Below are 72,089 nucleotides of genomic sequence, written 5' to 3'. Positions count from 1 at the left end.
ATGATAGAAAGCCCTCACATTGATCAATCAATCTATGACAACGGAGGCAAAAATATACAATGGAGAAAAGACAGTCTCTTCAATGAATTGTGCTAGGAAAACTGGACAGCAGCATATACAAGAATGAAATTAGAACATTCTATAACACCATACACAAAAATAAACTCAAAATGGATTAAAGACCTAAATGTGAGACCAGCTACCATAAAACTCTTAGAAGAAAACATAGGCAGAACAATTTTTGACATAAATCACAGCAGTATCTTTTTGGATCTTCCTCCTAGAGTAATAAAAGTAAAAACAAAAGTAAACAAATGGGACTCAATTAAACTTAAAGGTTTTGGCACAGCAAAGGCAACCATAAACAAAGCCAAAAGTCAACCCAGAGAATGGGAGAAAATATTTGCAAATGAAGAGAGAAACAAGGGATTAATCTCCAAAATATAAAAACAGCTCATGTGGCTCAATATCGAAAAACAAACAATCCAATCAAGAAATGGGCAGAAGATGTAAACAGACATTTTCCCAAAGAAGACATATAGAATATAGTGTGGGGGAGTGGGAAGTAAAAATTAATGAGTATAAGATAGGTTACAAGGGTGTATTCTACAATACAGGAAATACAGCCAATATAGTACGATAAATAAATGGAGTGTAATCTTTCAGTTCAGTTCAGTCGCTCAGTCGTGTCCAACTCTTTGCAACCCCATGAATTGCAGCAGGCCAGGCCTCCCTGTCCATCACCAACTCCCGGAGTTCACTCAGACTCACGTCCATCGAGTCAGTGATGCCATCCAGCCATCTCATCCTCTGTCGTCCCCTCCTCCTCCTGCCCCCAATCCCTCCCAGCATCAGAGTCTTTTCCAATGAGTCAACTCTTCACATGAGGTGGCCAAAGTACTGGAGCTTCAGCTTTAGCATCATTCCTTCCAAAGAACACCCAGGGCTGATCTCCTTTAGAAAGGACTGGTTGGATCTCCTTGCAGTCCAAGGGACTCTCAAGAGTCTTCTCCAACAGCACAGTTCAAAAGCATCAATTCTTTGGCGCTTAGCTTTCTTCACCGTCCAACTCTCACATCCATACATGACCACTGGAAAAACCATAACCTTGACTAGACGGACCTTTGTTGGCAAGGTAATGTCTCTGCTTTTCAATATGCTATCTAGCTTGGTCATAACTTTTCTTCCACGGAGTAAGTGTCTTTTATTTATTTATTTTGTTTTTGTTTTCTTTTTTCAATATAAATTTATTTATTTTAATTGGAGGTAAATTACTTTACAATATTGTATTGGTTTTGCCATACATCAACATGAATCCACCACAGGCATACACGTGTTCCCCATCCTGAACCCCCCTCCCTCCTCCCTCCCCATACCATCCCTCTGGGTCGTCCCAGTGCATGGCTGCAGTCACCATCTGCAGTGATTTTGGAGCCTAAAAAGGAAAAGTCTGACACTGTTTCCATTGTTTCCTCATCTATTTCCCATGAAGTGATGGGACTAGATGCCATGATCTTCGTTTTCTGAATGTTGAGCTTTAAGCCAACTTTTTCACTCTCTTTCACTTTCATCAAGAGGCTTTCTAGTTCCTCTTCACTTTCTGCCATAAGGGTGGTGTCATCTGCATATCTGAGGTTATTGATATTTCTCCCAGCAATCTTGATTCCAGCTTGTGCTTCTTCCAGCCCAGCATTTCTCATGATATACTCTGCATATAAGTGTAATCTTTAAACATTGTATAAAAATTTTAAAAATAAATTTTAAAAGTTATTGTTCAACATTCTTAGCAATACAATGTAATGTCAGATTTTGTATTTATTCAAATAGAATAATGAGATATCTCTAAAAATATTCCAAAAAGACATACAGGTTGTCAAAAAGCACATAAACTAGATATTCAACTTTTTAAATTATTATAGAAATGCAAATCAGAACTACAATGAGTCAGAATGGCCATCATCAAAGAGTCTACTGTTTAAGCTGGCTTCAAACTCAACATTCAAAAAACAAAGATCATGGCATCGGGTCCCATCACTCCATGGTAAATGGATGGGGAAACAATGGAAACAGTGAAAGACTTTATTTTCTTGGGCTCCAAAGTCACTGCAGATGGTGACTGCAGCCATGAAATTAAAAGATGCTTGCACCTTGGAAGAAAAGTAATGACCAACCTAGGCAGCATATTAAAAAGGAGAGATGTTACTTTGCTGACAAAGGCCCATCTAGTAAAAGCTATGGTTTTTCCAGTAGTCATGTATGGATGCGAGAATTGGACTGTAAAGAAAGCTGAGCACCAAAGAATTGAAGTTTTTGAACTGTGGTATTGGAGAAGACTTTTGAGAGTCCCTTGGACTGCAAGGAGACCCAACCAGTCAATCCTAAAGGAAATCAGTCTTGAATATTGGAAGGACTGATGCTGAAGCTGAAGCTAAAATACTTTGGCCACCTTGTGCAAAGAACTGACTCATTGGAAAAAACCCTGATGCTGGGAAAAACTAAAGGCAGGAGGAGAAGGGGGAAAAAGGATGAGATGGTTGGATGGCATCACCAACTCAATGGACATGAGTTTGAGCAAGCTCTGTGAATTGGTGACAGACAGGGAAGCCTGGCGTGCTGCAGTCCATGGGGTCACAAAGAGTCAGACACGACTGAGTGACTGAACTGAACTGAAACAGCCTACAAACAATAAATGCTGGAGAGGATGTGGAGAAAAGAGAACCCTCCTACATTGTTGGCAGGAATGTAAATTGGTGCAGCCACTGTGGAGAACAGTATGGAAGTTCCTTTAAAACTGAAAGTAGAACTATCGTATGATCCAGCAATTTTATTCCTGGGCAGATATCCAGAGAAATCCATACTTCAAAAAGATACATGTACCCCAATGTCCACTGCAGCATTATTTACAATTGCCAAGACATTGGAAGCAACCTAAATGTCCATCAACAGAAGAATGGATAAATATGATACAGTTCATATATACAGTGGAATATTACTCAGCTATAAAAACAAATGAAATAAATGTTATTTGCAGCAGCATGGATGGACCTAAGAGAAATAAGTCAGAGAAAGACAAATATCATATGATATAACTTACATGTGGAATCTTCAAAAATTATATAAATGAACTCATTTATATACTCATTTACAAAATAGAAACAGACTCAGAGACTCAGAAAACAAACTTATAGTTACCAAAGGGAAAAGTGAATGGGAAGAGTAAATTAAGAGTTTGGGTTTAACATATATACACTACTGTACATAAAATAATCAACTAAGGATCTACTATATAGTGCAGGGAATTCTATCAAAATTCTATAATAACCTATATGGGAAAAGAATCTCTAAAAGAATGGATATATGCATACATATAAGTGAATCACTTTACTGCACACCTGAACCAAACACAACATTGTAAAACAACTATACTCCAATATAGAGTAAAAACTAAATTAAAAAAGAAAACCACAACACTCTAAACAAAATGAAATAAAAATTGGATGTGTAAAATTTGTGTTTGGTATGGCAGGCTTTTGAGCTTATGGTCCAAGACTGCTGTGAAGAAGTAAACATAGGGGCCATCTTTAGTTTATTTATGTAACAGTTGTGACAATCCTGTTTCTGTTATAAACTTTATTTCCTGGTTGATATCAATGGCATACCTCTTCAGGAGGATTCTTTCAGCATTTGGTCACATGCACTAGTGTAATGATTCCAGAGAAACAGCAAACCTTTTAAGTTTTGGATTTGATCGTGAGTTTTTTTCCATTATATCAGATAAGGAACTCTGTTTATAAATCTTCCAAAAATAAGTTAAAGGAAGAAAGAAATATCATACCTGCCAGAGGAAGTTGACCTTATTTTTAATAAATCCCAAGGAGAAGATCTGGGCCACTGTAAGCTGATTTCTTGAAATTATTTAGTCAAAGAATTCTTTAGAGTGTAGTTCATTTGTTCCTCTTGTCCAGAAGACTAAGTATGATAAAGGGAAAGGGAAAGTCACTCAGGCGTGTCTGACTCTTTGCAAACCCATGTACTACTATACAATCCATGGAATTCTCCAGGCCAGAATACTGTAGTGGGTAGCCTTTCTCTTCTCCAAGGGATCTTCCCAACCCAAGGATCAAACCTAGGTCTCTTGCATTGCAGGCGGATTCTTTACCAGCTGAGCCACTAAGGAGTATAGTAAATTACTGGCTAAGATTTTATAGAGCTCCTAAATTATGATAGAAATGAAATTACTTTCTCTATCAGATTCCAGATATTCAGGAATTCCAATGGTTAAGATGATATAATTCGTAAGTTCTTGAAACACTAAACATCTGCTTTAGCTGCTAGGAACACTTCTGGCAATACAGGCATCATATCAAACATTACTGATAAATCTCTCCTACCTTCTGAAGGTGTGAGTTCTATGCTATTGACTAAATGTTTTCTCCCAAAATTTCTATGTTGAAACTTAATTACCAATGTGATTGTATTTGGAAGTAGGGTTTTGGGGAGGTAATTATGTCATGAAGGTGAAAACAACATGAATGAAATTAGTGCCCTTATTAAAGAGACTCCATAGAGCTCTCTCACCTCATGCCACATGAGGATTCAGCAAGAAGAAAGCTGTTTATGAAGCAAGAAGTGGACCATCACCTGACATAGCATCTGCCAGCACCTTGATCTTGGACTTCCTAGCCTTCTGACCTATGAGAAATAAGTTTCTGTTGTTTATAAGCCACCCAGTCTGCAGAATATTCTGTTATAGCAGCCCAAATGGATTAGGACACCCTATATAAAGTCCATTTGCCACCAGATCCCAGGTAACCATGTACTTAGTAGACTTCTTTGCCTTACCTTAGGTGTTTTCTGTAAATAATTTTCCTGACAAGCAGCACACCTTTGTATTATTTCTTGAATTATATGATCCTTTTTCCAAATGTGGTAGGATTCCAAGGTTTTCAGTATATTCCTTTTGTTTGTGGCATGAAAAATCCATCTAAGCATACAACAAGTGAGATACAAAAATACTGCTATAGCATGAGTCTCATATTCATATGATATTCTTCATAGCTCCCCTTGGTTTCCAATTTTCTAAATCTTACAGAGTTGTATATTTCTGAAATTGTGAATAAGAGTTCCTGGATAGAAGTAATGAGGCTTCAATCTGCCCAGTTAAAACCTAACTAACACTTTCTGAGTCTTGGTGTGTAAATTAATTTCCTTTAGATATGTCATCTTGTTGTCTGATATGAGTTCTACAATGAATTTCAGAAATCTGCTGGAGAAGCTGGGGTAACCCTAATAAATCAGCAATTATGTTTCTAGTGTGATACTTCAGTCACCACAGCTGTGAGAAATTTCCCTCTATTCCTTCACATTTGTTCCATAGCATGACAGACACCAAATGCATATTTACTTTCAGTATAGATATTCACTTTAAGATTGATGGCCCTTTTCATGAAGATGGCGCCGAAGGCAAAGAAGGAAGCCCCTGCCCCTCCTAAAGCTGAAGCCAAAGCAAAAGCTTTGAAGGCCAAGAAAGCAGTGTTGAAAGGTGTCCACAGCCACAAGAAAAAGAAGATCCGGACGTCACCCACCTTCCGGCGGCCCAAAACGCTGCGGCTCAGGAGGCAGCCCAAATATCCTCGGAAGAGCGCCCCTAGGAGAAACAAACTTGACCACTATGCTATCATCAAATTCCCCCTCACCACCGAGTCAGCCATGAAGAAAATAGAAGACAACAACACACTGGTGTTCATTGTGGATGTCAAGGCCAACAAACACCAAATCAAACAGGCTGTGAAGAAGCTCTATGACATTGACGTGGCCAAGGTCAATACTCTGATCAGGCCTGATGGAGAGAAGAAGGCATATGTTCGACTGGCTCCTGACTACGATGCTTTGGATGTTGCCAACAAAATTGGGATCATCTAAACTGAGTCCAGCTGGCTAATTTCAAATATAAAAGTTTTCACTATAAAAAAAAAAAAAAAAAAAAAAAAAAGATTGATGGCTACTTTACAAGTTTGTATAACAGCTAAGAGTTCTACTTCTTGTGCTGATTTTAGAGGATAAGCCTCTAAAACCTCTTGAGGATTGATTACTGTGTATGATGCTTTTCTATTTCTCTGTGAGTCTCTCACTCAAACTTCATCAGTGAACAATATTCAATCAAGATTAGGAAGAGAAATATTAGATAAATCAAGTAGTTTGAATATCTTTTCTAACTGTGAAGGAATCATGTTCACCTATTTGGTCAGGATTTTGCAATAGAGTAGCTGGTTTCAAAAGGTTACACCTTCCTAGAATAACATTAGGATTAGACAATAAGACTTGCTCATACCTAGTCCAGTGGCACAGTAACAATGTTGTATCTCTTTTTTAGTTTTTTTTAAATTATTTATTTTAATTGGAAGCCATCCATCAACATAAATTAGCCACTGGTATACATGTATCCCCCCATCCTGAACCCCCCTCCCACATCCTTCCAGACAATGTTATATCTTATGAATTTATAAAATGGCAGTAACAGCATGAGGTGCATATAAGTAAATTAAATATTCCAGAGTCAAAGCCTGAGCCTTTTCAATTAGAATACCAATGGCTGCTAAGGTTTATAAACATCCTGGCATTTCCAGAACAAAAGAATCCAACAACATATAAAAGTAAGCAATTAGCCTATGATGGAGCTTAACGTTTAAGAAAGTGCACTACTAGTAGCTCCCTTGTTATCATTGTAGAAAAGGTGGAATATTTTGTCAAAGTTAGAAATTCTAAATACCACTGGGTTACTCTAAGGGTTTAAAAGCCTTCTCTAGCTTGTTTGGACTACAGTAAAGATTCTGGTGATGCATCATGTGATATCTCAATATCTGGTTAATATTTTCAGAAAAGGTAGAGATACATTGTCTGTAATACCCAACCAACTCCCAACACTGGTGGTTTTTTTTTTTTTTTAATGGTAGGTTATTTCATTTATAAATAGGCTGACTTTGGGCTGGAACTATCTTTTGTCTGTTGACTAATATCAAATGTCCCAAATATCTGACTTCAATTTGACGGTACTGAAAGGTTGTTGCTGAACCACAAAAAGATGCCAGGATTCTTGACCTCTGGAGGAGAAGAATTCAATCCAGGGCCAGAGATGAGACTTAATTGCTCAGAGCTTTGTGTAACAAAGTTTTATTAAAGTATCGAGGAGATAGAGAAAGCTTCTGACATAGGCATCAGAAGCGGGCAGAAAGAGTACCCTCTTGCTAGTGTTAGCCATGCAGTTATATACTCTCTAATTATTTATTCAGTTCAGTCGCTCAGTCCTGTCTGACTCTTTGTGACCCCAAGGACTGCAGCACGCCAGGACTCCCTGTCCATCACCAACTCCCGGAGTTCATCCAAACTCATGTGCATAGAGTCAGTGATGCCATCCAGCCATCTCATCCTCTGTCGTCCCTTTCTCCTCCTGCCCCCAATTCCTCCCAAAATCAGGGTCTTTTCCAATAAGTCAACTCTTCGCATGAGGTGGCCAAAGTATTGGAGTTTCAGCCTCAGTATCAGTCCTTCCAATGAACACCGAGGACTGGTCTCATTTAGGATGCACTGGTTGGATCTCCTTGCAGTCCAAGGGTCTTCTCCAGCACCACAGTTCAAAAGCATCAATTCTTCGGTGCTCAGCTTTCTTCACAGTCCAACTCTCACATCCATACATGACCACAGGAAAAAACATAGCCTTGACTAGATGGACCTTTGTTGGCAAAGTAATGTCTCTGCTTTTCAATATGCTATCTAGGGTGGTCATAACTTTCCTTCCAAGGAGTAAGCGTCTTTTAATTTCATAGCTGCAATCACCAGCTGCAGTGATTTTGGAGCCCCCCAAAATAAAGTCTGACACTGTTTCCACCATTTCCCATCTATTTCCCATGAAGTGGGGGGCCAGATGCCATGATCTTAGTATTCAGAATGTTGAGCTTTAAGCCAACTTTTTCACTCTCCTCTTTCACTTTCATCAAGAGGCTTTTTAATTCCTCTTCACTTTCTGCCATAAGGGTGGTGTCATCTGCATGTCTGAGGTTATTGATATTTCTCCCAGCAATCTTGATTCCAGCTTGTGCTTCTTCCAGCCCAGCGTTTCTCATGATGTAGTCTGCATAGAAGTTAAATGAGCAGGGTGACAGAGAATCAAAAGAATGTCTGGAGTTTGTAAAGACCTCACTAGACCTACTCCCATAATTTATACCTTAAGATAACAGGATTAGCCAGAAGATTTTTTCCAGAGACTGTCCTCAAGCAGGATACATTACTGTTATATAATCCTAAGGAATGTAAAGGGACAAAAAAGTTTGTCATTTTCTTCCTCCTTGAGAATTCCAGATCCCTCTTCTCCTTGAGGACCCCTGGACTTCCTATCAATCTGCCTAGGAATTGACTCTTTCAGTACTACAATTTAGCTAGGAAGGTTTTATGTTCTTCAGCAGCTAAAAATATTAAGAAAGCCAACCTATATTCTTTATACATATGTGAAGTCTTGTGTGTGTGTGTGTGTGTGTGTGTGTGTGTGTGTGTGTGTGTTAGTCTCTCAGTCATGTCCAAATTTTTCCTATCCCATGGACGAGGGCCCACTAGTCTCCTCTGTCCATGGAATTCTTCAGACAAGAATACTGGAATGGGTTGCCATTTCCTTCTCCAGAAAGTCTTAACAATTATCAATAAATCATTCTCATATTAAACTAGCATGGGCCACCGCAATGAATATTCAAGTTCATTTATAAATGTCTAGAGAATATAATAAGCAAATCTGAGACATTCATTGCCACAAATATTATAAGCCTCAATAGGTAAACACAAAGAACCATGATTCCTCAACTAAAGATGAGAAGAGAAAGCTGAATATAAGTCTATTACAGAAAAATATTTAGCTGGTGCAGTACAAACGTTAAGATAGTAGCATGGATGTATACAAGAGATAACAAAGAAATGACTAACTTCTTGTACAAATCTATAAATTGAAATTTTCATGTCAAATTTTCCTTCTTCTTTAAGGTACATAGCAAATGTCCCCATTTTAAAATTATGTCCTATCTTTCTAGTTATCTAATTGCAGTTTCTATTTCTTGTATTTGAGCTAGAGAGAAAGGCTGTTGTGACCATGCCATGGTTTTCATTTGTTGTAAGCTTTAACATTAATATTGATCCCTTTTATTATTATTGTATCATTTGTTCCTAAGATTTTAAAATCCTAATTCCTAAAGATGAATCTGTTTCCTATAATTCTGAGTGCTTTTCCAGCATTAGGCGAACCTGTCTCTCTCTCTCCTATCCTTTGTTTCAGAAGGACATATTTACCAAAGTCTCCATCCAGAGTAAAGAATATGGTAGCCCTTAGTTTACAGACCATGTCCCCTCCCATCAGACTAACAGGCACAACAGGAGACAAGAGAAAGGTCTGTTCCTCTAACAGATGACTTATTTGCATAGGAAACAGAGGAGAAAAAGAGGAAAAAGTTTGTGTGGAGACACTCACAACTTGCATATTTGTATGGGTAAAGGAAAAATTAAAAAGATCATTAGAAAATACAGAATATGTGCCTCCAGTATCCATAAGAACAGTTAGGGAAAGATTAAAGTAGGGAAAAGAAATATACATAAGTTTCTGCCATTCTCAGCTCCAAAGTTTCCCCCAGTATGCCAATCTTGCTCATTAGTTTGCACTACTTGCCAGTTATTTCCTGTGTGATTTGTTGGGGGTAATATCTTTGAGGCAATTGTAAAGCTTCAGAGCTGGTTTCTACTCCTTACATATTCTTCAATCTCTTCAGGCATTCATTTTTCTGATGTCCTGTCTTCTTATAACTTTATTGACCTTATAACCTTATTGACTTTACATTAGGGGACTCCCTCTCATGAACGAGCGACTTCAGATAAGAGTCTCTTCCCTTTATGAATAATTAAAACTGAAAAGCTAACACTGAGGTCTTAATTTTTTTCTTTGTCCTCTTTATCTTTCTCCATATTTTCCCAAAACTGAATGCTGCCAATATCTTAGAAACTGTCCTTGCCATCCATCTACTTTTTCTCTGACTTGTGCTTGATTGCTAGGCAAAAAGGCTGCCACAAAAGTAAAGAGGACCAAGGGCTTTTTTTAACCTTCCCCTGGATCCATCCTTGTAAATTTAGATAATGCCCAATAAATTACTGGTGAAAATCAGTGAAGATTTATCCAGTTTCTTGAGTGCAGCACTATAGTTCCTTCCAGTTCACCTTCTGCAGAAAAGCTTCAAGGATTGCCAACATTAATCCCTTATATTAAGTTTCGAAGGTATGAAGAGTAGCCCAAGTTGCTGGAGGAAGCAAACAAGATTTCCTGAGGCATGGTAGTCCTTGATAACAGGAGTTATTATTTGGTCCCTGTTATGAGTTATATTATGCCCTCCAAAAAGATATGTTGAAATCCTAACCCCAAGTAACCTGTGAATGTGACCTTATTTGGAATTGGGATCTTTGCAAATGTCAACAAGCAAAAGGCAAGATCTAATGCAATGCAACTGGTGTCCTTTTAAGAAGATGAAAACAGTGTGTGATGACAGAGACACACAGGGAGAATGCCATGTGAGGACAGGAGCAGAAATTAAAATGATGTGGCTGCAATCCAAGAGTACCAAGGATTGACAGTCACCAGCAGAAGCTAGGAAGAGACAACGAAGGGTTCTCTTCAGTCTCAGAGAGAGTATGACCCTGCCAACACCTTTATTTCAGATTTCTAGCCTCCAGAACTGTGAAAGAATACATTTCTATTGCTTTAGGCCACCCAATTTGTGGTACTTTGTTATGGTATTCCTAGGAAACTTAACAGGCCCATTATGCTCATTACTTTAGTTGAGCAAGTCAGTCAATATCAATAGTTTATGCAGCAGCCTGTGTACACCCCATGCATAGTGCTGTGGATTGCAAACACTCCATGGAGCACCTCAGAAAGAAATCACAGATCTTCCTAGGCCACTGGAAAAGAGCTCTTAAAATAGTAATATCATCTGGTAAAAGGATATATGGACTCATCATTTCTAGTTTTCCTAGTAGTCCTGGATAACTTATAAGAAGCATTTGAGTCTCTGGAGCTCCAAAAGAGTAGGATTTATTTTCTTCATGTTGAGGTTAAAAAATTGAGAGTAATTAGCATTCAATTGGAGAAGGCAATGGCACCCCACTCCAGTACTCTCGCCTGGAAAATCCCATGGATGGAGGAGCCTGGTGGGCTGCAGTCCATGGGGTCACTAAGAGTCGGACACGACTGAGTGACTTCACTTTGAGTTTTCACTTTCATGCATTAGAGAAGGAAATGGCAACCCACTCCAGTGTTCTTGCCTGAAGAATCCCAGGGACGGGGGAGCCTGGTGGGCTGCCATCTATGGGGTCGCACAGAGTCGGACACGACTGAAGCAACTTAGCAGCAGCAGCAGCAGCATTCAATTAAAATTAATTAATTTTTTAAATTTATTTTAAGAAATAGAGAGCTTTGGAAGGCATTCTAGAGTCCATTCTCATTTTGTCACTTCAGTAGCCTTGAGGCAGGAGGTAGATGGGCCCCAAGCTGAACAGTTAAAATTTGTTCCTGTGGACAGATACTCCAAGATGAAGAGGAGGAGAAGCTAAGCCCTGCCCAGATAACAGATCACATATTTCTCATTGTCCAGGTCAAGGAGACCTCCCTGACTACACATTTGCAGAATGGCTCCTTGAAGGTCATAAAGGGAATGATGTCAATCTACACATAGGCCTCTTTACTAGAATCCATCTTGGCTAAGAGATGTGCATGCACATGTGGGAGGACCCTGAGATAAACCAAATATTGACTCAGAACCAGGCAAAGCAAGATGATTGACCAAAGGAAACCTAGAAGAAATGCCCCATATAAGTTATTCAAACTACTATAGGGGCATGACTGCCTCTCTGAACCCACCTGTGTGTCTATCCACACATATCCTTTCCCTCCTAACAAACACTTTGTTTGTTTCACTACTTTTCATCTCCATATGGAAATTCATTTCTATACAGCTGATAGGCCAGGGCCTTGTCACTGGCTACTGGTCCATGGTGGTCTAGTGGTTAGTTCAGCATTCTCACTGCTGGGACCTAACTTCAATCTCTGGCCAGGAACCAAAATCTTGCTTCAAGCAACTTAAGGCCAAGGCCACCTGAGTCAGCCTAACTGCTTTTTAAATTTTTTTCTTGCAAGTTACCAGGGCAACCATTTACCAATTCAACATCTTCATTCTAAAGCACAGTCTCTTATTCAAATTCTTAATGACTCCTTGTTTTTTTCTTTAATCATTTTTGCTTCCCTAACTATGTTTTATATGTTTGGTTTTCTGAGAATCTCAGAGGTGAAATTGAGACTTAGGCAGCCCATATCAGGATATTGAATAGAGTTGGCAATTCTTCCCCTTCCAAAAAGAAGTCATCTCAGGATCTCAGAGCCGCTAGAAACCATCCATCCAAAAGGCCAATTACCTACCTTCTCTCAAGTCTTGGACTGAAGTAAGGAAAAGGAAAAGGAAACAGAAGGAGCAGAAAGGGCACAAGTAGGGAAGAACTGTGAACTTGGAGAAAGAATTTTCCATTTATTAATCTCTTCCTCCAATATATTAATTAACTGTTTATGGCTACCTAACTCATTCTTGTCTTTACTTCTTGAGAAATATTCATATCAGAGATATCAATAATCCATTTGGTTGGGTCAGGTTTTTCTAAAAATTCCTATGAAAGTGAAAGCATTAGTCGCTCAGACATGCCCGACTCTTTGTGACCCCATGGACTGTAACCCACTAGGCTTCACTTTCCATGGGATTCTCCAGGTAAGAATACTGGGGTGGGTTGCCATTCCCTTCTTCAGGGGATCTTCTCAATCCAGGGATCAAACCCAGGTCTCCTGCATTGCAGGATAATTCTTTATCATCTGAGCCACCAGGGAAGCCCAAAATTCCCTTTAAGTACACCAATTTGTCTACATCAAAAGAGTCTTCCTCTGGCCATTGAAATATAGAGTTTCAATAAGTATCCCCATCCCAGACATGACAGAGTGAAATCAATCTTTTAAGAGAAAGACTTGCCAGCAACATTTTGGGCTTCCCATATTTTTCTACCTTTGAAGCAAATAGATTCTTAGAACCTGTATTTTCTAGTTTGCTCAGCAGTAACTCAAATTTTACTGACGGGTTTGGCATTTCCCCCAGGAACCCAAACCCATAGAACCAAAATAATTAAAGGGAGAATTAGCAGAGTCTTATGTGATCAAAAATGGCCACAAATCCTCTGACAAATTCATCCAGAAGAATGTCTCACTCAAGGCATCTTAGCCTTATTGCTAAATTATTAGCAGGAGAATAAAGAAAGCAAGATATAAATGTATCTTGCATAAATATAAATATATATCTTATATAAATATAAATAAAGAAAGCAATAACCTCAGATATGCAGATGACACCATCCTAATGGCAGAAAGTGAAGAACAACAAAAGAGCCTCTTGATAAAAGTGAAAGAGAAGAGTGAAAATATTAGCTTAAAGCTCAACATTCAGAAAACTAAGATCATGGCATCTGGTCCCATCACTTCATGGCAAATAGATGGAGAAACAGTGGAAACAGTGGCAGACTTTATTTTTGGGGGGCTCCAAAATCACTGTAGATGGTGACTGCAGCTATGAAATTAAAAGATGCTTACTCCTTGGAAGAAAAGTTATGACCAACCTAGATAGCATATTGAAAAGCAGAGACATTACTTTGCCAACAAAAGTCCATCTAGTCAAGGCTATGATTTTTCCAGTGGTCATGTATGGATGTGAGAGTTGGACTGTGAAGAAAGCTGAGCACCGAAGAATTGATGCTTTTGAACTGTGGTGTTGGAGAAGACTCTTGAGAGTCCCTTGAACTGCAAGGAGATCCAACCAGTCCATCCTAAAGGAAATCAGTCTTGAATGTTCATTGGAAGGCCTGATGTTGAAGATGAAACTCCAATACTTTGGCCACCTGATGCAAAGAGCTGACTCATTTGAAAAGACCCTAATGCTGGGAAAGATTGAAGGCGGGAGAAGGGGATGACTAGTTCCCATGGTTGTCCCTGACAGTGTATCTTATACATATAATTCATCACATCCATCAATATTCTTCCATAAGGTTAAATTCGGTTTTTCTCTCCCCAAAACACATGATTTTTAAAATGGTTGCATGATACTCTATCACAGGGCTATGCCATAATTTATTTTAACACTATTTTCCTCTTGTTGGAACTTCTTATGACTGCAAATATTTTTCCATTATAAACAATGTCATGACAAATACCCTTATGCATAAAACATGATACACATTTCTAATATTTTCTTTAGGCTACCCAGAAGTGGATGCTCACGAGGATGAATACTTTTAAACTTTAGTACATATTCATACAGCACCTTTGAGGAAAACCATGCTAATTTATACTCCCATGGGCAGTGAATGAGAGAACATGTCAAAGGTATACACAGCCTCGTGTTGCTGAAAAGGAAAATACTGGTAGTCTTGATAGGAGAGAATGAAAGAATGAGATCCTGATGATTAAAGCTAATGCATCTGGAAATGTTTGTCATATAATATGAAATTATCTGTTTTCAATATGACAATTGGACATGGGCAATTTATCAGTAATAATTAAATATAGAATGCCTGAAAGAAAGAGAGTTAGGCAATCACATGACATAGGCCCATATGACTAAGTCAAGTTGACAGATATCCGGTAGTAACTGAGGTTGCCAGAGGTGATTTGGTGAGTTGGCTTTTATTTTTGTGGTTTAAAAATTGTCTCTAAATTTTAAATTTTTAATAAAATCATTTAAGTAATACATGTTAAATTTTAAATTTTTAGTAAAAACATTTAAGTAATACATGTTAATGGTATAAAATTCAAAAGGCACAAAAAGGTACCTCATGAGAAATAAGTATTCTATGCCTTTCCTTTCAGTGAACCAATTCTCCTTCCGTGGTTACCAGTTTCTTTATCTTCTCAATGACATCCTGAGAATTTATAAAACTAAATTTGTTTTTTATATACTTTTGTCCTTCCACACAAAAAGTACCAGATGATACATACAGTTCTGTACCTTGCTTCTTTTTATTCATCAATTTAGCTTGGATATCATGACTTATGGATACATAAACAGCTTGTTGATATGTGAAAGCATATATTGATTATTTAGCATACATCTGTGGAATACCTACTAGATGTGAGGTCTATTCTATACACTGAGATAGGACAATAAATGAAACACAGAGAAATCTCAACCCTACTGGAACTTATGTCATCATATGGAGAAACAGAAAAACAAAAATTATAAATAAAACATATATTATGTGATGCAAAGTGTTATAGAGAAAAAGAAAATGTTTGTTCAGCACTAACTGAATGTGCCCTTGATCACTGGGAGGCACCTACATGGGGAGGTTGTCTGCTAGTCAGGCTGAACTAGCAAAACTCAGGCAGGCTCAAGCCTAGGGAGCAGTCATGCTCAGGAAGCAGGAGCTGAGGCCAGAAGACATTCTGGATCAGAGCACAGATACTGAGCAGGGAGAAAACACAGGGCTCTCTTCCTCTGAACAGAGCCAGCTCTTCCCAAAACAGAAACCCTACCAGAGGGAGGAAATGCCTGCATCCTGACCGATGAAGTCCTGGGAAAGGAGGCCTTTACAGTAAGTATAACAGTGGGAGAAGCCTGGACCCTGGGACAGGAATTGGATCCAGGACCTCCTTATAAATATGTCTATCCTAGTAGCTTCTTGTTTAAGGAGGCTAAAGACTAGGCTGAGGGTGGGAAATCAGAAAGCACCAAGTCATGGTGAGGCCCCAGCCATTCTGTCCCTTGAGTAGTGGCAAGAGTAAGAGGTAGGCCTTATGGAAGAGAGAGGCTACAGGTCCCTGCAGCAAAGCAGATTGGGATAATACCCTTGGCCCCTGCAGGAAAGAGCCACAGGAAGACAGACTTGGGCCATATCAGGCAAAACACTTTCTAAGGGTAAGCTACAGAAAGGGACGTTGCAGGAAGAAGTAGCTCCCTGTCATTTGGGGGTTATTACCTAAGCAGAGGGCAGTGTGTTGAGGGGCCTCTGTCGTTCACCAGGAGGTAGGACCCCAGGACTGTTGGGGGCCCATGGACCCTAAAATGCTCCAATACCCCATCTTTGGAAGACAAACCTTGCCCAATCCCATCTGGCCTGGTCAGGTGGCTCAGAAACACCCCAAGGACTGCAGGCCTTTTCTGGGGTTTCAAAAAGGAACAGTATTAGCATTCATTAGTGCTCTAATTGGCATTTAATTGCCAGTTTCACTCTGGTTTTTTGGTCTTTATAATGAATACCTGATGCATAGCCTGCCCCCAGCTGCCCCACCCTCGACCTTCTCCCTAGAGATCAGCTCCCAGCTGCACCTCACCAGTCCCTTCACCTCCGCTCACATCCACCAACAAAGGTTGGAGGCAGGGATGAGCTTCCCCAGGGCATCTGCATTGCACCTTCTCTCCCTCCCCTTCCAGTGAGCTCAGAAAATTGGTTTTAATCCACCAGGCTTCAGTTGCTTAGCAACGGAAGAGCCTGCTCCTAGCAACCAGGAGCCACAAAGATGCTGCAGAGAAAAGGGGCTGTCTGGGCCCTGCGCCTGCTCAGCTCCTGACTGCTGCCTCCCTGATGTCTTTCTCAATGAGTATAGCCAGCTTTCTCAGATGCTGGGTCTTGAAAGGCTGATCTCCCGGGCAGCTGCCTGACCTCACCCCCCATCCCACCTGCCTAGAGCTTCTCTGAATCCCACCTTCCAGGCCAGCAGGAAGTAGCTCATGATCACAGCAAGGTGGCTCTAGGAAAGGCCCTCCTTCTGTCTCTCAGAGGGTGCTGGCTATGTTGGTTCTTCCAGTCTGGCCTGGTGGGTGGAAGTAAAGAGGGCCAGGCTCCTTTCGCCCCACCCTAGGTGAGAGCAATTCCTGCCCAGAAATTGGGGGTGGGGAGTGCGTTGTAATCCCAGCCTATCTGAGCCTGAAGAGAGGCAGGGTTCCATACTCAGGGCTTCTAAAGATCAGGAAATTGAGGCTCAGAGATGGTCTCAGGCCCACACAGCCTTCCAGTGAGAGGTAGGTCTGAATCAACATCAGGACACAGGGCTCCCCAACACAGTCAGCGTCCATGAGACTGCCAGGCCACCGTGCAGCACCAGAGGCTTCTGAAGCCTTCTCTCCCCAAAGGACAGAGCGGACAGATTTCTCCACCCCAAAGAGGAAGCCTCCTGCCCTCATGCCTTCTGGAATGGCCCCAACAGAGGGTGCTCACCAGTGCAGAATTTCCATTTGACGAGCTGCTTTCCCAGGATTGTTTTTAACTCAATAAGAGTTCAGGAACATCCCCAGAGGAGGCCTGTCTGAAATTTCTGACTCTGAGTGGGTGCTAACTGGTATCTTACTTAATCACAGACCTCCCTAATCTTTGCAGGAGGTGCACATGTGCACCCACCCCACCCCCATCCTGCTTCTGTGGAGCCTCAAGCTCTGATGATAAGGCTGCCCCCAGGAATACACCATGGAAAGTGGGAGCTGTGGGAAACCAGCATCCAACAAGAGATCCTGCCCCCATCTCTCCCCCTGGGCCAGGCTGCTAGGCAGGGACAAGTTTTCCTCTGGGCAACTTGTTTCTACCTTCCCCCACTCCTTGCTTCTCTCCCTCCCTTTCCCTTTTCTCCCTCCCAAGAAAAGGGTTCCTGGCTTCCATCGCCTGGCAACCAAACTGGGCTGCCACAGGCTGAGAGGAGCAGCACAGATGCTGCCTAATGAGGGGGCTGAAGTGAGGGGGTGAAATCAGTCTCTAGTCATATGTCGCTGTTGCTCACAAAGCAGATACCAGGCTTTTCTTAACTTTGTGATTGTTGTTCCCTATAATGAAAACCCTTCCAATGGCAGGCAGCTAAGCCACATTTGGGTAAACATCTCCTTGATCCACCCTTTTCTATTTCATATTAAAAGCTTTTTGTGGTGGAAAATTTCAAGCCTATATGCAAGTAGAATAGCATAATGAACCTCCTGTGGACATCACCCAGCATCAACAATTAGCAACCCCTGGCCAGATATCATATCATTGAATCTGCATTTCAGTATGTGGCTTTGAAACATGAGAACTCTCTTTTAACAGAACTACAATGTCATTACAACATCTAAAGTAATTAATAATTCCATAATGTCATCAAATATCCAGGCAGTGTTCAAAGTTCAAACACCTCATCAATGTCATGAGGTGTTGACTGTTGTTGTTTTTCACAGCTTACTTGAGTCAAGGTCTAAAAAAGGACACATAGAAATCTAGAGGTGCCCCTTTGTGAATATTTTGGGGGAGGAAAACCTTTTCTTCTACTCTCTTAGGTTTAGCACCTAGGCCCTGTGAATGAAAACTAGTAAAAGACAGTCTGACAGGAGGAAAAGGAAACCCAGAGTTTATTTACATGTGCAACTTCCGTATACACAGAAGAACTCAGTGATGACAATTCAAAGGTGTGGTCGGAATTTGGGGTTTACATGCCAACTTACTAGATGAAATGGGGGAGAAAGGTCCTTGCCAGGAATATAAATGGATTTTTGGAAACATACATGGATATTCAGGAAAACAAACACTTGATAGGAGAGGCTATAATGTTTGTTTATATAGGTGTGAGTGATCTTTCTTTTTCAGGGCGCAAAGTTACTCAGAGAAAATATTTGGGGTAGACTTTATTCTACCTTCCAGAAGTGGATCACGAGAAGAAATTTTTGGCAGCTTCATTTCCTAGAAATTGCTGCTTTTAGTCAGATAAAAGAAGCTCCAAAAAGGCTTTTTACCCTGTTGTTTATCGAATCACAAATATATTCAGCTAAAATAATCTTTATACCAACTCTGGGTCCCAAGTGTGTCCGAACAGTATGCTGAAATCACAAGGAAGTGAAATTACCCTGCAAACCACTAACTCCAGGCTCTTCCCAGGAGGCCTCCTGTGAGCTCTGCCTTGAGTTATGTGAGGCATTATTAATTCCCAAATCTTGAGATTCAAAGTGATGAAATGAAGAGCTCAAGGTCACCCAGCTACTGAGGCCCTAGGCCAGGCTGGTAACTCACATCAGGAGCCTAAACTCCTAACAACCACGCCCTGCCACTCCACCCATCCTGCCTCCAGATGTAGGGAAGGCCTCCACACTGCACCCACCTCCTAGTCCAGGTCCTACCCAGAATGTGTCAAAGACTGACACATTCCCAACTCCTCTGACCACCCTGGCCCATTTCTCTCTGTTCCCAGGTATCTGCCCTTGGGTGCATGTGCCTCAGTTTCTCCCTCAACCAGAAGCACGCCAAGTACATGGATGTAGGTTCTGGATATATGTGACCTGCCCCAGCTGAGCCTCACCCACAGTCATTTGGAAGGTGCTCCCCAAAGGGCAGCTGACTGCCTGCCTGCCTGAGTGAAGGGCCTTCTGGAAGGTGAGTGGGCTGGATGTACAGGCGAGGCTTTGAGGAGAGATCCCAGATCCCAGGCTGGAGCAGCCATCAGATACACTCCACAGTGACAGGGGGTCTCTCTTGCCTGCAGAGAAGGAAAGGGATTGTCTAGGGAGCAGCCTGGACTTGGGCATCATGAAGACAGAAGCCTCTGGCCTCACTCCTCCCTCTCATAGGTCATTTACCCTCGAGACCTCAGGAAGTCTTCATGTGTGCAGAGAATACACTCCAGAGAATCGCCTGGGCTGCCCTGCAGTTGAAGGAAGCCTCTCAGTCTGGAGTCAAGAAATTGGCTCTTGCCAGAGAGCCCTGGTCACAGGTCTGGGTCTCTGCTCTGTCGCTACGCTGCTTCATGACCCTGGGCGGGCTCCTTCCTCCCTGGGGCTCTCAGCTTCCTCATCTATACAATGAGGGGGCTGCACCCGTCCATCTCCAGGGGCCCATTAGCTTCCGTGTTTCTGTGATCTCCAGGAAAGGGAGACCCACAACATTCCTCAGTAAGTGATTGCTGGTTTTAATTATGTTTACAGTCAAGAGGGTCTTCCTGCCTGTGTCCTACTGTCTCTGAACCTCATTTGTCTGTCTGAGGCCTGGATCGAGCTAAGCTTCTTAATTGACCCAGAAGTACCTGGGCAGTGACAGCCATTTCCATCACAACTCAGTCTCAATGGTAGGAAAGTGAGCTCTAGAACCCTCAAGGCCCTGCTTCAATCCCCAAGGTATTCAGGAAGCAGCAGTGTTCAGACATCATGCAGATGAGTAATTGTGGCACCAAGTGGCTCCTTGCCCTTAATGTAGCCCAACATCCTCACTTTCCAGATAAGGAAACAGGGACTTGTCCAAGGCCACACAGAGCAGGGACAGGGAGGAGCTTGGGGTCAGAAGGAGCTGGGGACCTCCTCAGGAGGGATTTTTCCCGGGCAGGGTGGCTGATGGTGAAGTGGAGAGCCAGACCCCTAAGGAGCAGAGTTGTGGCATGAACTAAAACCAGTTTATGAAACCAGTGGGAATCCAGCAGAGCCCACCTCAGGGGTTCAGGGACCATCCAGTGCTGCAGGCCCTTTCCTGGCTGTCTGTGCCCATTTCTGGAACAGTCAATTCTGGTTGATTGGGAAGGTAGCCTTGGGGAGGCTTGGTCGCCTCTCTTCAGGCCAGGCAGACATGGTCAAGGCTGCAGATGACCCTCTGGAACATTTTGTCATGTCAGTGATAACCGGGCAACTTCTGGGGCTTGGGGGAGACGCGAGGCTCCCCTTCAGCAGACCAGGGGTTCTCAAAGTAGTGGGCTGGGACCCCCAAGCTCACTGTTGAGTCTTCAGTGTCTCTTCTGAGCAGAAGTTGCATATTAGTGGGGTGCCCTTCCCCTTGCTGGCTTTTGTGATGCCAAGTGTGGGTTGCAAGGTCTCCAAAAATGGCAATAGTTCAACTGTTCTGAAAAAAAGTTTCCTTCCCACTCCCCCACCCCTTACCCCTTTCAGAGGGCTGAGATATTTCCTTCTTCAAACCTGTGTTTGTGATTTAGCTTCCATTGACCTTGACAATTGACATAATGAGTAGGAAACAAGGCTGCCCCTTTTCTCCATCCCTGCTGCATTTCTCCTATGTATGTGGGAGTGTGTGTGTGTGGGGGGGGGGGGGTTGGGGGGGGGAAGTGACACAGGAAGAAAGAGGGGGAAAGTATGGGAAAATGTCCTGTGGATTCTTTACTTACTGAGCTCAGGGACACACAGAGATGAGTAACTTTCAGGGAAAAAAAATAAGAAAACAATTAATTTTACCTGCCTAGTCATCCCTGCTGTTTGACTTCCGAGTCTTCTGGTTTCCAGGCTGTTTCATAAGCACTGAGGTATTGAGAAGCTGTATGTGTTCTAGAAATAAGAGGAAGGGCCTTCTGGTCCCTGGGGCCTGTGAGTCCCAGAGTCCCACAGACTCTGTCCGTATGATCTGTCTTTGCCACTGACCCTGGTGTGGGGCCTGTGTCCATGAAAAACAATGATCCCTGTGGGCCTTCAGTCCTTTGGCCCCCATGCCGTGCCCCACCCGTCAGACTTTGGAATAAGAGAGGAAGCATAGGTGTGGTGGCATCTAGCCCTTTATTTCTCAGAGCTGCAACTGAGACCCAGGGAACACGTGGCAGTTGCTGTTTGTATAGTGATCAGAAAGCTGAAAGTCTCTATTTTACTTAGTTATTAGTAATTTAAACCAGTGCTTTAAATTTTAAATATTCTGAAGTAAAATGCACAATCCTGATGATTCTGAAAAGAACAATTATAAACATCAGTATATCAATATAAACATCAAAACATCAATATAATTCTGAGCCTGTACTTTATTTATTCTATTTCACAGATAGACAAATTTTAGAGTCATTTGCTCAGTGTCCCACAGTGATCATCTGCACAATGAAACTCTTTTCTTAGTAATACCTAACCTTTGTAAATAGAATAACTGGATGTCATAATTTATATATATTGTCCCATTCTTCTTATTGAAATTAAAATTTCATATGAAAATTGGCATGGTATGGATGAGATCTGAGATCCAGAGAACACAGGTAGCTCCTAATGAATTTAATGATAAGCTTAGATGTTTTTGAATAAGATAACATAATGCCAATTTTCCATCTATATACGTATATAGATGTACATATATATATGCATTTATCTTTTTTTAAGGCCCTAACAGAGGCCTCTTTGAAGAAATGATCTTTGAGAAATCACTTAAAGCATGTGCAGGAATATGCTGTGTGATTATCTAGGGGAAAATATTCAGGTAGGAGGAATAATAAGTCTCTGAGATATATTTGAAAAATAGCAAGAAGACTGGTGTGCTTGTAATGAGGATGAGGTTGTTCGAATGTTGGGAGAATGATAGCAAAGAGTTGGTGTGAGAGAGTCAGGTTATGTACAGCCTTGCCAGCTGTGATAAAAAACTTTGGCTTTTATTCAGTGAGGCTTTTGGCTTTTTTATCATTACATGATCAGGATACAAGCAAAATTACATTTAGTCATTAAGTGAATCACTGTGGTCATTGTGCCAAGAATGGGTTGTTTGCAGGCAAGATCAAAGTAATAAGACCACTCAGAATGTTATTATCATGAGAGTCTTATTGACATTCCCCTGCCATTAAACTTGGCGACTTACATTGCCTGATAATTTAACCCTCTTCATTTGTATTGCCATCAAAGGCAGTATTGGAACTTGGATTAGGCTCCAAGCTATGTGGTCTTGCCCTACATAGCCTTTCACTGACATTGCCAATAAGGTGAGAAAAAGTGATGGAATAGGCAACATTGAAGACTGGCTCTGGTGGTTTAGAAATAACACACACACAAAAAAAAAGAAGATAATTTTCAACAAAATACCTATAAAAATAATGATTTTTATTACTGTTTGCTGAGAGATATTGGACTTGCTGATCAGTAACCATTTCTGGAGAACTACAATGGATAAATGATAATGTTAAAGGCTTTAAGAATTCATCTTTAGGAATTTGGACATCCTGGTCAAGAACAAAAAGGATTCTTTGACACCTCACTTCTCACAATTTAAATTTGGAAATGGGAAAGAGAAAAGAATAAAAGTTATACATCGATTTTGACTAATGTTGGGATTAGTATATATTTTTTGCTTATAGAAAGAAAGCAGAATTTCTCTGTTGATAGTGACCAAGACTCTCTGATCAAATTTTAGTCAGGCTCTTCTGAGCACTCTTCACAACTAGGCCTTGAACTTTTCAAAGATGGACTTTTGTGTCCATCTTTGCATTACTGATTTTTAGCAAAAATCCTGCTAAAATGGATTAGCAAGGATTTCACCTTGGATTTCACACCAAGGATTTCACACCAAAGGAAACATTCAATATCTGATCACCCTCAATATCAGATTAAATTCTTCATCCCTCACTCTTGGCATCTGTTCACCCTGGCCTGCCTTCAGCAAGAATCCTATCAAGTCAGAATCCCCCCTCACCTCTGATGTTTCCTCTCAGTAATTTTCTACCCACTGACCCCTACCTTGGTCCTTAGCTATAAATCTCTACTTGTCCTTGCTTTATTCAGACTTAAGCCCAATCTCTCCCTCCTGGTACAAATCCCAGTGCAGTAGTCCCTTGAAAAAATCGTCATTACCATTCCTTAGTAAAGTGTCAGAACGATTTTTCTTTAATTGCAATAGGGAGAATGTTCATTTCTGTGGAAGAATGTTTCAAAGAAATGGAAGAGGGCCTAAATTTATGGAGACAGATAAAGAAGGGAGCTATGGAGGAAACATGAATAGCAAATTTTATTTAACTTGTGAAGAAAAATGGAGGAGAATATATGAGGAAAGGTTGGCCCTTTATGGTTAGCCATTTCTCAGAACACAAAATGGTGAGGGGATTTCTAAATTGTCTATGATTCCAGAGCACAAATCTCAAATATAGTTAAACATTGTTACTAGTTTTCTCCTATCATCTTGATTTAAGAAAATTATTTTCAGGCTGCATTATTGTCCAGAGTTTCTGAGATGATACTATGGAGTACATACATGCTAACATATGCACAAACATGTTTCTGGAAGAATAAACAAGAAACTATTATTAGTTCCTTTACCTTTGAGGAGGAAACTGGGGAGCATGATGATGAAGGGAACCATTTCTTTCTTTATATCCTTATATTTTGCGGGAATTTTCTGGCCATATGTATGTATTCATTGTATTATTAAAAATACTATCATTGGAAAAACATAAATATAGATCAATGGAACAGGATAGAAAGCACAGAGATAAACCTATACACCTATGGACACCTAATCTTTGACAAAGGAGGCAAGAATAGGGGAAAGACAGACAATGGGGGGAAAAGACCAAAAAGGGACAATAGGGAAAAGACAGTATCCTCACTAAGTGGTGCTGGGAAAACTGGAAAGCTACATGTAAAATAATGAAAGTAGAACACTTCCTAATACTGTTGCAGGAATGGGGTCCCCTTCCAGGGCCCCAAATTGGGCTCTTGTCTAACACTCAGAAGTGAATTGTCCGAGGAGACACATGTGCTGACAAAGCAAGAGATTTTATTGGGAAAGGGCACCTGGTTGGAGAGCAATAGGGTAAGGGAACCCAGGAGAACAGCTCTGCCACATGGCTCAAAGTCTCAGGTTTTATGGTGATGGGGTTAGTTTCTGGGTTGTCTTTAGCCAATCATTCTGACTCGGAGTCCTTCCTGGTGGGGCAGGCCTTGTTCAGCTAAGATGGATGCCAAAGTAGGATTCTGGGAGGTGGTCAGACATGTGGTGTCTCCTTTTGACCTCTCCTGAACTTCTGGTTGTTGGTGGCTTATTAGTTCAGTGTTCCTTACCAGGACCTCCTGTCGTAAAACAACTCATGCAAATGGTTACTATGGTGCCTGGCCTGGGTGGTTTCAGTTAGGGTGCTTCCCCCTAACAATGCCATGCACAAAATTAAGCTCAAAATGAATTAAAGACCTAAGTGTAAAACCAGACACTACACAACTCTTAGAGGAAAACATAGGCAGAACACTCTTTGACATAAACTGCAGCAAGATCCTTTTTTTTTTTTTTGACCCACTTCCCAGAGTAATGAAAATAAAAACAAGAATAAACAAATGGGACCTAATTAAACTTAAAAGCTTTTCCACACCAAAGGAAACCATAAACAAGATGAAAAGACAACCCTCAGAATGGCGAAAATATTTGCAAATGAAGCAACTGACAAAAGATTAATCTTCACAATATATAAGCAGCTAATGCAGCTCAATATCAAAAAACACAAACAACCCAATCAAAAAATGGGCAGAAGACCTGAATAGATATTTCTCCAAAGAAGACATACAGATGGTCAACAAACAGATGAAAAGATGTTCAATATCACTCATTATTAGATAAATGCAATCAAAACTACAGTGAGGTATCACCTCTCACCAGTCAGAATGGCCATCATCAAGAAAACTACAAGCAGTAAATGCTGGAGAGGGTGTGGAGAAAAGGGAACCCTCTTACACTGTTGGTAGAAATGCAAGTTGATACAACCACTATGGAGAAGAGTATGGAGGTTCCTTAGAAAAACTAAAAATAAAATTACCATATGACCCAGCAATCCCACTACTGGGCATAGACCCTACTGTTGATGTTCAGTCACCCAATCATGTCTGACTCTTTGAGACCCCATGGATTGCAGCACACCAGGCCTCCCTGTCCCTCACCATCTCCCAAAGTTTGCCCAAATTCATGTCCATAGCATCGGTGATGCCATCTAGCCATCTCATCCTCTGATGCCTTCTTCTTCTGCCCTCAGTCTTTCAGGGACTTTTCCAATGAGCTGGCTGTTCACATCAGACGACCAGGATACTGCAGTTTCAGCTTCAGCATTAGTCCTTCTGTTGCAGGAAGGAGGACCCGTTCCAGGGCCCGAAACCGGGCTCTTGTCTAACACTAGGAAATGAATGGTCTAAGGAGATACATGTGCTGACAAAGCAAGAGATTTTATTGGGAAAGAGCACCCGGGTGGAGAGCAGCAGGGTAAGGGAACCCAGGAGAACAGTTCTGGCTCATGGCTCAAAGTCTCAGGTTTTATGGTGATGGGGTTAGTTTCTGGATTGTCTTTAGCCAATCATTCTAACTCAAGAGTCCTTCCTGGTGGTGCACGCCTTGTTCAGCCAAGATATATGCCAGAGAGAAGGATTATGGGAGGTGGTCAGACATGTGGTGTCTCCTTTTGACCTTTCCTGAACTCTTCCGGTTGGTGGAGGCTTATTAGTTCCGTGTTCCTTACCAGGACCTCCTGTTGTAAAACAACTCATGCAAATGGTTACTATGGTGCCTGGCCAGAGTGGGCAGTTTCAATCAGTGTGCTTCCCCTAACACTTCCAATGAGTATTCAGGGTTGATTTCCCAGATTGACTGGTTTGATCTCCTTGCTGTCCAAGGAACTCTCAGGAGTCTTCTCCAGCACCAAAGTTTAAAGGCATCAGTTCTTTGGTGCTCTGCCTTCTTACAGTCCAGCTCTCACAACCGTACATGACCCATGGGAAGACCATAGCCTTGACTATACAGACCTTTGTCAGCAGAATATGTCTCTGCTTTTCAACACTGTGTTGAATTGAGAGTAACACTGACATACATGCACTACCATATGTAAAATAGATAGCTAATGGGAAGCTACTGAATAGCACAGGGAGCTCAGCTCAGTGCTCTGTGATGGCCTAGAAGGTTGGGATGGGGAGTTGGTTGTATGTATACATGTAGCTGATTCACTTTGTTGTACAACAGAAACTAACACATTGTAAAGCAATTATACACTAATTTAAAAAAATACTCTCATTAGACGTTTATCTGGCCAGTGAATTTTAGGTCTTTTATTTCTTCTTTATATTTTTCTGCTTTTCAAACCTAATAATCTTTTAAAGAGTGATATGGAAAAAAATTTTACTGCAAGTTTGGTCTAATAAAAGCAGCCCCAAGGGGGAAAGAGATGCCAAGAGGAATTATATGGATTGTCCTAGGGGTTGGTCCCTGGATGCATTTTTCTCCTATTGCTTAGGTGAAAGGGCAAAAAGTTAATTAATAAAGCATCAAGGTTCTCAATCTCTTCTCTTCTCTCCTTCAAGGAAGTAAAGAGATGTAGTCTTTCCAGTTTAGCAGCCCCCACCAGGAGACCAATTCAGTACCTGGTGAGTTCTGGAGTTTTTGTGATACAGAAATAGATAATGAACTGAGGAAGACAGTATCTCAAAGGTGGGCCAAGAAGAGGAAGTATGTAAAGAGAAGAAGCTAAACTAATCTACATAATAAAGAAAGGAAAGATATTCAGCAGAGAGGGGAAAGAGTATTTGAAGGCATTTTTGCAAATGAGAGGCTCCAGAGATACTAAGGTGGGAGGTGTAAGAAAACTGAAAGATAAAATACGATATAAACAAGTATTGTTGGTATAAACTGGATTCCATTCTATATTCCAAAAGGAACATAAGATAAAAATCGAAATATTTTAAAATTATTTAAGCTGTTCTGAACATACATCTTTGAATATAACTCCTTGTAGCAATTGGACCACATGGGTCCAGTATTCATATTGATTACCTTCTGGAGGCTTTTCCATGATAATAGAACAATGAAGTTAACTTCAACTCTATCCAAATCTAAATATGCCTTAGGTCTGAGCCAAGAAATGTCCATTTCTGGCATCCATATTGTTAGAAAAATCATGCAAAAAAATTCAGATAAACTCAGCATAAGTAGTAAGGGTGTTTGAAATATTCTCCCAAGTGGAAAGGGATATGAGAAAGAGTTGCATTCTTTCCCTTAGAGTCACTGGGTGAAGTGACCTTCAAGAAGGAGGGCTTCAAATACCAAGTTGAAACTGTTGCTGAGCAACATCTAAATAAGATCCCAAGGAAAGGTGGCCCACATAAGGCTGTGTGTACACGTTTTGTCTAACACAATATATCTTTACCTTTTGTCTTTAAAAAATGTAAAATTTCTAAGTTTTCTTGTAAATGTTAGTGTAATATAAATATGAAACTTTTAAGTTTTCTGTAGAAAAAAAATGCAATAATAAAACAGGGAATTCCTATATAACTTATCCTATTATTACTGTTGTAGTTATTATTATTAGTAAATCATTTGAGGATAAATGATAGATGTCAGGGTCTTTGCTTCTTAAATATTTAGTTATGATGCAAATGTTTAAAAGAAAATTAAATTGCTTCTAGAGAGTGTGATCACTCATCTAGAGCAAGACATCCTGGAATGTGAAGTAAAGTGGGCCTTAGCATCACTACGAACAAAGCTAATGGAGGTGATGGAATTGCAGCTGAGCTAATTCAAATCCTGAAAGGTGATGCTATAAAAGTGCTATACTCAATATGCCACCAAATTTGGAAAACTGAGCAGTGGCCACAGGACTGGAAAAGGTCAGTTTTCATTCCAATCCCAAAGAAAGGCAATGCCAAAGAATGCTCAAACTACCACACAATTGCTGTCATCTCACACGCTAGTAAAGTAATGCTTAAAATTCTCCAAGCCAGACTTCAGCAATACGTGAACAGTGAACTTCCAGATGTTCAAGCTGGTTTTAGAAAAGGCAGAGGAACCAGAGATCAAATTGCCAACATCTGCTGGATCCTCGAAAAAGCAAGAGTGTTCCAGAAAAACATCTACTTCTGCTTTATTGACTATGCCAAAGCCTTTGACTGTGTGGATCACAAGAAACTGTCGAAAATTCTGAAAGAGATGGGAATACCAGACCACCTGACCTGCCTGTTGAGAAACCTATATGCAGGTCAGGAAGCAACAGTTAGAACTGGACATGGAATGACAGACTGGTTCCAAATAGGAAAAGGAGTATGTCAAGGCTATATATTGTCACCCTGCTTATTTGACTTATATGCAGAGTACATCATGAAAAATGCTGGGCTGGATGAACACAAGCTGGAATCAAGATTGCCGGCAGAAATATCAATAATCTCAGATATGCAGATGACACCACCTTTATGGCAGAAAGTAAAGAACTAAAGAGCCTCTCAACATTCAGAAAACGAAGATTATGGCATCCGGTCCCATCACTTCATGGGAAATAGAAGGGGAAACAGTGGGTGACTTTATTTTTCTGGGCTCCAAAATCACTGCAGATGGTGATTGAAAGTGAAAGTGAAGTTGCTCAGTCGTGTCCGACTCTTTGCAACCCCATAGACTGTAGCCTACCAGGCTCCTCTGTCCCTGGGGTTTTCCAGGCAATAGTACTGGAGTGGATTGCCATTTCCTTTGCACCCATGAAATTAAAAGACACTTGCTCCTTGGAAGAAAAGTTATGACCAATCTAGATAGCATATTAAAAGCAGAGACATTACTTTGTCAACAAAGTAATGCGGGGGACGACCCGTGAAGGGTTAAGTCTTGGGAGCTCCTCGGCAGGTATGCCGAGCCCTAGGACATGTTCCTAAGCTCCCTGTCCCGCCACCCTCAAGAATTTTTATAGCCCTTAAGGCTTCAAGATGTCCAGTTCCTGCAACCTGTCCTAGAAGATAGATTATCTTATTACGTATACTTCATAGAAGATAGATTATCTGATTGTGTTCTGTATACAATGGTAAGGGTCTAGTGATTGTATCTTGAGATTAAAAACAACCTTGTGAATGTCATAAGTCATGTACTTTACCCTATATATACTGCAGCACAATAAAGCAAGGTATCAGCCATTTTGGGCTGATCCTCTCAACCCCATCTTTTGTCTCTCTCTTATTTTTCTTAGCGGGGACACTCCGTTCTCTCCCTGTGCAGGTGCGACTCTTGCTTGTGCTGGCCGCGGCAGGTGGCGCCCAACGTGGGGCCGTTCGACAGTTTTCCTCGCCACTACTCTTATTAATTGAAAAGAGTGAGTATATGAGTATACAAGTGAATTAAATTGAGGAGGAGTAGTAAGGTATATAGTTGAGAGTATAAATATGGGACAGACGCATAGTCGTCAATTGTTTGTACATATGTTATCTGTAATGTTAAAACAAGGGGGAATTACTGTTTCCAAACCTAAATTAATCAATTTTCTTTCATTTATTGAGGAAGTTTGCCCTTGGTTCCCCAGAGAAGGTACAGTAAATTTAGAAACATGGAAGAAGGTAGGGGAACAAATTCGGACTCATTATACTTTACATGGCCCTGAAAAAATCCCTGTCGAAACTTTATCCTTTTGGACACTAATTCATGATTGCCTGGACTTTGATAATGATGAATTAAAACGTTTAGGAAATTCATTAAAACAGGAAGAAGATCCTCTCCATGTTCCTGATTCGGAACCCAGGTATGCTGTTCCCGAGGGAGTTGAAGGCGATCCTCCATTTTCTAACTTATTGTGTCCTTCGGATAATGATGATTTACTTTCATCCACAGATGAGGCGGAATTAGACGAAGACGCTGCTAAATACCATCAAGAAGATTGGGGTTTTTTAGCACAAGAAAAGGGGGCGTCAACATCTAAAGATGAATTGGTTGAATGTTTAAAAAACCTCACTATTGCTTTGCAGAACTCAGGAATCAAGCTTCCTAGTAACAATGCTAAATCTCCTTCTGCTCCGCCTCTTCCCCCTGCCTATGCTCCTTCCGTTGTAGCAGGTCTCGATCCTCCTCTGGGGCCTCCTCCACCGTCTGAGATCATGTCTCCGCTGCAGAAGGCATTGAGACAAGCACAACGACTTGGTGAGGTTGTCTCTGATTTTTCTCTTGCTTTCCCTGTCTTTGAACATAACAACCAGCGTTTTTATGAATCACTGCCTTTTAAACAACTGAAAGAGTTAAAGATTGCTTGTTCACAATACGGTCCTACCGCTCCATTCACTATTGCTATGATAGAAAGTTTGGGTACTCAAAATCTACCCCCAAATGATTGGAAACAAATAGCTAGGGCCTGTTTGTCGGGGGGAGATTACTTGCTATGGAAATCTGAATATTTTGAACAGTGTGCTCGTATAGCCGATGTTAACCGACAGCAAGGTATACAGACCTCCTACGAAATGTTGATTGGTGAAGGCCCTTACCAGGCTACTGATACTCAACTTAATTTCTTACCTGGTGCATATGCACAAATATCAAATGCGGCTCGGCAGGCTTGGAAAAAACTTCCTAGCTCCAGTACTAAGACAGAAGATCTTTCAAAAGTCCGACAGGGACCTGATGAGCCTTATCAAGACTTCGTGGCACGGCTCTTAGATACTATAGGTAAGATAATGTCAGATGAAAAGGCTGGGATGGTATTAGCAAAACAATTGGCTTTTGAAAACGCTAACTCTGCCTGTCAAGCTGCTTTAAGACCTTATCGAAAAAAGGGAGATCTGTCTGATTTTATTCGCATTTGTGCTGACATTGGACCCTCCTATATGCAAGGCATTGCTATGGCAGCAGCATTACAAGGAAAAGGCATTAAACAGGTACTTTTTCAGCAGCAAGCCCGGAACAAGAAAGGACTTCAAAAGTCAGGTAATTCGGGTTGCTTTGTTTGTGGTCAACCTGGCCATCGGGCTACAGTGTGCCCCCAAAAGCAACAAACCTCTGTTAACACTCCTAATTTATGCCCACGATGTAAAAAAGGGAAGCATTGGGCCCAAGATTGTCGTTCTAAAACGGATGTTCAAGGTAATCCTTTGCCCCCGGTTTCAGGAAACTGGGTGAGGGGCCAGCCCCTGGCCCCGAAACAATGTTATGGGGCAACACTGCAGGTTCCAAAAGAACCATTGCAGACCTCTGTCGAGCCACAAGAGGCAGTGCGGGATTGGACCTCTGTGCCACCTCCTACACAGTATTAACACCCGAGATGGGGGTTCAAACCCTTGCCACAGGAGTGTTTGGGCCTTTACCTCCGGGAACCGCTGGACTGCTTTTGGGGCACAGCAGTGCGTCTTTAAAGGGAATACTTATTCATCCTGGTGTGATTGACTCTGATTATACAGGAGAGATAAAAATATTAGCCTCCGCTCCTAACAAAATTATTGTAATTAATGCAGGACAACGTATAGCTCAACTCCTTTTAGTTCCATTAGTTATACAGGGAAGAACAATTAATAGAGACCATCAAGATAAAGGTTTCGGGTCCTCTGACGCCTATTGGGTGCAAAATGTTACCGAGGCACGACCAGAACTTGAGCTACGCATTAATGGTAAGCTTTTCCGCGGAGTGCTTGATACAGGGGCCGATATTAGCGTTATTTCTGATAAATACTGGCCTACTACATGGCCTAAACAAACAGCTATTTCCACTCTTCAGGGTATTGGCCAAACTACCAATCCAGAACAAAGTTCATCCCTTCTTACTTGGAAGGATAAAGACGGCCATACAGGCCAATTTAAACCTTATATTCTGTCCCATCTTCCAGTTAATCTATGGGGGCATGATATTTTAAGTAAAATGGGTGTTTATTTATATAGTCCTTCATCCACCGTAACAGATTTGATGTTAGATCAGGGCTTACTTCCAAACCAAGGTTTAGGTAAACAACATCAAGGCATCGTTTTACCCCTTGATTTAAAATCTAATCAAGATCGAAAAGGCTTGGGGTGTTTTTTCTAGGGACCTCTGATTCTCCTGTGACACATGCCGATCCTATTGATTGGAAATCTGAGGAACCGGTATGGGTCGATCAGTGGCCCCTGACACAAGAAAAACTTTCTGCCGCACAACAGCTGGTGCAGGAACAGCTGAGGCTTGGGCATATTGAACCCTCTACCTCTGCTTGGAATTCCCCAATTTTTGTTATTAAAAAGAAGTCTGGAAAATGGAGATTGTTACAAGATCTTCGCAAGGTAAATGAAACAATGATGCATATGGGAGCCCTACAACCTGGGTTGCCCACTCCTTTCGCTATACCTGATAAATCCTATATCATTATTATAGATTTAAAAGATTGTTTTTACACTATTCCTCTTGCACCTCAAGATTGTAAAAGATTTGCCTTTAGTTTACCCTCTGTTAATTTTAAAGAGCCTATGCAACGTTATCAATGGAGAGTCCTTCCACAAGGAATGACTAATAGCCCTACGCTGTGTCAAAAATTTGTTGCTACAGCATTAGCTCCCGTTCATCAACGTTTTCCTCAGTTATATTTAGTTCATTATATGGATGATATATTACTAGCTCATGCTGAAGAACATCTATTGTATCAAGCTTTTTCTATTCTAAAAAAACATTTAAGCCTTAATGGTCTTGTCATTGCTGATGAAAAACTTCAAACTCACTTTCCCTATAATTATTTGGGTTTCTCCTTATACCCTCGTGTTTATAACACCCAATTGGTACAATTACAGACTGACCATTTAAAAACTCTAAATGACTTTCAAAAACTTCTAGGAGACATTAATTGGATACGCCCTTATTTAAAACTACCCACTTATACCTTGCAGCCATTATTTGACATCCTTAAAGGTGACTCTGACCCTGCGTCACCCCGAACACTTTCTTTAGAAGGACGATCAGCCTTACAATCAATAGAATAAGTTATTAGACAACAACAGATTACTTATTGTGATTACCAACGATCATGGGGTTTGTATATACTTCCTACCCCTCGAGCACCCACAGGGGTTCTTTATCAAGATAAACCTTTGCGATGGATATATCTATCTGCTACTCCAACTAAACATCTGCTCCCTTACTATGAGCTTGTTGCAAAAAGTGTAGCAAAAGGACGTCATGAGGCTATCCAATATTTCGGCATAGAACCTCCCTTCATTTGTGTTCCTTATGCTTTAGAACAACAAGATTGGCTTTTTCAGTTTTCAGATAATTGGTCTATAGCTTTCGCAAATTGCCCAGGATGGATTACTCATCATTATCCTTCTGATAAATTGTTACAATTTGCTAGCTCTCATGCCTTTATTTTTCCAAAAATAGTTCGCCGACAACCTATTCCTGAAGCAACACTTATATTTACAGATGGATCGTCTAATGGTACTGCAGCTTTAATTATTAACCACCAAACCTATTACGCACATACCAGTTTTTCTTCTGCTCAGGTTGTTGAATTATTTGCAGTCCACCAAGCATTGCTAACTGTACCCACTTCCTTCAATTTATTTACAGACAGCTCCTATGTGGTCGGTGCCTTACAAATGCTTGAAACTGTTCCAATTATCGGCACAACCTCTCCTGAAGTTCTTAACTTATTTACATTGATTCAACAGGTTCTCCACTGTCGCCAACACCCGTGTTTCTTTGGGCATATTCGCGCACATTCCACCCTTCCTGGTGCCCTGGTACAAGGCAATCACACTGCGGACGTTCTTATTAAACAAGTGTTTTTTCAATCAGCTATTGATGCAGCCCGAAAATCCCATGACTTACATCACCAAAATAGTCATTCTTTACGGTTACAATTTAAGATTTCCCGTGAAGCTGCACGACAAATCGTTAAATCTTGTTCTACCTGTCCTCAATTCTTTGTTCTCCCTCAATATGGTATCAACCCTCGAGGTCTATGCCCTAATCATCTCTGGCAAACAGATGTCACTCACATTCCTCAATTTGGGCGTCTTAAATATGTTCATGTCTCTATCGACACTTTTTCCAATTTTCTCATGGCCTCCCTTCACACCGGAGAATCAACTCGTCACTGTATTCAACATTTACTTTTTTGTTTTTCTGTTTCAGGAGTTCCAAATACCCTCAAAACAGATAATGGACCCGGTTATACTAGCCGTTCTTTTCAACGTTTTTGTCTTTCTTTCCAAATTCATCATAAAACAGGAATTCCTTATAATCCACAGGGGCAAGGTATTGTGGAACGAGCCCATCAACACCTTAAACATCAATTATTAAAACAAAAAAAGGGGAATGAACTGTATAGCCCCTCACCGCATAACGCCTTAAACCATGCTCTTTATGTTTTAAATTTTTTAACGTTAGACGCAGAAGGCAACTCAGCAGCCCAGCGTTTTTGGGGAGAACGGTCCTCATGCAAAAAACCACTTGTACGATGGAAGGATCCACTTACCAATCTGTGGTATGGGCCAGACCCTGTATTGATATGGGGACGGGGGCATGTTTGTGTTTTTCCACAGGATGCCGAAGCGCCGCGCTGGATTCCGGAAAGGCTGGTACGCGCGGCGGAGGAACTCCCTGACATACCAAATGCATCGCATGACACTGAGCGAGCCCACGAGTGAGCTGCCTACCCAGAGGCAGATTGAGGCGTTGATGCGATATGCTTGGAATGAGGCTCATGTACAACCTCCAGCGACGCCTGCAAAAATACTGATCATGTTATTATTATTGTTACAGCGGATACAAAACGGGGCGGCTGCGGCTTTTTGGGCATACATTCCTGATCCGCCTATGATTCAATCCTTAGGATGGGATAAAGAAACAGTACCTGTATATGTCAATGATACAAGTCTTTTAGGAGGAAAATCAGACATTCACATTTCTCCTCAGCAAGCCAATATCTCCTTTTATGGTCTTACTACGCAATATCCTATGTGCTTTTCTTATCAATTACAGCATCCTCACTGTATACAGGTGTCAGCTGATATATCCTACCCTCGAGTGACTATTTCAGGCATTGATGAAAAAACCGGAAAAAGATCGTACCGTGACGGAACCGGACCTCTCGACATTCCGTTTTGTGACAAACATTTAAGCATCGCCATAGGAATAGACACTCCTTGGACTTTATGTCGAGCACGAATTGCATCGGTGTATAACATCAACAATGCCAATACCACCCTTTTATGGGACTGGGCACCTGGAGGAACACCTGATTTCCCCGAATATCGAGGACAGCATCCACCCATTCTCTCTGTAAACACTGCTCATACATACCAAACAGAACTGTGGAAACTTTTGGCTGCTTTTGGTCATGGCAATAGTCTATATTTACAACCCAATGTTAGTGGGAGTAAATATGGTAATGTAGGAGTTACGGGGTTTTTATATCCCCGAGCTTGTGTTCCTTACCCATTCATGTTGTTACAAGGCCATGCAGAAATAACATTGTCAATGAATATTTATCATTTAAATTGTTCTAATTGCATACTTACTAATTGCATTAGGGGTGTTGGAAAAGGAGAACAAGTTATAACTGTAAAACAACCTGCTTTTGTAATGTTACCTGTTGAAATAACTGAAGATTGGTATGATGAGACTGCTTTAGAATTGTTACAGCGCATTAACACGGCTCTTAGCCATACTAAAAAAAGTGTGAGCCTGATTGTTCTGGGTATAGTATCTTTAATCACCCTTATAGCAACTGCTGTTACCGCTTCTGTATCTTTAGCACAATCCATTCAAGCTGCTCATACTGTAGATTCCTTGTCATATAATGTTACTAAAGTAATGGGAACACAAGAAGATATAGATTAAAAAATGGAAGATAGATTATCAGCTTTATATGATGTGGTTAGAGTTTTAGGAGAACAAGTTCAGAGCATTAGTTTTCGCATGAAAATTCAATGTCATGCTAATTATAAATGGATTTGTGTTACAAAAAAGGCTTATAATGCATCTGACTTTCCGTGGGATAAGGTGAAAAAACATCTACAAGGAATTTGGTTTAATACTAATGTCTCTCTAGATCTTTTGCAATTGCATAATGAAATTCTTGATATTGAAAATTCTCCAAAAGCTACACTGAATATAGCTGATACTGTCAACAATTTTTTACAAAATTTATTTTCTAACTTCCCTAGCCTTCATTCACTGTGGCGAAGCATAATTGCTGTGGGCGCGGTTCTGACTGTTGTGCTTATCATAATTTGTTTAGCTCCTTGTCTTATTCACAGTATTGTTAAGGAATTTCTACATATGAGAGTTTTAATACATAAAAACATGTTGCAGCACCGGCATCTTATGGAGCTTTTAAAAAAATAAAGAGAGGGGAGTTGCGGGGGACGACCCGTGAAGGGTTAAGTCTTGGGAGCTCCTCGGCAGGTATGCCGAGCCCTAGGACATGTTCCTAAGCTCCCTGTCCCGCCACCCTCAAGAATTTTTATAGCCCTTAAGGCTTCAAGATGTCCAGTTCCTGCAACCTGTCCTAGAAGATAGATTATCTTATTATGTATACTTCATAGAAGATAGATTATCTGATTGTGTTCTGTATACAATGGTAAGGGTCTAGTGATTGTATCTTGAGATTAAAAACAACCTTGTGAATGTCATAAGTCATGTACTTTACCCTATATATACTGCAGCACAATAAAGCAAGGTATCAGCCATTTTGGGCTGATCCTCTCAACCCCATCTTTTGTCTCTCTCTTATTTTTCTTAGCGGGGACGCTCCGTTCTCTCCCTGTGCAGGTGCAACTCTTGCTTGTGCTGGCCGCGGCAAAAAGACACTTGCTCCTTGGAAGAAAAGTTATGACCAATCTAGATAGCATATTAAAAAGCAGAGACATTACTTTGTCAACAAAGGTCTGTCTAGTCAAGACTATGGTTTTTCCACGGTCATGTATGGATGTGAGAGTTGGACTATAAAGAAAGCTGAGCGCCGAAGAATTGATGCTTTTGAATTGTGGTGTTGGAGAAGACTCTTGAGAGTCCTTTGGACTGCAAGGAGATCCAACCAGTCCATTCTAAAAGAGATCAGTCCTGGGTGTTCATTGGAAGGACTGATGTTGAAGCTGAAACTCCAATACTTTGGCCACCTCATGTGAAGAGCTGAGTCATTTGGAAAGACCCTGATGCTGGGAAAGATTGAGGGCAGGAGGAGAAGGGGATGACAGAGGATGAGATGGTTGGATGGCATCACTGACTCAATGGACATGGGTTTGGGTGGGCTCCAGGTGTTGGTGTTGGGCAGGGAGGTCTGGCATACTGTGGTTTATGGGGTCACAAAGAGTCGGACATGACTGAGCAACTGAACTGAACTGAGAGAGTTAAGGCACACACAGAAGCATTTTAGTAGAGGTAAGAAGACCCTAGTGTTGGAGGAAGGGGGACCCTTTTCATGGCCCAAAACTGGGCTCTTGTCTAACACTCAGAAATCAATTGTCCGAAGAGACTCATGTGCTGACAAAGCAAGAGATTTTACTGGGAAAGGCACCCGGGTGGAGAGCAATAGGGTAAGGGAACCCAGGAGAACAGCTCTGCCACATGGCTTCCAGTCCCAGGTTTTATGGTAATGGGGTTAGTTTCCGGGTTTTCTTTAGCCAATCATTCTGACTCAGAGTCCTCCCTGTTGGTGCACGCCTTGTTCAGCCAAGATATATGCCAGAGAGAAGGATTATGGGAGGTGGTCGGACATGTGGTGTCTCCTTTTGACCTTTCCTGAACTCTTCTGGTTGGTGGTAGCTTATTAATTCCATGTTCCTTATCAGGACCTCCTGTCGTAAAACAACTCATGCAAATGGTTACTATGGTGCCTGGCCAGGGTGGATGATTTCAGCCAGTGTGCTTCCCCTAACAACTCCCCCCTGAGAGACTTTATACTCAAGATACCTCTTGGGAATTGGGATGGAGGTCTCTTTCTTCTGTAACTTCTTCCTGCTGTGCATGGTCGTAGGCCTGCCTAGAAGAGCAGAAGTCTCTCTCTACCTGATCTAAGTCAAGGTTTTTTGTTTTGTTTTGCCTGAAACCAGCATTCACCCTTGTAATAACGGCAATTTAGTTTGAAACTGTTGGATCCTCTCAGAGATGAAATAGACAGGGGCCAAACAGGAAACCTAACAGGATGGTCATCACTGTTCCCCAGAAACAGAAGGCAACATTTGGGGTGAGGGCTGCAGGGTTTGTGACTTTTTTTGATTGGTTGGTGGTGAGACAACAGAGCTGTGCTCCAGGAATCTTGTGTTCAGTCTGAAGTTACCATCCTCCACCTGGGTGGGGGCCCCAGTTCTGTAGAAGAACTCAAAGACACTGTTATGCCTTTTTTTTTTTTTTTTTTTTGAGTAGGAACCAGGACCCTGTCTCAAGGCTGTACCACCATTTGATTGTTTCTCCTGTTTCTGTATCCCCTCCCTTCCCCGATTAGCAATTATTTGAATCCACCTTTTGGAACTCAGGGAAGGTCAAGAAGGCTGAATGAGGCCTATATCCTACAGACAAGAAATGGAGAACACAGAGCAGATTTGTACTCCAGAGCCCCACAGAGTCCTGCTCAGTTTTAATTTAGGGAACTGGGCAACTATGACTGTGATAACTTCCTGTCAAAATGTGGCATAGGACTGCCTCAGCTTAGAGAATAGACACTGAATTGGAAGTATTCCTGAGTTCCAAGTCCTAGATCTGAGTCTTGTATGATTAAAATCTCAATCCCTTGGTCTGCCATGTTGGTGTAACAGACCCAGTTAGAAGTAGCTGGAGGAGTGATAACTGGAATTTTAATAGACAAAATAAATCTCATTTTTTTAGAAGAATAGGCCTGAAACCCAGTCTGGACCTGGCACTTTGGGGAGACTTGTAGCCAGGTAGCCAGTTGCCTAGTTTTATAAAAAGTAAGGTTGCAGTTAGTAGCTTCTAACAGACATTGTTTTGAGAATGGTGGCATCCAAGCCTGACACGACTCAGAAAACTCAAGTGTTTAGCAATACAAGGTCTAGTCTGAAATTACACCCATAGTATCATCTAGTTATTTCTCAGGATGTCTTAATCATAGCTACTCTATTTTGACTGTAAAATTTTCTGTAAATTAACTGTAAAATTTTCCTTAATAGCCAAAGCAGATGTCACCATTAATGATGTCAGTATTTCTCTAGGTATGAGAAGATGCAAGAATTGGGACTCATAAAATCTTTTCCTGAAAAGATCTAACTATCTGAAGGCCTGTTCTGCCAGTTTTTATCAGAGTACAGAGTGCCTCATTCCTGATTTTCACCCTGAATTCCTTTCAGGAGAGTTGAAGGCCAGCATTTGCAGTGGCCATGATTTAATCTTTGTAGATGTAGATGGCAAGTACCAGTTTTCAGTTGGTAGAGCCCCTTTTTGCTCATAAACTTAACCATGATTTTGAGGGAGGCATTTCATGACCATTTTATCCCATGGTGCTGAGAATGTCCATTCTCAGGTTTGGCAAAGATTTTGTTGACAAGCCACTCAATGTGCTGTTACTGGACTAGGCCATAAAACAGTAACCAAAATTATCTGGACCACCTGTCTTACTAGCCTTTTGGTCCAGGAAAACATTCCCTCTTGTTGCTTCCTCCCATATATAGAATTACACTATTACCATCATCAATCTCATATGGGAATACATATTATTTTATCAGAGGCCTCAGTCACACATTTGGCAATGTAAGAAACAGCAATATTATAGAACAGGTGAAATACGAATAACATAGCCAGCAGTATTAGTAAAGTCATAAGTAAGACTTAAGAACTTCCATTGGATGTAGCCCAGTATATCCCTGGTCATCTGACTTAGTCTACTCTGTACGAATGTTTATCTTCCAGGGAGATTATATATTGGCACTGTCTATAAGGCACATAGCCCAGTTTTCTAGTGTTACTAGACTGATTATCCTTAGTATGATTTAATTGTTTCCAACATAGAGGAGACTTTAAACTTAAATTACCATAGCCTGGTGTTATCTATATAAATCTATCCCATAATTTTGGGAGATTTTTTTCCTTTGCTGAAACTTTGCTCGTTGCTCTGATTGAGCTTGAGTAATAGAAGAAAACTCAAATTTATGGCCAGAGTCAGAGCAGGCATTATTAATTGGCCCGGTGATGGAATCCCATCTAGTAATATCAATAGTGACCTGAATATGACTATAATTTTTTTTAAGTACATTTTCTCAGGGCCAACCAGTTAGAACCTTGTAGTAGAGAACTTACCAAGGTAACCCAGAACTAGACACAGGTAATTGTCACAAATTCAACGATTGGGTTGATTTCTAAAGTTAGCATACAATCAGGCCTATGATAGAAAAGCATGTGATTTATATGCAAAGGTCTAAGAAGTCAAAAAAAACCATTATAAATGGTCATACGAATCAGGTTCAGGATCTTGGGCAAGCTGTCTACCTCTGATGTCGTCATCTTCTCATCCTGGTGTAGTGTAGTTTCTCCTGATAAAAAGGTCCTTCCATCCAGGTTGGAGACAGTACCTTAAATTATGTCTTTTTCCAGTCCTAGTTGCAGGTCATGAGGCATCTGATCTTCATTCAAAGAAAGATTACTGAGATAAGCTTCAGAAAGAAACTTAGGGTGTTCTTTAAGAATTCAATTAAATTTTATATTAATATCAAATAGCAAAGAGCTATTCAAGAAATGAGTCTTACTAGATGCAGACCTCCATTAACAAACTGGGATTTAACACTTATTGAAACATCTTTTTCTCCCTAAAATTATCCTCATTTTTATCAAATACAACCAAATTAAGACTAGCTTGTTTGCAAAATAGGCCTGCTTTCACTAATTTTGGCTTGATGATTTATATAATCAGAACTGATCATAAACTTTTTGATTCGCTGACTCATTTATAGAGTCTCAGACTGAATTTTTAAAATAAAACAGGCCTGGGAAACTCACACCAAAGGCTTATCACAGGTTTCACCTAACAAATCTAGGTGAATTCTCCCCTTTTTAAGGTCTCAAAAATTCCTTGAGATTTTTGTACCTGTTAGTGAGATAATCTTCCTAACTCATTTAATAAACTTACTGGAAACCTAAGAGGTTCCAATTCCTGGAGGAGTCAGATAGAGAGAAAACATAATTGTTTTGTTTATGAAGTGAAGTGAAGTGAAGTCACTCAGTCGTGTCCAACTCTTTGTGACCCCGTGGACTGTAGCCTACCAAGCTCCTCTGTCCATGGGATTCTCCAGGCAAGAATACTGGAGTGGGTTGCCATTTCATTCTCCAGGGGATCTTCCCTACCCAGGGATCGAACCCGGGTTTCCTGCATTGGAGGCAGACGCTTTAACCTCTGAGCCACCAGGGAAGTCCAATTTTACCAAATTACTGTCATAATTAGAGAGGAAGATTTTCCCTACTCCCAGAAAACACAACATTCAAACCCATAAGTTTTCAGATAGAAACCATAAAAGTTATAGGGATAATCGCTGGTTCATTCAGTCCTTTTGTTAACTTTTGTGAAGTCATCCGGTTTTCCATTAGAATACCAGGACGCATCAGAATGCTAAGAACTCCATATAATTTCTAGGATGTCTATATTAGTACCTTTACCATACATTATAACATGAGAGGATTTATCATTTTATTATATTTTTCATGTAATTTAACCAACCAAATAAACACAATTAGTTTAATATCTCTCTTTGGGATGTTTCAGGGGCACTCTGAAGCACCCCCAAAGTTAGCTAGAGGTCAAATGAACTTCAAAAGAATTCGATTTAGGAAGTTTTGTCAAAAAAATTAATTAAAAGGATTTAGAACATTTGGTCAGATTTAGTCAATGTTGATGGGTATATCATTTAGCTTGTTGATATGTCACAATGGGTGTAAATACAGCTCAAGGTCTAGTGAAAGTCAACTCCGCCATCTTGGACCTAGTTGGCTCTAACCAATTTTCCTATGGCTGTGTCATTCCTAACAAAATCCATTTATCTAACTAATTGTAATCCAATTTTAGAAAATCCTGATCATGCATAACTCTTTTTAGTATTTTTTCATACCTTTTTTTTTTTTAACTGAAAACACACTTCCTACTTTCCTTTAGCAACCAAGAACAACTTTTATATCAGCATTTTATAGATTGGTGAGCATAAATATCAGTGATAATTTCTAAAACCCTTGCTTTCTTAGAATATTTTAGGATGGCACCAAACATTATTCATTTATAGTCCCAAATCTCTTTAGTTTCTCTGTAAGAGGTAATTAGTGATTAGTAGTAAATGTTTCAAAATCTTATTTGGAAATGACCTAACTATTCAATAGACTTTCAACACTTCATTTAGCACAACCCTTAGAAATTCAAGTTATCCCAATCTTGAGAGTCTTTTAGACAGATATTCCTAAAGCATGCTGCTGCTGCTGCTGCTAAGCTGCTTCAGTCATATCCGACTCTGTGTGACCCCATAGACGGCAGCCCACCAGGCTCCCCCGGTCCTGGGATTCTCCAGGCAAGAACACTGGAGTGGGTTGCCATTTCCTTCTCCAATGCATGAACGTGAAAGTGAAGTCGCTCAGTAGTGTCAGACTCTTCACGACCCCATGGACTGCAGCCTACCAGGCTTCTCCATCCATGGGATTTTCCAGGCAAGAGTACTGGAGTGGGTTGCTATTGCCTTCTCCATCCTAAAGCATAATTACTTTTAATAGAGTTTATCTGAAAGCTCATATCTCATTTAAATTTTTTTAGAAGTTTCTTCACTCAAGGTAATTTCCTTGTTGACAAATTTGTAACAGATATGATAATATTTGACTTATATATTAAACCTAGGTACGATGAAAAGATTCTACTTAATGTTGATTACTCTAAGACATGTCTGTATTAGATAGGTCAACAAACAAACATTAATATCAGGTATTTAATACTGAATATTTCCCAGTTCACATGAACCTGGAATTTATTGTTTAATTTAGAATTATTTTATTTGTAAGTGCTTACTTTTCTTTAAGCCAATTAAATAGAGCTCATTTACAAATTAACCTCAAAAATATTACCCAGAGACAAAGACATACCAAAACATACTTAGACAGACACAAGGCAAGATCTAGCTTCATTTTCTAAGCTTAGTCATAAATTAGATATTAAAATATAAAATTTACTAGGGTATAAAAAACAGTTGGAATAAATAAAAATTTTAAAGGCTTTTTCCAATTTTTGCTCAGTTTTAGTAGTTAGAGATGGTCTAGATAAGTGTTTCTGAGAACAGAGCCAGAGCCCTGGTCTCAAGGTACAGGGAAAGAAAATCAACTTCTAAAAAAATGGTGGCAGGTATAAACCAAATGGTGGCCAGACAAAGCAAAATGGCCGTCAAAAGTCACAACACAGAACACAGAGTTAAAACACACACATAGACTTGGCAGTCCTCATCAGACACTCCCTTAAATACAAGAATGCAGTCTCTCAGAAAACCTCCCATAGAGACACAGAACTTCAGATCCAAGTACTAACAGAGTCAATGAAAATATCCCAAGTCTTCAAAGATTTCAAAGGGAGGAAAGGAAGCCAGGTTGAAAGAAGAAGGGGGAGGAGGCAGGAGAGGGGGGCAAAAAGGGTGGACTTACACATGTCTCCTGCCACCTGCAAATACCCAGACATTATGGGATTTTACCCTGGGCCTCCAGAGAAGGGAGGACTGGAATTCGGCCCTACCAGAAACCAGAACAGCACAGAACCAGAATTCAAGTTCTCTGCCAAGAGGAGGTGATCAGTCTCCAATCTTCAGCTCAGGCTGAGGCCCTTTGACCAGATTCCTGTGTCCAGGACCGGGGGACTAGAAAAAAGGGGAAGGATAGAAAAGGTTAAGGAGAGGAAAGAGAGAGGGAAGGGAAGAGAGGTCAATAAAGTCTCTTGTTCCTTACCGGTTGGGGCACTCTGGCCAGTTGTCCATGACAGGAGGAGACCAGGAACAAAAGGGTCCCAGTTGTGGCTGCTGGATCTGGTCCATCAGTGGGGAAGCTGGTCCCTGAGTACCCCGAGTGGTCAGGATGTCAGTTGCAGCAAAGAAGAGTCCCCGCCAGAGTCACCATTTGTTGCAGGAAGGGAGACCCCTTCTAGGGCCCAAAACTGGGCTCTTGTCTAACACTCGGAAATGAATTGTCCAAGGAGACACATGTGCTGACAAAGCAAGAGATTTTATTGGGAAAGAGCACCCGGGTGGAGAGCAGTAGGGTAAGGGAACCCAGGAGAACAGCTCTGCCACATAGCTCGAAGTTGCAGGTTTTATGGTGATGGGGTTAGTTTCCGGGTTGTCTTTAGCTAATCATTCTGACTCAGAGTCCTTCTTGGTGGTGCACACCTTGTTCAGCCAAGATGGATGCCAGAGAGGATTCTGGGAGGTGGTCGGACATGTGGTGTCTCCTTTTGACCTTTCCTGAACTCTTCCGGTTGGTGGAGGCTTATTAGTTCCGTGTTCCTTACCAGGACCTCCTGTCGTAAAACAACTCATGCAAATGGTTACTATGGTGCCTGGCCAGAGTGGGCAGTTTCAGTCAGTGTGCTTCCCTTAACACTAGCACACACCAGATCTGGAGGCAGCTCAGGATTTTGCTAACATGATCAAGTGGATTCCAGAGGAGAAAGACTGAACTATGAAATAAATATGCTAAGGAAATGTTAGAGAAATGGAATGCTTGGGTTTAACTTTCCATTTCCATGAATGGACTCTGTTTCCTCCAAATTACTTCCTCTGCTTTTTTATTTTGGTCTCTGTCTTTCATATCATTCATATTTTTATTTTCTTAAGTGAATGATGATTCTTGGTTGTCTATTTGTATTTAAGATTTGAGTACTAGAAAGCTAAAAGCTCTGTGCATGTAGATGGGACTTGAAGACTAGTTTACACTGTAGAGTGTTCTGATTGCTCCATTTCTTTGGGTAAGTCTGCATGTTTCTTTGGGTAACTCTGCATCTTTTAGTCTTTTCTGTTGAGGTATTCAGATTCCTTGCAAGTCTTCCAAACTTTACCCTGTAGTAAGTCTAAATGGAAGTAGTCTCAGAGAGTAGGATGAAGTGGCTGTTATTATTATGTAAACTTTCATATAAATTAATTATATTATTTTAAATATAATACTCCTCACTTCAACTGTGTCTGGGTTCCCTGGTCCAAAAATTGTATTAGTCTCTCCAGGGAATAAATCACTGATCTTTAGGCCAGGGAAAAGAAAGGTAGTTGACTGGCTGTGCTCTGTGGCATGGGGTCCAGGAATCTAACTGATTTCAGATAAAATTTAGACAACCAACCCTTCATTGTTATCACTATATTTATTCCGACTTTTAGAAGTACTCAGTGTTACCAAATTCCTGACCTTTTCAGGGGTTTCTCAGGGTGAATGGGATTTCAGTTTTCTCCATGCTTGTGATTCAGCTTTTTCATATGTGCAAAGTCAGCTTCACTGTTTCCTTCTTCCTCTAAGTTCTAGTAGATTTATGCCTTCATAATAACCCATTAATGTAATTTTTTTGAGTTTTCTAGGATATTTAGTCTACCATCTTTAACTGAAATCCTCAGATACTATCTAACATTTTTCAATCATTCTATGAATGGCATGTGTTCCCTTCCAAAACATACTAGAATTGGGAGTTTGTGGCATAAGGGCAGATAACAAGGTTAAGGAGTAGAAGGGGTTATTTAGGGGAGACCAGGTGTGAACATTTCTCTATTGGACAACTCCGTTTCTACAGGCTGAACAGGATGTGCCACATTCACTGGGAACACTTTCAACTCATTAGTATTTTGGCTCATTGTTGACAATTGCACCTCCGTATATTTAGTTGTATTCTATATTCTCCATGAACTGACTAGCACATACCCTGCTCAGCATGAGGCAGTTTCTAATATGCCCAGTCAGAAGGCTCTTGGGCTTCCCTGGTGGCTCAGCGGTAAAGAATCTGTCTGCAATGCAGGAGATGCAGTAGACATGGGTTCAATCCCTGGGTTGGAAAGATCCCCTGGAGGAGGGCATGGTAACCCACTCCGGCATTCTTTCCTGGAGAATTCCATGGACAGAGGAGCCTACTGGGCTACAGTCCATGGGGTCGCAAAGAGTCAGACACAACTGAAGTAATGTAGCATAGGAGACTCTTGGAGAAGAGTGGGGAAAGGTTTACAAAGAACTGAGTTTAGAACATGTTAGTGATTACTCACTAAATTTATGGAAACACAGAGAGAGCATCAGATGAATCCCATCACCTAGTTTAACAATTTTCAAGTCACAGCCAATCTTAGTTCTTCCATATCTCTATTCATCCTTCTCATTCCCTCTGCCCTATTCCAACCTTTGGGTTATTTTGAGGCAAATTCAAGAAATTTTATTATTTCATCTGTAAATATTTGGGAATGTATCCATATGTACAAAAAGCAAATATTCCCCTTTTATTTATTTATTTTTAAAGTCTCCCCTTTTAAAACATAATCAGAATACTATCATCACACATACACATGACTCAAAATCAACAATAAGTAAAGTAATTTTAAAAGGCAAACTATGAGCTTTTTCTATGGCTCAATATGGCAGAGTAGAAGGACATGCACTCATCTCCTGCAAGAGCACCAAAATTGTAACTAACTGTTGAATAACCATTGACAGGAGGACACTGGAACCCACCAAAAAAAGATACCCCACATCCAAAGACAAAGAGGAAGCCACAGTGAGATGATAGGAGGGGCCCAAACACGATAAAATCAAATCCCATACCTCGGTGGGCCACTTGTGAACTGGACAACAGTAATACCAAAGAAGTTCTCCCACTGTTGTGAAGGTTCTGTGCCTCACATCAGGCTTCTCAGCCTGGGCAATTGGCAAATGAACCGGGAATCCCCAGGGAATCTGACTTTGTAGGCCAGTGGGATTTGATTATAGGACTTCCATAGCATGGGGAAGAGACTACTCTTGGAGGGCACAAGCAAAATCTTATATGCACCAAGACAGCCTGAGACCTCTGGGACAATATTAAATGCACCAGCATTCATATTATAGGGGTCCCAGAAGGAGAAGAGAGAAAGGAAACTTCTAATCCAGTTTTGGGAATATAAAGAAATACTATGCTGTTTAAAAAAAAAAAAAAAAAAAAACAACCAAGAAATTAACAAGTGATAAATTCATGGGCTTCCCTGGTGGCTCAGTCAGTAAAGAATCCACCTGCAATATAGGAGACCTGGGTTCAATCCCTGGGTTGGGAAGACCCCTTGGAGGACGGCATAGCAACCCACTCCAGTATTCTTGCTTTAAGAATCCCCATGGACAGAGGAGCCTGGCGGGCTGCAGTCCCTGGGGTCACAAAGAATCAGACATGACTGAGAAACTAAGCACAGCACAAGCACAGCAGCACAGTATTACTAACTACAAATTTTGTTCAAATTGTACAAAATTTTATACTAGTGTCCAGTATTTGTTTTTATACCTTATTTAAAACTCCACAGTATATTTAATTGTATTGGGCAGCTTCAGCTACATGAAACATATTCTGGTTAATTCTCTTTTCATTTTCATTCTATTACAAGTATTTTTAAACTTTCCTTGTTACAGCTTCTTAGATACACCCATCATTTAAAAGTGGGCATTTAATTTCCAAATACATAGGATTTTGTTTAAAATATCCTTAACATTAATTTCTCATTTTTGATATTAACTTCTCATTTAAATGTTTTCTTCTCTGTAATCACCCTCTGTGCTTTTTTCAGTCTAACTTTACTGAGGCTTTTGACAGCTAAGTCAAAGATCTCTCTTGGTAAATGTCACATTGTACTTGAAAATATGTGGGTTATTTTCAAATATATTTTGATATTGATTTCTAACATAATTCCACAGTGATAAGAGAACAGACTCTATAATTTCAACACCTTTAGACCACGAAACTTTTGCACCTTAATTTATGCCCCTATGTTCCAGTGTCTCCTAGTTTATAGTCTATGGGAACTTGAATAGAATTTGTATCCTACTGTTGTGTGAAAATTCTATGTCTTACTTATGTTGAATTAGTTCACAGAGCTTTTGGGGTCTACTATAGCCCTCTACTTCTCTGTATATTCATTCTATTATTTTTTGAAAGTTTGATATTGAAACTCCAACTAAAAATCTTAATTTATCTACTTAAAAAAATAATTGTAATATATAGTGGACCTATGTCTTCCCAGGTGGCTCAGATGGTAAAGAATCTGCCTGCAATGTGGAAGATCCGGGTTCAATCCCTGAGTTGGGAAGATTCCCTGGAAAAGGGAATGGCAATCCACTTCAGCATGCTTCCCTGTAGAATTCCATGGAAAGTGGAGCCCGATGGACTACAGTCCATGTGGTTGCAAAGAGTCAGACACAACTGAGTGACTAACACACACCACCCCCTCACACACACACACAGTGAAACTATATGTAACTCTGTTCTGTATTTTCGAAGTCTCCTGTAAATGTTTTATCACATTTCCATAATTCAAAACAATAGTTGTTTTTTTTTCTTTTTAAAGGTAAGCTATGAGCTAGAGGTAAAGTTTACTCCATCCATGAATAGAATTTAGAACAGTACAAATAGTATGATATGGTCCTTATCTTTTCAGGAACATTCAAGAATCACTTCAGTTCACTTCAGTTGCACAGTTGTGTCTGACTCTTTGCGACCCCAAGAATCACAGCATGCCAGGCCTCCCGTCCATCACCAACTCCCAGAGTTCACTCAAATTCATGTCCATTGAGTCAGTGATGCCATCCAGCCATCTCATCCTCTGTCAACCCCTTCTCCTCCTGCCCCCAATACCTCCCAGCATCAAGGTCTTTTCCAATGAGTCAACTCTTCACATCAGGTGGCCAAAGTACTAGAGTTTCAGCTTTAGCATCAGTCCTTCCAATGAACACCCAGGACTGATCTCCTTTAGGATGGACTGGTTGGATCTCCTTGAAGTCCAAGGGACTCTCAAGAGTCTTCTCCAACACCACAGTTCAAAAGCATCAATTCTTCAGTGCTCCACTTTCTTTATAGTCCAACTCTCACATCCATACATGACTACTGGAAAAACCATAGCTTTGACTAGATGGACCATTGTTTATGAAGTAATGTCTCTGCTTTTTAATATGCTGTCTAAGTTGGTCATAACTTTCCTTCCAAGGAGTAAGCATCTTTTAATTTCATGGCTACAATCACCATCTGCAGTGATTTTGGAGCTCAAAAAAGTAAAATCTGACACTGTTTCCACTGTTTCCCCATCTATTTGCCATGAAGTGATGGGACCAGATGCCATGATCTTAGTTTTATGAATGCTGAGCTTTAAGCCAACTTTTTCATTCTCCTCTTTCACTTTTATCAAGAGGCTCTTTAGTTCTTCTTCACTTTCTGCCATAAGGGTGGTGTCATCTGCATATCTGAGGTTACTGATATTTCTCCTGGCAAACTTGATTCCAGCTTGTGCTTCATCCAGCCCAGGGTTTCTCATGATGTACTCTGCATATAAGTTAAATAGGCAGGGTGACAATATACACCCTGTTACTATACCTGTTACTACTCAGGACAGGTTTAATTGTTCTATTGTAACAAGTTGTTAAACCCCAAATTTAAGTATCTTAGTATGCTGCTGCTCTTGCTGCTGCTAAGTCGCTTCAGTCATGTCTGACTCTGTGCGACCCCATAGACGGCAGCCCACCAGGCTCCCCTGTCCCTGGATTCTCCAGGCAAGAACACTGGAGTGGGTTGCCATGTCCTTCTCCGATGCATGAAAGTGAAAAGTGAAAGTGAAGTCGCTCAGTCGTGCCCGACTCTTAGTGACCCCATGGACTGCAGCCTACCAGGCTCTTCCATCCATGGGATTTTCCAGGCAAGAGTACTGGAGTGGGTTGCCGTTGCCTTCTCCGGTATCTTAGTATAACAAAAGTTTATTTCTTGCTCATGCTCTACAAAAGGAAATGCTCACCAGAGGATTTTGTTCATTGTAAAAATAGAAAGCCTGGAGATAAATCCACGTACCCTTGGACACCTTATCTTTGACAAAAGAGGCAAGAATATACAATGGAGAAAAGAGAATCTCTTTAACAAGTGGGTGCTGGGGAAACTGGTCAACCACTTGTAAAAGAATAAAAGTAGAACACTTTCTAACACCATACACCAAAACAAACTCAAAATGGATTAAAGATCTAAATGTAAGAGCAGAAACTATAAAACTCCTAGAGGAAAACACAGGCAAAACACTCCGACATAAATCACAGCAGGATCCTCTATGACCCACCTCCCAGAGTAATGGAAATAAAAGCAAAAATAAACAGATGGGACCTAATTAAAATTAAAAGCTTTTGCACAACGAAAGAAACTATAAACAAGGTGAAAAGACAGCCTTCAGAATGGGAGAAAATAATAACAAATGAAGCAACTGACAAAGAATTAATCTCAAAAATATACAAGCAGCTCCTGCAGCTGAATTCCAGAAAAATAAATGATTCAATAAAAAATGGGCCAAAGAACTAAACAGACATTTCTCCAAAGAAGACATACAGATGGCAAACAAACACAGAAAAAGATGCTCAACATCACTCATTATCAGAGAAATGCAAATCAAAACCACAATGAGGTACCATCTCATGCCTGTCAGAATGGCTGCTATTAAAAAGTCTACAAACAATAAATGCTGAAGAGGGTGTGAAGAAAAGGGAACCCTCTTAAACTGATGGTGGGAATGCAAACTAGTACAGCCCCTATGGAGAACAGTGTGTATTCCTTAAGAAACTGGAATAAATTTTGCTTAGTCTAAACTAATCATGGTAACTTCATTTCCTTGGTCAGTGATTGGTTTAAGAAAGTGTTTTCTGGGTACAATTTCTCTGGGCTTACCAAGATTGAGGAGAAAACCCTTTTTCTATTTTGGGATATTGCCATCTACATGCTATGCGTATGTTGGTCGCAGTTATTATGGGGTCATGATGAAAGTCAGTTTTAGAAGACAAACCAACTGAGTAACAATAACATAGCAGAAATACAGAAAGAATTTGGGTCTTTCATAATGTCATGAATCACTCAGTTGACCAGTGCGGAAACCATCTTATCTCTGAAGACTTTGGTATATGAGATACTAAATTTCCTCATCATGTAGGGCCTTTGAGTTGGTTTTCTCCTATTTTCAGCTGAAAGTATCTTGATTGATACAAAGTGGAGTAGAAATCAATCTATCTCATGCAATAATTTGTTGCTGGTGATGGTGGTGGTAGTCACTGGTTGTGACTAAGATAATGAAAAGGCTGGAGACACTCAAAGAAAAATTTGAGCCTTTGAATATTTTGGGGAGAAGGAGGGAAGAAAGTGTGGTATGGAGTTAGATGAACAATCAGGAGGATAAGACTTTCTTTTATTTGAAGTGTCTAGGATTATCAATTACATAAAAGAATTCACTGGGAAGTTGCTGAAGACAGAGGCCTATGAAAGCTGATCTATAAAGTCATATCATAGTGTTAAATTAAAAATCCTCATTCCTTGAGGGGATATTCAGGATCCTAGTTGGAGTAAGCAAATTCAGTTGAGGGTTACCCTTTAGTTTCAGAAGATACGTTAAAAATTCCCAAAATTTGTCTTGGACATAAGAATAAATATTGTTGATATTATCCACACTATTACTGAGGGCATTCATTGTCATAGTTGTGATGATTCTCAGTTGAGTACTAATCTAGTACCAGGGAAAGATGCCTGCATGGACTTACTTATAAGAATGCTCTATAGTGACAAGTATAAGAGGCAGAAAAATTGTTAAAATGGTTAGAAGTTTTTAGGGGCAAACCTAACCTGCAGGGCCCAGTACAAAAGGAAAGTGGGAGAGTCATAGTCCAAATATTATTAAGAATTTCAGGTGTTACTGAGGAAACCAGAATTGAAAGAGACACATGTAACCTCAATGTTTTTTGCAGCACTGTTTACAAGAGCTAGGACATGGAAGCAACCTAGATGTCCATCAGCAGACAAATGGATAAGGAAGTAGTGGTACGTATACATGATGGAATATTACTCAGCTATAAAAAAGAACACATTTGAGTCCTTTCTAATGAGGTGGATGAAACTGGAGCCTATACAGAGTGAAATAAGAAAGAGAAACACCAATACAATATACTAATGCATATATATGGAATTTAGAAAGACGGTAATGACTATCCTATATGCAAGGCAGCAAAAGAGACACAGATGTAAAGAACAGACTTTTGGACTATGTGGGAGAGGCAAAGGTGATATGATTTGAGAGAATAGCACTGAAACATGTATATTACCATATGTAAAATAGATGACCAGTGCAAGTTCTATGCATGAGGCAGGGCACCCAAAGCCAGTGCTCTGGAACAACCCAGAGGGATGGGGTGGGAAGGGAGGGGGGAGGCAGGCTCAGGATGGGGGGACACATGTGTACCAGTGGCTGATTCATGTTGATGTATGGCAAAAATCACCACAATATTGCAAAGTAATTATCCTCCAATTAAAATAAACTAAATAATTAAAGAAAAAAGATTTTCAGATGTTAGTGAAAATGGAAAAGTAGGAGGCTTCAAGCACCTATTACTTCTTGGAAACACCAAAAGAAAACTAAGCAAAGTTGTCTGAATCAATTTCGTCAGAACTCTGGAAAGTAGTCAAAGGATTGCAGCAACCAAGTGAATGATGAATCGGGAAAAAGTCCATTTTAACATGGTAGGAGAACTTTTTAGTTTTAACTTAGCCTTGCTCCAAACTCCTCCCAGGTGCAGTGATTGTCTTGATGACAGCCTGTGTTCCTCTTGTGGGTATCTGGTTCTGGAAGGAACAGAGCAGGCATTGCCTTTATTTTTCTTAACTCAGAACAATCTCAGTTTGGAAAAGTAGCTAAATAGAGGTCATTCCTGGAAAATACTGAAAGGTAAATGAACAAATTGTTGTTATCTGTGGCAAAAGAGTACAATTTCATCAGAAAATATGCATGCTAAAAGTCTGGGAGGAAAAGCTGAGGGAGGGAACAACTTTGGGAAATAGGGCCTTCAAAAGCATCCACTTAAAAAAAAAGAGGTGAAAAGCCATGCCATGCCCTTCTGCTTCTGTTACATCATTACCATTTCTGAATACGCAGAAGAACTGTAAAAAGGAAAAAAAAAAAAAAAAAAGTCTTAATACCTGGATAACCATGATGGTGTGATCACCTCACCTAAAGCCAGACATCCTGGAGTGTGAAAGCGTAAAGTGAAGTGGGTCTTAGGAAGCATCACTACAAACAAAGCTATTGGAGGTGATGGAATTCTGTGGGGCCCTACGTGGGAAACCTTAAAAAAAAGGGGGCTAGCTTTTGCGGTTGGAAGCCAAGATGGCGTCCGGCGGAAGAGATAAGGGAGTGGTCTATGTTAAAGTTTTTGATTGGCTCTCTTGGCTTCCGTACACGTGGACAGTGCGTGATTACCACAGACTCCTGTTAAGCTCATGACGACTTGACCTTATATGCATATTATAATTTGACCTTTAAAGTGATTGGTGTAACTATGGCATATTATAATTTGACCTTTAACGTGATTGGTGTAACTATGGCATATTATAATTTGACATTTAACGTGATTGGTGCAACTATGGGCGGTCCCTCACAGAACCCTCTTGCTTGCCTATATAAACCAAGAGTTTGTGGCAATAAAGCAGAACTGCTCAGGCGGAACCCCTGTCGCGTCTGATTGTCTCTCGCTCCCCGAGGGGCTGGGTTGGCGGACAGCAGGTTCATCTCTGTTCGGGACCCCTTGGCTTTGCTGAGGGAAGTTCCACTCCCTCTCTCTTTCTGCGGAGCGCCCCCCACAGAATTATAGTTGAGCTATTTCAAATCCTAAAAGATGATGCTGTGAAAGTGCTGCCCTTAATATGCCAGCAAATTTGGAAAACTCAGTAGTGGCCACAGGACTGGAAAAGGTCAGTTTTCATTCCAATCCCAAAGAAAGGTAATGCCAAAGAATGTTCAAACTGCTGTGCAATTGTGCTCATTTCACATGCTGGTAAGGTAATTTTGAAAGTCCTTCAAGCTAGGCTTCAACAGTTGGAGAAGGCAATGGCACCCCACTCCAGTATTCTTGCCTGGAAAATCCCATGGACGGAGGAGCCTGATAGGCTGCAGTCCATGGGGTCACGTAGAGTTGGACACAACTGAGCGACTTCACTTTCAATTTTCACGTTCATGCATTGGAGAAGGAAATGGCAACCCACTCCAGGGTTCTTGCCTGAAGAATCTCAGGGATGGAGGAGCCTGGTGGGCTGCCATCTGTGGGGTCGCACACAGTTGGACACAACTGAAGCGACTTAGCAGTAGCAGCAGCAGGCTTCAACAGTATGTGAACCGAGAACTTCCAGATGCACAAGCTAGATTGAAAAAAGGCAGAGGAACTAGAGATAAATTGCAAACATCCATTGGATCATAGAAAAAGCAAGCGAATTCCAGAAAAACATCTGCTTCATTGATAAGGCTAAAGTCTTTGTGTGAATCACAACAACCTGTAGAAAATTTTTTAAGAGATGGGAATATCAGACCACCTTACCTGCCCCCTGACAAACCTGTATGCAGGTCAAGAATCAACAGTTAGAACCGGACATGGAACAACAGACTGGTTCAAACGTGGGAAAGGAGTACGCCAAGGCTGTATATTGTCACCCTGCTTATTCAACTTATATGCAGAGTATATCATGCAAATGCCAGGCTGGATGGATGAAGCTCAAGCTGGAATCAAGATTGCTGGGAGAAATATTGATAACTTCAGATGACACCAGCCTTACGGCAGAAAGCGAAGAAGAACTAAAGAGCCTCTTGATGAAAGTGAAAGAGGAGAATGAAAAAGCTGGCTTAAAACTCAACATTCAAAAAACTAAGATCATAGCATCCCTTTATCCCATCACTTCATGGCAAATAGAATGGGGGAGAAATAGAAACAATGACAGACTTTATCTGCTTGGGCTCCAAAATCACTGTGGATGGTGACTGCAGCCACAAATTTAAAAGATTCTTGCTCCTTGGAAGAAAACCTATAACAGACCTAGACAGCATATTAAAAAGCAGAGACATCACTGCTAACAGAGGTCTGACTAGTAACAGCTATTGTTTTTCCAGTAGCCATGTACAGATGTGAGAGTTGGACCATAAAGAAGGCTGAGTGAAGAGGAACTGATGCTTTAAACTGTGGTGTTGGAGAAGATTTGAGAGTCCCTTGGACTGCAAGGAGATCAAACCAGTCAGTCCTCAATAAGGGAAATCAACCCTCAATATTCATTAGAAGGACTGATGCTGAAGCTGAAGCTCTAATACTTTGGCCATCTGATGCAGACAGCCCACACATTGGAAAAGAGCCTGATGCTGGGAAAGATTGAGGGCAGGAGGAGAAGGGGGCAACAGAGGATCAGATGGTTGAATGGCATCACCAACTCAATGGACATGAGTTTGAGCAAACTCACGAGATAGTGAAGGACAGGGAAGCCTAGCATGCTGCAGTCCATGGGGTCGCAAAGAGTCGGACACAACTTAGCAACTGAGCAATAACAACCCATGCCCATAGCTGGTCATATCTCAGAAAACACCTGAGAAAGCCCTGAATGTTTACTTCCCACTGATCTTTAGGCTCATAGCAAGGGGAGAGTAAAGACTAAACCAGAGTTGTAAATGGAATGTAAAAAGAATTAAAGGCTATAGTTTTTCCAGTGGTCATATATGGATGTGAGAGTTGGACTGTGAAGAAAGCTGAGCATCGAAGAATTGATGCTTTTGAACTGTGGTGTTGGAGAAGACTCTTGAGAGTCCCTTGGACTGCAAGGAGGTCCAACCAGTCCATCCTAAAGGAGATCAGTCCTGGGTGTTCACTGGATGGACTGATGCTAAAGCTGAAACTCCAGTACTTTGGCCACCTGATGCAAAGGGTTGACTCATTGGAAAAGACCCTGATGCTGGGAGGGATTGGGGGCAGGAGGAGAAGGGGTTGACAGAGGATGAGATGGCTGGATGGTATCACCAACTCAATGGACATGAGTTTGAGTGAACTCTGGGAGTTGGTGATGCACAGGGAGGCCTGGCGTGCTGCAATTCATGGGGTTGCAAAGAGTGACTGAACTGAGTGACTGAACTGAAGAATTAAAGGAGTGTCTTGACACAGAACTAATCTATAAAGACCAGAGTAGATTTTTCCTTTTCTCCTTTTACTATCCTTCTTTCAACTCTGAGAGTTTAAGGACATCTCTGTTAAATCACTAGCTGACCACAGGCTAATAGAACAGAGACTTCAGAGGACACATTCAACAAAACATATACAGGAAGCAGGAAATAAATCCTGAGGAGAGAAATACTTTCATTTCTAGAGTCACCACATTATAATATTCAAAATTCAGTATTCAACAACAAAAAGGACAAGTTATGGAAAGAAACAATGAAGTAGGTCACATTTATGAAAGTGAAAGTCTTAGATGCTCAGTTGTGTCTGACCCTTTGCAACCCCATGGACTGTAGCCTGCCAGGGTCTTCTGTCCATGGAATTCTCCAGGCAAGAATACTGGAGTGGGCAGCCATTTCCTTCTCCAGGGGATCTTCCAGATCCAGAGATCGACCTGGGCTTCCTGCATTGCAGGCAGTTTCTTTACCATCTGAGCCACCAGGGAAGCCTGCATTCATAGGGAGAAAAGTCACATTCATAGGGAGAAAAAAAAGAGGAAATTAATAGCACTGAGAAAGCACATGCATTGGACTTACTAGATGAAGATTTTTAAGTTAATTGTTTTATATATGCTCAAAGAGCTAGAGGAAACCATAAAAAAGAACTAGAGAAACCCAGGAGAATGATGTGTCACCAAATTGCTAAGTCACTTCAGTCGTGTCTGACTCTGTGTGACCCCATATATGGCAGCCCACCAGGTTCCCCTGTCCCTGGGATTCTCCAGGCAAGAGCACTGGAGTGGGTTGCCATGTCCTTCTCTGATGCATGAAAGTGAAAAGTGAAAGGGAAGTCGCTCAGTTGTGTCTGACTCTTAGCAACCCCATGGACTGCAGCCCACCAGGCTCCTCCATCCATGGGATTTTCCAGGCAAGAGTACTGGAGTGAGGTGCCATCGCCTTCTCCAATCACCAAATAGAGAATATCAAAATTATAAACATAAACCAAATAAAGACCTTGAGCCTGACTCAAGGACTGGCCTCCATTGTGGGTCTAGGCTGCCCAGGGTAGGGGCCAAGGGGGCTCCCCAGGTCAACTTGAAGCTGGTCAGCAGGTGATCCCTGGTGTTTCAGCCTCCTCTGCTACTGCCCATCCCATTGGGGAATGTCCCTGCCCAGGAGTGTGTGCCTGGATGACAGCAGCCCCTGCAGCACCGAGTGGCCCCTGCCTAATGCCTCTCAAGCCCCAGGAGGGGCTTCATTAAACCTGTGGAGGTGGAGGACAGCAGGGAGTTGGAGGCTGAAGTGGCACCTGCGGAAATGATCCAGGAGGAGGTTACAGCCCATGCAGCCCTGGAGAATGGCTGTGCCTTGGAAACTACTGCCAGCCCCTGCCAGAGGGGCAGAAGGCCCAGGCAACCCCCGAGGAGGAGGTGGTGACCCTGGTGGTTTCTGAGAGAGGGGTAGGTGATGGCTGAGCCAGGACATGATCCCCAAAGAGGTACGAGTCCAAGAAGGAGGACTTGGTGGATGTGAGTGGCTACAGTGGGACTGGGGAGGACTCCTGGGGGCAATACCCTGGAGGAGGACAATGAAGAAGATGAGGAGGAAGTGAAGCCCCTCTATGAGCCAAATCAAGGTGCATGGAGATCCCAGGACTCTCAGAGAGAAAGGACCCAGCCCTGAACCAGAAGACCCATTTTAGCATGGAGCCCATTCAAGTGTTCAACACCTACTCCAACGAGGATGACCATCATTGCAACAAGGACGTGGATCCCATGGTGGCCTCTGCTGAGTACATCTGGAGAAGCAGGTGGAGAGGTTGGAGCTGTATCCTGTGGAATGGGAGGACGCCAAGGGCCTGGGTCTCAGCATTGTTGGCATGGGGCATGGACAGACATGGGCCTGGAGAAGGTGGGCATGTACATCAAGACCGTGACTGACGGCAATGTGGTCCATCAGGACAGCAGGATCCAGGTGAACGATCTCTTGATGGAGATGGATGGAATGAATCTGGTGGGAGTGACCCAGAGCTTTGTAGCCTCCATGCTCTGGAACACCAAGGGCTGCATGCAGTTTATGATTGGCCAGGAGTGGCTAGGTGAGGTGGCCCAGCTAACTTAGCAGACCCTGGAAACAGGTGCAATGGCAGCAGGAAATGATGGAGCAGAGATATGCCCAGCATGGGGAGGGGAAGGATAACAAGGAGATGGGAGAGTGTGCCACTAATGAGGTTGAGGAGCTGAGCCTCATGTTCCCAGGTGGCAACATGGCCATTAAGGTGTTCAGCTGGCAGAGAACCAGGATGCCTTGTCCCCTGTGGAGCCTGAGAAGCTGTGCACAAGTTCAAGGAGTTCCAGATCTAGCATGCTGTGACTGAGATACAGATCCAGCAGCTGAAAAGAAAACTGCAGAGCCTGGAGCAGAAGGGGCACTGGTGGGTGAAGAAGGCCCAGCAGGAACAGAGTGTGAAGGAGAAAAAGGATCACATGGAAAAGTTGGAGGGCTATGGGGTCACAGCCCAGGGCCCATGCAAGGCTGTGAGTGAGCACCTGCAGGAGGCCCAGGCCCAGTACCAGGCCCTAGAGCACAAGTACAGCAAGGCTGAGTGCCTCATCAAGGACTACCAGCAGGAGACCAATTTCCTGAAAAAGAAGACAGCATAGCACTGGGTTCTGGAGGAGTCAGAGCTGCTAAGGAAGGAGGAGATGGACAAGCTCCTGGACGAAGTAGGCCCAGGAGTGCCCTAGGGGCAGGAGGCACCTGCAAGTCAGCCCCTCTCTAGCACCCATCCTGTGGATTCTGGAGGGAGAAAGAGAAGTCATCCTGCTGACTGGCAGCTCAAGGTCATGTCCCCTCCAGGAGGGTTGGAGGGGCAGGGCCCATGTCCATACCTAACCCTGACTCCTTCTTTCCCTTATTTTTCAGATCTTGGAACTGGAAGGAAACTTGCAAACACTGAGTAATTCCAATTCTACTTAACAGGAATCATCCCTTCACTGGACAATAATTAATCCACTCCAATTGTCCTCCCTCCCCTGTCATCAATACTTCACCCTGCCCTCTACCAGCCTAGAGACAGATTTCCTGCCCTACCAGGGCCGCACCTTGGAAGCCTTGCACTGACATCCCAGAGATTCAGCCTCACCCCACTCACACACACAGTATTCCAAAGTTTTGACTGAAGGGCAAAATTTTACTATTTTTTATCTTTGGAGACCAGAGCTATGCTCCTGGAAGCCTGAATTCTAAGTGATATCAACTCCATTTCCCCACTTTTACCCCAAAGTTAAAGGGGCTTCGACCAAGGGAAGTGAGACCCCTCTCAGGTCCCCTTCCCTTTCAGAATCCATCTCTCATTTTACTTTTTCCTCACTTCCCTGCCTCAGCCTGGGTTTTTGTTCTTTTTTTTAAAAAAAAAAAAAAAAAAAAAACAACCCTTGTTCCATTTTGGCTTTTCCTCATCCCCTGTAAATAGATCATGCCATTGATCAGCATTTCTCAGCACCTTCTTCCTTCCCTCAGATGTGCGTGTACCCACTGAAAGAGCTGACCGACTCAGTGCCTAACTCCTCAGCCTCAGCATATGGAGGGGGCAGGGCCCGACTTTACAGAAATGCTTCTCTGTGTATAATATATATTTATGTATTGTTCCTAGTTTTCTACAGCCCGTGCCCTCTGTTAGTTTGTCCCCATAAAAGCAGGCTCAAGAGGGAAACAACAACAACAAAAAAGAAAATAGACATTCTTTGACAAAAGCTAAGAGAATTGTCACTAGCACACCTTCACCCAGTCTGAAAAAAAAGATAGTAACCTAAGACTACAAAGAGATAAAGAACACTGGTAAAGGTATGATATAGATAGAAATAAGAGTCAGTATTGTATTTTAGGTTTGAACCTTGACTTTTTCCGTCATAATTTAAAAGACAAATGCACAGGGCAAATTACCTGATTAGACATTTCTCTAAAGACGATACACTAATGGCCAATAAACATACGGAAATACACCCAACATCACTGATTATTAGATTAGTACAAATCAAAAGCACAATTAGATACCACTTCATAACAATTAGGATGAATACTGTTTTAAAATAATAAAATACATAAAAACAGAAAATAACAAATGTTAGTGAGGATGTAGAGAAATTGGAATCCTTGTGTGTAGTGCAGATGTAAAGTGCTGCAGGAAAACAGTATGACAATTCCTAGGAAAATCATATATAGAATGATCATATGATTCAACAAATTCACTTCTAGGTATATATCCAAAAGGACTGAAAGCAAAGATTCAGACATTAGCACACCAATGTTCATACCAGCATTATTCACAATGGCCAAAAAGTAGGAACACCCCAAATTTCCACTGACAAATCAATGGATAAACAAAACGTGGTGTATCAGTTTGGTTCAGTTCAGTAGCTCAGCCATGTCTGACTCTTTGCAACCCCATGGACTGCAGCGCGCCTGGCTTCCCTGTCCATCACCACATCCTGGAGCTTGCCCAAACTCATGTCCATCAAGTCAGTGATGCCATCCAACCATCTCATTCTCTGTAGTCCCCTTCTCCTTCTGCCTTCATACTTTCCCAGTATCAGGGTCTTTTCCAGTGAGTCAGTTCTTCACATCAGGTGGCCAAAGTATTGAAGTTTCAGTTTCAGCATCAGTCTTTTCAATGAATATTCAGGGTTGATTTCCTTTAGGATTGACTGGTTTGATCTCCTTTAACTCCAAGGGACTCTCAAGAGTCTTCTCCAACACCACTTCAAAAGCATTAACTCTTCGCCACTCAGCTTTCTTTATAGTCCAACTCTCACATCCATCAGTCACTTCAGTTCAGTTGCTCAGTCGTGTACGACTCTTTGTGACCCCATGGAGTGCAGCACACCAGGATTCCCTGTCCATCGCCACTTCCAAGAGCTTGATCAAACTCATGTCCATTGAGTCAGTGATGCCATCCAATCATCTCATCCTCTTCTCCTGCCCCTTCAACCCCCACTTCTCCTCCTGCCTTCAATTTTTCCCAGCATCAGGGTCTTTTCTGATGAGTCAGTTCTTCACATCAGGTATCCAAATTATTGGAGTTTCAGCTTCAGCATCAGGCCTTCCAATGAATATTCAGGACTGATTTCCTTTAGGATAGACTGGTTTGATCTCCTTTCAGTCCAAGGGACTCTCAAGAGTTTTCTGCAACACCACAGTTCAAAAGCACCAATTCTTCACCAATCAGCTTTCTTTATGGTCCAACTCTCACATCCATACATAACTGCTGGAAAAACCATAGCTTTGACTAGACAGACTTTTGTTGGCAGAGTAATGTCTCTGCTTTTATTATGCTGTCTAGGTTGGTCATAGCTTTTCTTCCGAGGAGCAAGCATCTTTTAATTTCATGGCTGCAGTCACCATCTTCAGTGATTTTGGAGCCCCCCAAAATAAAGTCTGTCACTGTTTCCATTGCTTCCCCATCTATTTGCCATGAAGTGATGGGACCAGATGCCGTGATCTTAGTTTTCTGAATGTTGAGTTTTAAGCCTACTTTTTCACTCTCCTTTTTCATTTTCATCAAAAGGCTCTTAGTCCCTCTTTACTTTCTGCCATCTGCATATCTGAGGTTATCAATATTCCTCCCAGCAATCTTGATTCCAGCTTGAGCTACATCCTGTTCAGCATTTCATATGATCTACTCTGCATACAAATTAAATAAGCAGGGTGACAATATACACCCTTAATCTACTCTTCTCCCAACTTGGAACCAGTCTGTTGTTCCATGTACAGTTCTAACTGTTGTTTCTTGACCTGCATGAAGATTTTTCAGGAGGCGGGTAAGGTGGTCTGGTATTCCCATCTCTTTATGAATTTTCCAGTTTGTCGTGATCCTCACAGTCAAAGGCTTTAGTGTAATCAATGAAGCATAAGTAGATGTTTTTCTGGAATCCTCTTGCTTTTTCTATGATCCAATGCATGTTGGTAATTTGATCTTTGGTTCCTCTGCCTTTTCTAAAACCAGCTTGAACATCTGGAAGTTCACGGTTCAAGTACTGTTGAAGTCTAGCTTGGATAATTTTGAGGATTAGCTTGGTGGCATGTGAAATTAGTACAATTATGCAGTAGTTTGAATGTTCTTTGACATTGCCTTTTTTGGGGATTGGAGTGAAAACTGACCTTTTCCAGTCCTATGGCCACTGTTGAGTTTTCCAAATTTGCTAGCATATTGAGTGCAGCACTTTCACAGCATCATCCTTTAGGATTTGAAATAGCTCAACTGGAATTCCATCACCTCAACTAGATTTATTCCTAGTTCCTAAGTCCCACTTGACTTCACATTCCAGGATGTCTGGCTCTAGGTGAGTGATCACACCATCGTGGTTATCTGGGTCATGAAGATCTTTTTTGTATAGTTCTTCTGTGTATTCTTGCCACCTCTTCTTAATATCTTCTGCTTATGTTAGGTCCATACCATTTCTGTGGTATGTACATATGTGGTATATACATATGATGAGTTATATACATATGATGAAATATTAGTCAGCCTTAAAAGTGAATGAAATTCTGATGCATGCTGCATCATGGATAAACCTTGACTGTATTATGCTAAGTGAAATAATCCAGACTTAAAAGGACAAAAAATATATGATTTCACTTATGTACCAAGAAGAATTAAATTCATAAATTTGGAAAGTACAATAATTGTTACCAGGACCTGAGGTAAGGGGAAATGGGGAGTTATTCTTTAATTGGTACAGAGTTTCAGTTTGGGAATATAAAACAAAGTAGGCTTTAACAATAAAAATTTATGAGAGTCTAAAAAGTCATTATATATTGATAAAATGGTCAATTTATTGAGAAGATTTAACAACTATAAACATATATATATATATATACCAAATAACAAAGTCCAAAAAACACATAGCAAACACTTACAGACTTAAAAGAAGAAATAGACTCTTCTACAAAAGTAGTTGAAGAATACAATAACTCACTCAATAATGAATAGGACAGCTGATAAATTATAAAGATATAGTTTTTTAACAACACTATAAACCAGCTAGACCTAAAAATGTATACAGAGCGTTCTTCCCAACAACACCAGAATATGTCCTTTCCAAGTGTAGATGAAACATTCTCCAGGATAGACATGTTAGACCACAAAACAAGTCTTATACACTGAAAAAGCTTGAAATCATTCAAAATATCTCCTCTATCCACAATAGCATGAAATTAGAAATCAATAACAAATAAAATTTGAAATTCACAACTCTGTGGAAATTAAGATCACATTCTTAAATAATCAAGGGTTCTAAGAAGAAATTAGAAAATACTTTCATGAATGCAAAAATAGAAAAATTTATGAGATTTAGTTAAAGTAGTGATCAGGGGAAATTTTATAGCTATGAATGCCTATGCTAACCAATACAATATTGTAAAGTAATTAACCTCCAATTAAAATAAATAAATTTATATTAAAGAAAAGAAAAAACACAACAAAAATTTTTAAAAAATAAGTAAAAAAAAAATGAAGAAAGTTCTCAAATTCATTGCTTGATTTTAAGGAACTAGAAAAAGAAGAGAAAACTAAATCCAAAGATAGCAGAAGCTAGGTAATAATGAAGTTTAGAGATAAATGAAAGAGAGAATGGAGAAAATCAATAGACATTAAAGTCTTTTTTTTCAAAAACTCAACAAAATTAACAAAATATTAGCTAGACTATGAAAAATGAAAGCATACTCAAATTACTAAAAAATTGGAAATGAAAGTGAGGTCATTAGTACTGACATTACAAAAACTGGAAGATTTATCAGGAAATACTATGAACAATTATACACCGACAAAATAGATAGCTTAGATGAAATAGAAAAATTCCTAGAAACACACAGACTATACACCCTGACTCAAGAAGACATAGAGTATCTGAACAGTCCTATAATAATAAAGAGATAGAATTTATAATAAAACCTCCAAACAAAGAAAAGTCCAGGACTTTTCCAGATGACTTCACTAGTGAATTCTACCGAACATTTAAAGCAGAATAACACCAATCCTTTTCAAATCCTTCCAAAAAGAGAAGAGGAAGGAACATTTTGGAAATCATCCTATGAGGCTAGTATTATTCTGATACCAAAGCCAGATAAAAGTATTATAAGAAACAAAAATAACAGATCAATATCCCATATGATTATAGTTTCAAAAATCCTCAGTAAAATAATCCAGTATGGTATTGAAATGATTATATCTATGACCAAGTAGGAAATATTCCAGAAATGCAAGAGTGGTTCAACACACACAAAAAAGCTAACATAATTTATATTAAGATAATTAAAGGGAAAAGCACATGATTATCTCAACTGATGCAGAAAAGCTATTTGTCAAAGTCCAACACCCTTTAACACTAAAAGCACTGAGTAAAAATTTCCTCCTAGTTGCTTTTCTTTTTCAGATATTTTCTGCATCTTTTTACATATATATATTTCCCTAAGAAATCAGATTGTCTACTTAAAAATTAACAATCCAATAAAAAACCATGTAGGTCTGTTGGGATTCTGTTAAATTTAAAAATTAGGGGAAATTAACATCTTTATAAACTACTAGCTTTCAAAAAAATATCATTAAGTATTTCATACATATAGCATATTTTTAGCATGTATAGGCAATGGCACCCCACTCCAGTACTCTTGCCTGGGAAATCCCATGGACGGAGGAGCCTCATGGGCTACAGTCCATGGGATCGCTGGGAGTCAGACATGACTGAGCGACTTCACTTTCACTTTTCACTTTCATGCATTGGAGAAGGAAATGGCAACCCACTCCAGTGTTCTTACCTGGAGAATCCCAGGGACAGAGGAGCCTGGTGGGCTTCCGTCTATGGGGTCGCACAGAGTTGGACACGACTGACGTGACGTAGCAGCAGCAGCTTAAGTAATAATAACAAATCAATATTTACTCACTACTAGAGACACAATTAGAGATATTACTTTTTCTATTATTTATTTTTAATTGTGGTAGTATACATATAACATAATATTTACTATCTTAACCACTTTCCCCAGCTATATTGAGGTTGCTGTTTAGTTGTTAAGTCATGTCTGACAGTTTTGCAACCCCATAAACTACAGCTGGCAGGCTCCTCTGTCCCAGGCAAGAATACTGGAGTGTGTTGCCATTCATTTCTCCATTTATTGAGGTATAATAGACAAATAAAATTATATATATTCAAAATGTACAAATTGATGATTTATACACATTGTAAAACAGTCACCACAATCAAGCTAATCATCTCACAGTTACCTTTGTGTGTGTGTAAGAATGCTTAAGATCTACTCTCTCAACAAACTTAAAGTATACAATACAGTAGTATTAAGCTATGGTTACCGTTCTGTACATTAGATCCTCAGAACTTAGCCATCTTATAACTGAATATTTGTACCCTTTGTTCAACATCTTTCCATATCCCCTACCCCCAAGTCCTTGGTAACAGCTATTCTACTCTCTATTTCTATTAGCTCAGCTTTTCTTATCTTTTTTTAGATTTTACATATAGGTGATACCATTCAGCATTTGTTTTTCCCTATCTAGCTTTTTTCACTTAGCATAATGCCTTCCAGGTTCATCTTTGTTGATGTAAACAGCAGGATTCCCTTCATGACTGAATAATATTCCACTATACCACTAATATACCTTTTTGTGGTATATAGATACTGTAACCTTTAGGTTGTTTCCATAAATTGGCTATTGTGAATAATGCTGCAATGGACAGGGGGCTGCAGGAAGCTCTTTGAGATCCTGCTTTTATTTTCCTTGGATGTATATCCAGAATTGGGGTTGCTGGATCATATAGTAGTTCTACTTTTAATTTTTTAAGAAACTCCACAGTGTGTCTATAAAGGCTGTACCAATTTACATTTCCACCATTGTACAAGGGTTCCATTCTCTCAGAAACACTTGTTATCTTTTGTCTTTTCTATATTAGACTCTCTAACAGATGTGAGGTGATATATCATTGTGGTATTTGCATCTCCCTGATAACCTCAGATATGCAGATGACACCATCCTTACGGCAGAAAGCAAAGAGGAACTGAACAGCCTCTTGATGAAACTGAAACAGGAAAGTGAAAAGGCTGGCTTAAAACTCAACATTCAAAAAAATAAGATCATGGCATCTGGTCCCATTGAGTTGAGTTCACTCACTCAGTCATGTCCTACTCTTCGTGATCCCATGAACTGCAGCAAGCCAGGCCTCCCTGTCCATCTAAACCCATGTCCACTGAGTCGGTGATGCCATCCAACCATCTCATCCTCTGTCGTCCCCTTCTCCTCCTGTCCTCAATCTTTCCCAGCATCAGGGTGCTTTCAAATGAGTCAGCTCGTCGCATCAGGTGGCCAAAGTATTGGAGTTTCAGCTTCAACATCAGTCTTCCAATGAACACCCAGGACTGATCTCCTTTAGGATGGACTGGTTGGATCACCTTGCAGTCCAAGGGACTCTCAAGAGTCTTCTCCAGCACCACGGTTCAAAAGCATTAATTCTTCGGTGCTCTGGTCCCATTATGTCATGGCAAATAGATGGGGAAACAGTGACAGACTTTATTTTGGGGGGAGCCCCAAAAATCACTGCAGATGCTGACTGCAGCCATGAAATGAAAAGATGCTTGGTCCTTGGAAGAAAAGCTATGACCAACTTAGCATATTAAAAGCAGAGACATTACTTTGCTGACAAAGGTCTGTCTAGTCAAAGCTATGGTTTTTCCAGTAGTCATATATGGATGTGAGAATTGGACCATAAAGAAAGCTGATTGACGAAGAACTGATGCTTTTGAACTGTGGTGTTGGAGAACACTCTTGAGAGTCCCTTGGACTGCAAGATCAAACCAGTCAGTCCTAAAGGAAATCAGTCCTGAATATTCATTGGAAGGACTGATGCTGAAGCTGAAACTCCAATACTTTGGCCATCTGATGCAAAGAGCTGATTCATTTGAAAAGACCCTGATGCTGGGAAAGATTGAAGGTGGGAGAAGGGGATGACAGAGAATGAGATGGTTGGATGGCATCACTGACTCGTTGGACATGAGTTTGAGAAAGTTCCAGGAGTTGGTGATGGACAGGGAAGCCTGGCAAGGGTCAGTCCATGGGGTTGCAAAGAACTGAACACGACTGAGCCACTGAACTGAACTGACTGATGATTAGTGATGTTGAACACCTTTTCATATACTTGTTAGCCATTTGAATGTCTTCTTTGGAAAAATGTCTATTCAAGTCCTTTGCCCATTTTTAATCAGGTTATTCTTTTTGCTACTGAATTAATTCTGTAAGTTCCCTGTATATTTTTTATTAACCCTTTATCAGACATACGGTTTACAAATATTCTCTCCCATTTTGTAGATTGGCTTTTCATACTATGGAGACACACAATATTTGCTCCTACATGTCTGGCTTATTTACTGAGCATAATGTCTTTAAGGTTCATTAATATTATAGTATGTATCAGAATTTCCTTCCTTTTTATGGCTGAATAACCATTCATAGCATGTTTACAACAATTTTGATTATCCATTCATCTGTCAATGGACACTATGGTTGCTTCTGTCTCTTGGCTGACGTGAATAACTCTGCTATGAATTATATATGCTATATACCAATGTGTCTTCAGAATTATCAGTTCAGTCAGTTCAATCGCTCAGTCGTGTCTGACTCTTTGCAATCCCATGAACCGCAGCATGCCAGGCCTCCCTGCCCATCACCAACTCCCAGAGTTTACTCAGACTTATGTCCATTGAGTTGGTGATGCCATCCAACCATCTCATCCTCTGTCATCCCCTTCACCTCTTGCCTTCAATCTTTCCTAGCATCAGGGTCTTTTCCAATGAGTAAGCTCTTCATATCAGGTGGCCAAGGTATTGGAGTTTCAGCTTCAACATCAGTCCTCCCAATGAACACCCAGGACTGATCTCCTTTAGGATGGACTGGTTGGATCTCCTTGCAGTCCAAGGGACTCTCAAGTGTCTTCTCCAACACCACAGTTCAAAAGCATCAATTCTTCGATGCTCAGCTTTCTTTATAGTCCAACTCTCACATCCATACACGACTACTGGAAAAACCATAGCCTTGACTAGAAGGACCTTAGTTGGCAAAGTAATGTCTCTGCTTTTGAATATTCTATCTAGGTTGGTCATAACTTTCCTTCCAAGGAGTAAGCGTCTTTTAATTTTATGGCTGCAGTCACCATCTGCAGTGATTTTGGAGCCCCCCCAAAATAAAGTCTGACACTGTTTCCACTGTTTCCCCATCTGTTTGCCATGAAGTGATAGGACCAGATGCCATGATCTTAGTTTTCTGAATGTTGAGCTTTAAGCCAACTTTTTCACTCTCCTCTTTCACTTTCATCAAGAGGCTCTTTAATTCTTCCTCACTTTCTGCCATAAGGGTGGTGTTATCTGCATATTTGAGGTTATTGATATTTCTCCCAGCAATCTTGATTCCAGCCTGTGCTTCTTCCAGCCCAGAGTTTCTCATGATGTACTCTGCATATAAATTAAATAAACAGGGTGACAATATGCAGACTTGACATACTCCTTTTCCTGTTTGGTACCAGTCTGTTGTTCCATGTCCAGTTCTAACTGTCGCTTCCTTACCTGCATACAGGTTTTTCAAGAGGCAGGTCAGGTTGGCTGGTATTCCCATCTCTCAGAATTTTCCAGAGTTTATTGTGATCCACACAGTTAAAGGCTTTGGCATAGTCAATAAAGCAGAAATATATGTTTTCTGGAACTCTCTTGCTTTTTCCATGATCCAGCAGATGTTGCCTATTTGATCTCTAGTTCCTCTGCCTTTTCTAAAACCAGCTTGAACATCTGGAATTTCACATTTCACTTACGTTGAAGCCTGGCTTGGAGAATTTTGAGCATTACTTTACTAGCGTGTAAGATGAGTGCAATTGTGCGGTAGTTTGAGCTTTCTTTGGCATTGCCTTTCTTTGGGATTGGAATGAAAACTGACCTTTTCCAGTCCTGTGGCCACTGCTGAGTTTTCCAAATTTGCTGGCATATTGAATGGAGCACTTTCAGAGCATCATCTTTCAGGATTTGAAATAGCTCAACTGGAATTCCATCACCTCCACTAGTTTTGTTCACAGTGATGCTTTCTAAGGCCCACTTGACTTCACATTCTAGGATGTCTGGCTCTAGGTGAGTGATTACAACATCGTTATTATCTGGGTCATGAAGATCTTTTTTGTACAGTTCTGTGTATTCTTGCTACCTCTTCTTAATATCGTCTGCTTCTGTTAGGTCCATACCATTTCTGTTCTTTATCAAGCCCATCTTTGCATGAAATACTCCCTTGGTATCGCTAATTTTCTTGAAGAGATCTCTAGTCTTTCCCATTTGTTGTTTTCCTCTATTTCTTTGCACTGATCTCTGAGGAAGGCTTTCTTATCTCTCTTTGCTATTCTTTGGAACTGTGCATTTAAATGGGTATATCTTTCTTGTTCTCTTTTGCTTTTCACTTCTCTTCTTTTCACAGGTATTTGTAAGGCCTCTTCAGACAATCATTTTGCTTTTTTGCCTTTCTTTTTCTTGGGAATGGTCTTGATCCTTGTCTCCTGTACAATGTCACGAACTTCCGTCCATAGTTCATCAGGCACTCCGTCTATCAGATCTAATCCCTTAAATCTATTTCTCACTTCCAGTGTATAATCATCAGGGATTTGATTTAGGTCATACCTGAATGGTCTAGTGGTTTTTTCCACTTTCTTCTATTTAAGTCCAAATTTGGCAATAAGGAGTTTATGATCTGAGCCACAGTCAGCTCCTGGTCTTGTTTTTGCTGACTGTATAGAGCTTCTCCACCTTTGGCTGCAAAGAATATAATCAATCTGATTTCAGTGTTGTACTTTCAATTATTTTAGTTATGTACCCAAAAGTGGAATTTCTGAATCATATGGTAATATTTTTAATTTTTTGAGGAGCTGCCATGCTTATACTTTTATTTTTCATTTTAGTATTCAAAAGTGTTCATCTTCATCTTGAAAGCCCAGACAATTATTGCCTCTAGAACACAAAGGTTTTTCATCAACAGTAGATGTAGAGAACTTTCTTAATCTTAGACATTTATTGAATTAAAAACTGAATCATTTCTTCCCTCAGATAATATGTTTTGCTCATCTCTAGTGACAATGACATTATTTCCACAGCAGCACCCACCATTTTCACTGCTCTCCATTTCTTCCTGTATAGTTGACCTATTATTTGGTATCATCTTCCCTCTTCCACAACAAAAAATCTGTTAGTTTTTGTTTGCCTGAAAAATGTCCATTTTTGTTTGGTATTTCTATTTTGCCTAATCATTTACTTTTCATCTTTTTTATTATGAAAAAAATTCACACAGGAAAGTTGAAAAAATAGTTCAATGCACTCTATATATACACCATGTGCATTCAACAAATATTAACAAATATTAAGTCTCTGGAGAATTCATAGAAACAGAAAGTAAAATGGTGGTTACTGGGGACTTAGGGAAGGAGGGAAATGGGAAGTTCTTGTTGAAGGGAATGGAATTTCTGTTTTGTAAGATGGAAAATGTCTCGAGATTTGTTGCACAGCAATGTAAATATATTTAGCATTACTGAACTATACAGTTTAAATTATTATGATGGTAAATTTTATGTTGTGTGTTTTTTTAATCACAACTTTTAAAACTCCTGGGAAATTTTTTCAGTAGTTATCTAAGGTGTAACATGGTAAACACATGACTATGAATATATATTTAAGAGCAAAGTTGGGAAAAATGTATGATAGTGGGTCAGTCATCTTAACAATCATAAAATTAGGTCTTCTAACTAGTACCAGATGTTCTAACTAGTATTCTTCTATCAATAACGTGGCCTGATGCCTTGAGTTATCTGCATTTAAAGTGGAACAGTAGTCTAATAAGCTACAATGGAAGAGGATGCTTTAGTTCTGGTTCATTCTCATCCTTGGAGTGCAGCTTTTGGGGGTCTGTGTTCTCCTGATTGTGTTTCTTCTCAAACTATTCTCCTACCTTCCCTGACTCCCAGCCTGTTGGAGAAAAGCCTCCATGGTTGGGAGGAAGAAAGAGGTCAGAGCATTTCTTTCTACTTTGGGCATCTTCTCTGGTAATGGCTCCATTTTCTCTGAGGCTCCAATTGGACAGGCCTGCTACAGTTCTAGCTTCCACTAGGTGACCCCGGAGCCCCCGTGACACTGTCTCTTACTTCTGTATCTCCAACCCAAGAGTGATTGTGGCATCTTGTTCTTATTAATCCATCCTATCCCATTTGGATTTCAGATCCTCCATCACCTGTGTGCCAGTTCCCTGCAGTATGTTCCCTTTGTTGTAAATATGTGAAGAGGTTTCCACTTTCCTGCCAAAACAAATGGGGTCTAGTTCACCAGAGTTATCATCCTCAGAGTGCCCTGAACGCCTGAATATTTGTCCCCCTAATTTTAAGAGGCACAATCAAAGT

At 40.8% G+C, this 72,089-nt stretch overlaps 2 protein-coding genes, 1 non-coding gene and 1 pseudogene across 3 annotated transcripts; 3 read left to right on the top strand and 1 right to left on the bottom strand.

The window, feature by feature from the left end:
- Positions 1–5,439: 5,439 nt before the first annotated feature.
- On the top strand, positions 5,440–5,923 carry LOC121818183 (large ribosomal subunit protein uL23). The gene has a single exon (XM_042241690.2). It carries the CDS (start codon positions 5,446–5,448, stop codon positions 5,920–5,922), a length of 477 nt encoding a protein of 158 aa, XP_042097624.1. The 5' UTR covers positions 5,440–5,445; the 3' UTR covers position 5,923.
- Positions 5,924–29,987: 24,064 nt separating this feature from the next.
- Positions 29,988–35,002, top strand: LOC114110281 (endogenous retrovirus group K member 8 Gag polyprotein-like). Its single transcript, XM_042242323.1, has 5 exons — positions 29,988–31,464; positions 31,645–31,783; positions 34,162–34,435; positions 34,628–34,750; positions 34,883–35,002. The coding sequence occupies exons 1-5, from the start codon at positions 29,988–29,990 to the stop codon at positions 35,000–35,002; spliced, it is 2,133 nt and encodes a 710-aa protein (XP_042098257.1).
- Positions 35,003–35,038: 36 nt separating this feature from the next.
- Positions 35,039–59,595, top strand: LOC101103953 (neurabin-2-like; annotated as a pseudogene).
- On the bottom strand, positions 41,781–41,852 carry TRNAW-CCA (transfer RNA tryptophan (anticodon CCA)). The gene has a single exon. It is a non-coding gene; the product is annotated as a tRNA-Trp (tRNA).
- Positions 59,596–72,089: the final 12,494 nt, after the last annotated feature.

Source organism: Ovis aries, chromosome X (assembly GCF_016772045.2).
Source record: "Ovis aries strain OAR_USU_Benz2616 breed Rambouillet chromosome X, ARS-UI_Ramb_v3.0, whole genome shotgun sequence".
Taxonomy (NCBI): domain Eukaryota; kingdom Metazoa; phylum Chordata; class Mammalia; order Artiodactyla; family Bovidae; genus Ovis; species Ovis aries.
Note: the sequence above shows the minus strand (reverse complement) of the source record. Positions and strands in the feature narration are given on the sequence as shown.

What these genes read in the sequence shown, in the direction of transcription:
- LOC121818183 (XM_042241690.2), top strand. Translation starts at nt 5,446, where the DNA reads ATGAAGATGGCGCCGAAGGCAAAGAAGGAAGCCCCTGCCCCTCCTAAA.
- LOC114110281 (XM_042242323.1), top strand. Translation starts at nt 29,988, where the DNA reads ATGTTAAAACAAGGGGGAATTACTGTTTCCAAACCTAAATTAATCAAT. An exon ending in GAAAGGACTTCAAAAGTCAG is followed by an intron (nt 31,465 to 31,644) that starts GTAATTCGGGTT and finishes CCCCGGTTTCAG; the next exon opens with GAAACTGGGTGAGGGGCCAG. An exon ending in TTATAATCCACAGGGGCAAG is followed by an intron (nt 34,751 to 34,882) that starts GTATTGTGGAAC and finishes TTTTAACGTTAG; the next exon opens with ACGCAGAAGGCAACTCAGCA.